We start from the raw sequence: 60948 nt of genomic DNA on the forward strand, positions 1-60948 counted from the left end.
CATACAGTATACATAAACGCAGGCGACTTCACTTCAGTGCCTGAAAGTTTAGTCAGTGACTCGTGAGATTCAGACATTACATACTGCAGTGCTTTTCTCTGGCTTATAATAATAAGCAGACGTGGCAACGCTGAGGTAAAGATATCTCAGGGTAAGCACTGAGTAAGACATCTTCCTGCGCCCGCGGGCCATTAAGCAGAGACAGCAGCGTCTCTCTCTCTCAGTCTCACTTTGCAGCAATAACTCCAGTGCATCGTTAACCCATTTCGACCGAGACCCATTCTACACAAATTGTCTTCTTCTAAAATCATGACAGTTTTCTGAAAAACCTCATGTTTCTTTGCCAGTGTTTTCTCAAACAATTTCATGTCAAGGACCCCCAAAAATATATGTAATTGGGGCCGCCAAATCTGAAAATATGTTGTTCCAGGGACCCCCCAGAAGCAAACATTTGACTTGAAAATCTCCCTGAATAGAATATATATTCCAAATCTGCGCCACATTTTCACGATTTTTCAAAAATAGCAGGCCTGTAAGTTCATAGCGCGGCACTCGGTGCCGCGCTATGACCTTGTAGATCTGCTATTTTTCAATAGCTAAAGTATAACAAAATGCTTAGAAAACACCAACAGGGGTTCCCGCCCAGAACGGATTAAAAGAGCGGAGCCATCGTCTTCCTCTTGGCGCGCGGCGTAGGCCACCACGACGGACCAAGGACGCCCCGAGTGAGAGTTGTGCTCAAACGATGAGGCACGGCGACGTCTCCTGGGCCGCGCGCTCAAGGATGCTCCTCTAAGAGCCGTCGCTATTCAAACGTTTCAACCACCTCTGGTGGGAAATCACAAGGCCGATCAGCATGCATAATGTCTGTGTGTGTGTGTGTGTGTGTGTGTGTGTGTGTGTGTGTGTGTACTATAGTAATAAAATGTGCTGATATGCAACTTCAGAAGTACCTGGACATGGTGCAGGATTTAAATGTGAATGCACGCACGCACACACACGCACGCACGCACGCACGCACGCACGCACGCACGCACACACGCACGCACACACACACACACACACACACACACACACACACACACACACACACACACACACACACACACACACACACACACACACACACACACACACACACACACACACACACACACACACACACACACACACACACACACACACACACACAAATAAATACCGACATCCAGCATCATATTATTATAAGGTCCACTGGGGGCCTTTTTCCTAGTGGTCAATAAAAATGCTCAGAGAGAGAGAGAGAGAGAGAGAGAGAGAGAGACCTTGATGCAAATCTGATTGTCCTGAAAGAGGCCTTAAGGAACGAACAGGGCTCTGCTTATCTGCCCCGCTGGGAGATACACCGAGATACACTAATTCACTTTAGTGTCCACATGATGCTAAAGATAAAAGGGTCCTGCTGGGAACATAACAACAAAACAGATATAGAAGCATTAAAATAGGGCTAGCTACTGTAGCAGGGCCCGGCAGGACGCACAGCGGACCGTCTACTGTAGCAGGGCCCGGCAGGACGCACAGCGGACCACCCCCCACTACTGTAGCAGGGCCCGGCAGGACGCACAGCGGACCACCCCCCACTACTGTAGCAGGGCCCGGCAGGACGCACAGCGCACCGCCCCCACTCTGTTATGCTACTGTAGCAGGGCCCGGCAGGACGCACAGCGCACCGCCCCCCACTACTGTAGCAGGGCCCGGCAGGACGCATAGCGGACCGCCCCCACTTTATGAGTGGACCGTCCCCACTCTGTTTGGACCGTTATGAGTGGACCGTCCCCACTCTGTTTGGACCATTATGAGTGGACCGTCCTAACAGAGTGGGGACGGTCCACTCATAATGGTCCAAACAGAGTGGACCATCCCCACTCTGTTTGGACCGTTATGAGTGGACCGTCCCCACTCTGTTAGGACCGTTATGAGTGGACCGTCCCCACTCTGTTAGGACCGTTATGAGTGGACCGTCCCCACTCTGTTAGGACCGTTATGAGTGGACCGTTATGAGTGGACCGTCCCCACTCTGTTTGGACCGTTATGAGTGGACCGTCCCCACTCTGTTTGGACCGTTATGAGTGGACCGTCCCACTCTGTTTGGACCGTTATGAGTGGACCGTCCCCACTCTGTTTGGACCGTTATGAGTGGACCGTCCCCACTCTGTTTGGACCATTATGAGTGGACCGTCCTAACAGAGTGGGGACGGTCCACTCATAATGGTCCAAACAGAGTGGACCATCCCCACTCTGTTTGGACCGTTATGAGTGGACCGTCCCCACTCTGTTAGGACCGTTATGAGTGGACCGTCCCCACTCTGTTAGGACCGTTATGAGTGGACCGTTATGAGTGGACCGTCCCCACTCTGTTTGGACCGTTATGAGTGGACCGTCCCCACTCTGTTTGGACCGTTATGAGTGGACCGTCCCACTCTGTTTGGACCGTTATGAGTGGACCGTCCCCACTCTGTTAGGACCGTTATGAGTGGACCGTCCCCACTCTGTTAGGACCGTTATGAGTGGACCGTCCCCACTCTGTTAGGACCGTTATGAGTGGACCGTCCCCACTCTGTTAGGACTGTTATGAGTGGACCGTCCCCACTCTGTTAGGACTGTTATGAGTGGACCGTCCCCACTCTGTTAGGACTGTTATGAGTGGACCGTCCCCACTCTGTTAGGACCGTTATGAGTGGACCGTCCCCACTCTGTTTGGGCCGTTATGAGTGGACCGTCCCCACTCTGTTAGGACCGTTATGAGTGGACCGTCCCCACTCTGTTAGGACCGTTATGAGTGGACCGTTCCCACTCTGTTTGGACCGTTATGAGTGGACCGTCCCACTCTGTTAGGACCGTTATGAGTGGACCGTCCCACTCTGTTAGGACCGTTATGAGTGGACCGTCCCCCACTCTGTTTGGACCGTTATGAGTGGACCGTCCCCACTCTGTTTGGACCGTTATGAGTGGACCGTCCCCACTCTGTTTGGACCGTTATGAGTGGACCGTCCCCACTCTGTTTGGACCGTTATGAGTGGACCGTCCCCACTCTGTTAGGACCGTTATGAGTGGACCGTCCCCACTCTGTTTGGACCGTTATGAGTGGACCGTCCCCACTCTGTTAGGACAGTTATGAGTGGACCGTCCCCACTCTGTTTGGGCCGTTATGAGTGGACCGTCCCCACTCTGTTTGGACCGTTATGAGTGGACCGTCCCCACTCTGTTTGGACCGTTATGAGTGGACCGTCCCCCACTCTGTTTGGACCGTTATGAGTGGACCGTCCCCACTCTGTTAGGACTGTTATGAGTGGACTGTCCCCACTCTGTTAGGACCGTTATGAGTGGACCGTCCCCACTCTGTTAGGACCGTTATGAGTGGACCGTTATGAGTGGACCGTCCCCACTCTGTTTGGACCGTTATGAGTGGACCGTCCCCACTCTGTTTGGACCGTTATGAGTGGACCGTCCCCACTCTGTTAGGACTGTTATGAGTGGACCGTCCCCACTCTGTTAGGACTGTTATGAGTGGACCGTCCCCACTCTGTTTGGACCGTTATGAGTGGACCGTCCCCACTCTGTTTGGACCGTTATGAGTGGACCGTCCCCACTCTGTTTGGACCGTTATGAGTGGACCGTCCCCACTCTGTTTGGGCCGTTATGAGTGGACCGTCCCCACTCTGTTAGGACCGTTATGAGTGGACCGTCCCCACTCTGTTTGGACCGTTATGAGTGGACCGTCCCCACTCTGTTTGGACCGTTATGAGTGGACCGTCCCCACTCTGTTTGGACCGTTATGAGTGGACCGTCCCCACTCTGTTTGGACCGTTATGAGTGGACCGTCCCCACTCTGTTAGGACCGTTATGAGTGGACCGTCCCCACTCTGTTTGGGCCGTTATGAGTGGACCGTCCCCACTCTGTTAGGACCGTTATGAGTGAACCGTCCCCACTCTGTTTGGGCCGTTATGAGTGGACCGTCCCCACTCTGTTTGGACCGTTATGAGTGGACCGCCCCCACTCTGTTTGGACCGTTATGAGTGGACCGTCCCCCACTCTGTTAGGACCGTTATGAGTGGACCGTCCCCACTCTGTTAGGACCGTTATGAGTGGACCGTCCCCACTCTGTTAGGACCGTTATGAGTGGACCGTCCCCACTCTGTTAGGACCGTTATGAGTGGACCGTCCCCACTCTGTTAGGACTGTTATGAGTGGACCGTCCCCACTCTGTTAGGACCGTTATGAGTGGACTGTCCCCACTCTGTTAGGACCGTTATGAGTGGACCGTCCCCACTCTGTTAGGACCGTTATGAGTGGACCGTCCCCACTCTGTTAGGACTGTTATGAGTGGACCGTCCCCACTCTGTTAGGACCGTTATGAGTGGACCGTCCCCACTCTGTTTGGACCGTTATGAGTGGACCGTCCCCACTCTGTTTGGACCGTTATGAGTGGACCGTCCCCACTCTGTTTGGACCGTTATGAGTGGACCGTCCCCACTCTGTTAGGACCGTTATGAGTGGACCGTCCCCACTCTGTTTGGACCGTTATGAGTGGACCGTCCCCACTCTGTTTGGACCGTTATGAGTGGACCGTCCCCACTCTGTTTGGACCGTTATGAGTGGACCGTCCCCACTCTGTTTGGACCGTTATGAGTGGACCGTCCCCACTCTGTTAGGACCGTTATGAGTGGACCGTCCCCACTCTGTTTGGACCGTTATGAGTGGACCGTCCCCACTCTGTTTGGACCGTTATGAGTGGACCGTCCCCACTCTGTTTGGACCGTTATGAGTGGACCGTCCCCACTCTGTTTGGACCGTTATGAGTGGACCGTCCCCACTCTGTTAGGACCGTTATGAGTGGACCGTCCCCACTCTGTTTGGACCGTTATGAGTGGACCGTCCCCACTCTGTTTGGACCGTTATGAGTGGACCGTCCCCACTCTGTTTGGGCCGTTATGAGTGGACCGTCCCCACTCTGTTTGGACCGTTATGAGTGGACCGTCCCCACTCTGTTAGGACCGTTATGAGTGGACCGTCCCCACTCTGTTTGGACCGTTATGAGTGGACCGTCCCCCACTCTGTTTGGACCGTTATGAGTGGACCGTCCCCACTCTGTTTGGACCGTTATGAGTGGACCGTCCCACTCTGTTTGGACCGTTATGAGTGGACCGTCCCCACTCTGTTTGGACCGTTATGAGCGTCGACTATAAAACTATGACGAAAAGTGTCCGTCGACTACCTTTTTTCACTGACGAAAACTAAATGGAAACTAAATGAAAACTAAGCTACGGTGACTAAAACTAAGACTAAATATACCGACGATTTTGTCAAACAAATAAAAACTAGACTAAAATGTTCGGAATAAGGGGACTATAGTGGACAAGAGATCCACTATAAGTGATTTTACGCTTAGGGTGCATGCTGAAAATAGCTTTCAGTGAGCATGTGTAGATCTGTGTAAAATCTCCCGTGGCATGCTGGGCCTCTGGGGCTGGAGTTGCCCACGGGCGTCGCCACGTTGGAGAACAGCAGATCTACAAGCTCAACAATGCGGCGCGCCGTGACTACGTCTTTTGTTGCTGCTCGACTATATCTGTCACGCCTTCCCTCTCGCCTTCGGCCGTCCCTACGCTCGCACAAAAGCATGCGCACACACACACCTTCTTTCCATCCTCTTCCATACAGAACGAGCCGAGCGCAGCGTGCAGATGAAGGCGAGCGCGCGCGCACACACACACACACACACACACACACACACACACACACACACACACACACACACACACACACACACACACACACACACACACACACACACACACACACACACACACACACACACACACACACACACACACACACACACACACACACACACACACACACACACACACACACACACACACACACACACACACACACACACACACACACACACACACACACACACACACAACCCTGATGTGTGATCAGTGAAACCTCTTTTTAATGCCTCTCTCTCTCTCTCTCTGATCTCTGATCTTCCCAGAAGAGGAAAACATCCTAATTAACAACAGTTTTGGGACACCGATCCAGCAGTTCGGATGTAGCATGTGTGTGTGTGTGTGTGTGTGTGTGTGTGTGTGTGTGTGTGTGTGTGTGGGTGTGTGTGTGTGTGTGGGAGACAGTATGAACGCACATGAACAAACAACTAAAGTAACAGAAAACAAACATGAAACGTCCAGAAGACAAACAAATCCCCACGCAGTGCTGTGTGGGTGGCATGTGCGTGCGTGCGTGTGTGCGTGCCTGCTTGCGTGCGTGTGTGTGTGCGTATACATGGACAGAAGGCTGTTCCTGAATAAAACATGTGAGATGTAAGTAAAGTAAAACGGGTTCTTCCTCCTCGATCGCAGCTGAAACATTATGTGATGATGATGAAGATGATGATGATGATGCCTTGATGTGTGGCGAGGGGGAGAGAGAGAGAGAGAGAGAGAGAGAGAGAAAGAGAGAGAGAGAGTCTTTCCACACAACTGACTGACTGCGTTGGCACTTTGTGTGTGTCTGCACACACACACACATGATACTGAATACTTGTTCATGCAAGACCAGTGTGCACGCACGCATGCACGCTTTTGAGTGTAGTTTTTCTTTTTAACATGCATGTTGTCAGTTTGTCACATGTAGCACATGTTGTTGTTGTTGTATTATAGCAGGCTGTGTTACATGTGACAAACAATCGAACAACAGACCGGCTTGTTTTTTTTATTCAGGCAGATGTCGCGCGGCAGCATGGCTAATTAATGAACAGTTATGACTGATCTGATCTGATCCGGCTGTGTGGATATACTATAGCATATATGTCAAACTCAAGGCCCCGGGGGGCCAAATCAGGCCCGTGAATGAATTATCTTTGGCCCGCGGGATGATATTGAATTAGTATTAGAACTGGCCCTCTGGTATACTGCACGGACCACCATAATACTACAAGTCTGAGCTTAATAATAATGTTATGTCAGTTTTAAATGCATGTACTTTTTTGCTATTTGCCTGGACGTCCTCCTGACCGCGGTGTGTTGAAACGCAGTCCGGCCCTTTTTTTTTTATTTTGGCCCACCGTGTATTTGAGTTTGACATCCCTGAACTTATAGCAGTAGCAGCGATCTGCACGTTGGTTATGTGCAGTGGTGGAAAAAGTATACTCAATTGTTTTACTTAAGTAAAAGTACCAATACTGCAATTTAGAACTACTTCGTTACAACTAAGTAGTATCGAATTGAAAATATACTTGAGTAAAAGTACAAAAGTATATCAGCATCAAAACGTACTTAAAGTAGTAAAAGTAAAAGTACTCATATTGCAGAATGTCCCATTTCACAATGTTCAAAATGTCTCTCCTAATGGTATACAGTACGAACATCAATACAGCCTGGCCCCCGTGTATTGATGTGTTACATAGCCATCATAGATCCATAACGATAAAATATGTGACACACCGAAAGTATTGACTTTCTTGATCTTCAAGGGCCCAAACTTTAACACAAACGGGAAACTAGACTTAAAAGTATTCTTTAAAGAAACAGACACTCACGCCTTACTACACAAAACGTCATTCCACCCGGCACACTCCTACACAGCGATAGTCAAATCACAACTACTAAGATTCCATAGGATTTGCACACAAGGAAGTGATTTCAATATAACCTGTAAAACGCTATTAAATGCTCTCAGACTAAGAGGATACACCAGGACATTCCTTCAGAAAGCACACAATACCTTCTTAGAGGTAAGAGTGCGGGATCAGGGCCCAAAATTGGCCTTGATAACCACTTATTCAACACAGAGCAGACTAGCCAACAACAGAATAAAAAGGAATTTTGAGAACCGAACGGATGATCTTCTAAAAGATTATAGAATTATATCGGCTTACAGAAAAAACAAAAATCTTAAGACTATCTGGTACACAGCAAGCTAAAAGAAATCAACACGCCAGCACGCCAGGGACCAGAATACTTCAAACCCAAACAATTAGTCAAATATAGAACTACAAAACGCGTGTTGGAGATTAAACAACAAATAACAGCCAGAACCAGCAACTGCATTTATTTAATCACATGTGAAAAATGTGGTTTACAATATGTCTGAGAAACGGGTAAAACAATAGGTACAAGGCTGGGACAACACAGATACAATATTAACAATGTAAAAAAGACAACCACAAGGTTTGTTCAACATTTCATGGCTCACGGCATTGAAGCTCTAAAAGGCGCTGGACTTCAACACAATCCCAACTGGACAGTAGGACAAAGACGTTTTAATGAAAAACAGTGGATTAAGAACCTCAACACGGATTTTCCTGGAGGCTTAAACATGCCTAAAATCTGATCTTGAACACAACAAAACTTAAACTCAGGATTAAACTGGAGAAAATCTTAGAGTGATTGGATCAGGCTTCCTTCGGATACATGGCGAATGCATTCATTCCCTGCATTGTGCTTACACATGTTGCGACATGTGTAAGCACAGTGCACTGAAGTCCCCCCCCCCCCCCCCCCCGCCCAACCACGGGTCACAGGGGCCCTGCCGCCCTGTCGCCACAGGTCGCAGACAAGGTCAGAGAGAGAACAGAAAGTGACCACTGAGAGACAGAACAGGAAAGGAGGAGGTAGCGCCACCTATGTGTAGACACTATAGACACACTGAGGCAGGTGTGACACATTAGCTAACTATATACGGGATGGAGGGGGAGAAAACATGCAGTAATCCTGGTCTCTAAACTGCCTCCCCCTGGCCAGCCGGGGCGCCTGATGGAGGGGAAAGGAACTGGTTGGAATAACGTGTTCCTTCAACGCGCTACGTCCAACCAGGGAAACTCCCCCCTGTCAGGTGTAAAAGGAGCAACTTGGACACTCAGGCATGAAGGAAGCATGAGTTCAAGTCCGTTGCTCTCCCCAGGTTGGCGGAGGGTGTGTAGAGCCCAGGATCACATTAGATGATTGACACAGGGGTGAAAAATGGGTTACAAAATCGTGGGATAAAAATAATAATATTTAAAATATTTGGGCATGTGGCTTGACACCGAACTCTCATTTAAATGTCACATTGATCACATTATAAGAAAAGCTAATTTCAGCATTGGTGTGCTAGCTATCGATCTAGAAACTGCTTCTCATTCTGTCAGAAAAAGACTAGTTCTACAACTTATCTTACCCATATTTGATTATTCTGATGTCAAACCGCATCCAAATCCAATTTGAACAGTCTCAATAAATATAGTTTACAACAAACTCTGCAGATTTATCCTAGGTTGTCCTTTTACAACTCACCATTGCACTATGTATGATAATCTTGAGTTGCCCTCTCTCACTGTAAGGAGACAGCTTCATTGGACCCAGTTTATTTTTAAATGTATACACTTCAACTATCCACAATATCTCAAACAGTTTCTAGTGCCATCCACTACCAATTTGCAGTTGAGGCACTCCACTCCGCCCAACCCTATTTTTCTGTTCCAACAGTCTCCAATGCATTGGGTAGGAAAGCATTCATATTTAAAGCCCCCTCTGATTGGAACAATTTACACATATACATTTAACACATATTCGAACCATCTCATCCTTTAATATGTTCAAAAATGCAGTGTCTTCCTATTTTACGACCTCATGTACATGCCCATCTCACTCCATTTTATCTATCATCTATATATTCATTACTTAATATTACTTAATATGTTCAAAAATGCAGTGTCTTCGACCTCATGTACATGCCCATGACCATCTCACTCCATTTTATCTATCATCTATATATTCATTACTTAATATTACTAACTTACTCCTCTTGTTCCCCATGGGACATAAGGTTTCAATAGGATTGTTCATTGTAGTTTCTTACTTTATTACTATATTACTATACGCTCATGCAAACAATGAATTTACAATCAATAAGATTAACTTAATGTTTCTCTTTATCAAAAGTTCTCCAATGCTGAAAACCAAATTAAATGTATCTTAATGCTGACCTATAGTGACAGTGCTACTGACGGAACGACTTTTCCATCTTGTTGCTACTACTCTGCTTGTCTAGTGCAATACCCTGTTTTGTAACAGTTTGTTTTGTGTTATTTTCTGTTAATTAACCTTGTATTGATTGTATGCTTGTGGACCCTCTCGAAAACGAGATATTGTATCTCAAGGGGTATTCCAAATAAAGAATTTCAATCATCATATATATATATATATATATATATATAAAGAAAGGGAAAAACCTTCCAAGGAAGGGACTGCACACTCCAGGGAACAGAGACGGTCTCTGTTCCCTGGAGTGTGCAGTCCCTTCTCTTTTTTGATGTCTATGCCTGCACCTCCTACGGGTCTTTTTGGATGTGCAGGAGTCCCTTTTTTGTCTCATATATATAATTTACAATAGGAATAAGACCTTGCGTGATTATTATGATGATGATGATTAACTTCCATACATTTATTGGAATATTGAAAAGTACTACAACAAGGCATTTTGTTCATTAAACATGAACCCACACTGCCATCGTGTGGGCACTGACTGAACTTGCAGGGATTTTTCATGGGACCTGTTTTGGCGCCTGACCTCGAAATAGCAGACCTACAAGCCACATGTTGATGGTGTCATTTGCCCATGCATGTGTGGTCCAGCCCTATGCATTGTGCTAATAAAAAATGTGTTAATAAAAAGTTTTTCAAATATTGCTTTGATGCTCATAATTAACCTATTAGGGGTTTTCTTTTTTCATTACGTAGCACATGCATTTCATAAATTCCATAGGCTGGACCACACATGGACATCATCAACTTTTCAGTGAAAAACATACTATTTCTAGGATAAATAAAATAGGTGCCAGGGATCCTTTTAATTTAACCCATTCTGGGCGGGAACCCCTTTTGGTGTTAGCATTATGTTATGCTTTAGCCATTGAAAAATAGCAGATCTACAAGCTCATAGCACCGAGTGGCGCGCTATGAGCTTGTAGGTCTGCTATTTTTGAAAAATCGAAGAACGACGGACATAGAAACATAGCTTTTTCAGAAAACTGTCAGGATGTAGAAGACATTTATAGAATCTGATCTCAGGTCAAAATGGGTACCACATCTTGCAATGATGGGGCTATGTCACTGTCAAATCAAATCAAATCAAATCAAATTTATTTATATAGCACATTTAAAAACAACTCTCATTGTACCAAAGTGCTTCACAAATGCAATACAATACAATACAATACAATACAATACAATACAATACAATACAGTGCAGAAGACGTCAATAATAAAACAACAGGCATATAGGACAGGAAAGGTGCAGGATCATGTCGGTGATGCAAAGGCTTGTGAATATAAAAATGTTTTAAGTTGTGATTTAAAAGACTCAACGGAGGGCGCAGACCTAACGGCGAGGGGAATGCTGTTCCACAGAGTGGGGGCTGAGACAGCAAAGGCGCGGTCGCCCCTGAGCCTCTTTTTTGTGTGCGGAACCCCTAAGAGACCCCTGTCTGCTGACCTGAGGGTCCTGGTAGAGGGGGGGATAGGATAGGAGGTCGGTGATGTAGGAGGGGGCCAGCCCATTGAGGGCTTTGTACACAAACAGGAGGGTTTTGAACTGGATTCTGAACCGGACCGGCAGCCAGTGGAGAGAGGCCAGGACAGGGGTGATGTGGTCTCTCCTTCTGGTGCCGGTCAGGAGTCTGGCTGCTGCATTTTGGACAAGTTGTAGACGGGACAGGGATGACTGACTAATCCCCGTGTAGAGGGCATTACAGTAATCTAACCGGGATGATATTAGTGCGTGGATGACTATTTCAAGGTCGTGCGTGGAGAGAAATGGTTTGATTTTGGAGATGGAGCGGAGGCCACTATTACCACCTTTACACCACTATGCTACAACCAGGTCTGTCATTTCGTCATTTTAGGCGTCACTGACGTGCACACATAGGCATCAAAGGGGGCTTCAGCCCCTGCCCTTTTACACCATCTGTAAAACAACTGCCCTCTCCAGACCACGAATGCAGCATTTACTATGGTGGAAGAATGCAAATGCCTCTCCTTTCCATGCCATGCCGGAAGGCAGCATAAAGGAGAATTTCTTTTTTCCGAAGTCTCCTGAACTTGAACACAGCATTTTGGCGTTGAACAAATTTGTTTGTAAATCCATGTCGTACGTCGCATCTCCACTGGATAAAGTGCTGGGTTGCGCCCCGAAAATAGCTGATCTACAAGCTCTCGACGCGACGCGTTGTGAGCTTGTAGATCTGCTATTTTTTGTCCAAAAGTGCCCTCAATCCATGGGATTTCAGCCCCTCCCTCTCCAACGCTCCCTGCACGTCCCCGTTAGACGTGGTCCATCCATGGGCACAAAGGCCACATGACAGGGCAGATAAGGCCATCAAATAAAACAAGGTTTAGTATTATTATTAGTAGTAGTAGTCTTTTAAATGTCAAAATGTTTGCCTTCTGCAGTGAAATAAAACATAATAATGGTACGATCTGATCCATGATCAGCCCTTTACCAAAAGTATCTCAGATTAATTGAATATGAAGGACAACGAGTTCAAGCTGACTCAAGGGTGATGAATGATATATACTTTAGAAGTGATGGCTGGCTACAGTACAGTGTGGTTCAGGTGTTAACTGCCAAGCGTGACAACTGCGCCACTGTCTGGCGGAAACCTCCACATGACGTCCAAGGATGTTACTTTTCAGGATCCAAATTACAAAGCAGCAGATCGACAAGCTCAAAGCGCGACACTTGGCGCCTTGTTTTGAGCTTGTGGATCCGATACTGGTACTGGGGCGTAAAAGAAAAAAATAAATACAAAAAGTTAAAACATGGATATGATTAGTTTCTGACCGACAGCACACGTTATACACACCCTGCAGGTGATCTTGTGATACTCAAAATAGAAACCCTGGATGTGAGATGAAGTGCATACGGCCTACATCCAGTATATAACAACACATTTAAAGTATACGTTGCAAATCACACTGCTCTGCATGCCACACTCTCCCCGGAGATCTGTGTTGATGACCACTGTTTGTGAGTCCAGGCCTTCTGGTAAACTTACGCGCTTCATTTGGCGTGCAATTCACCATCACACGGTCAGACATTACACTGATTGCTTAGCCACTTAAAGGCCTTTGTTGACCCCCCAGGTTGTCTATAATTCCCCTTGTCTATAAAATCTCTTTGCCTGGCCTCAAAACGATGTTCTTATACGGGTTTATTATCCAGGCCTATAAATATGAGTCCAGAAGAGCAGTGTCTAATCTGTATACAAGGGCCTGGTTTCAGCCAGGACTAACAACACAGAGTTGGAGATTACTATCCATGGTATAGATGAATGGGAACATATGTGTAAAACACAATGTACGTCCACCAACTAGAAAATGTGGAGGGAGTTCTGCTGGAAGAATCTAGTTAGATGTTTGTTTTAACCCATTCTGACCTGAGATCAGATTCACACGAGGTTTCCGCCGGACACACACTGGTCTGATGAACCCATTCTGACCTGAGATCAGATTCTAAAAATGTCAGTCGCTCTTCGATTTTTCAAAAATAGCAGACCTACAAGCTCGTATCGCGCCACTCGGTGGCGCGATATGAGCTTTTAGATCTGCTATTTTTAAATAGCTAAAGCATAACATGATGCTGACACCAAAATGGGTGCCCGGTCAGAATGGGCTAGTTAGATGTTTGTTTTAATAACGCCTCAAATTAAATCAAGGCAACTAAAAACAGATCAGCCATGCCGGAGACAGTGTGGCCACAAGGAGGCGGGCCATGCTCATATTATTTAATTCTGGACATGTCCTAAAATTCAGAAATACTGGCAGGACGACCATCGCAATTTTCTCCACTTACGTTGGGTGTGGAAGAGAATGTTGCTGTTTTTCAAATTTAATTTATACCGTAACCCATCTTCCAGTATTTGGCTGAATCCCAAACTCCTTATTGATAGAAGACCATTCATTTGGAATCTATGGGTAGAAAGAGGTATTCTGGCTCTGAAGGATTTGTATGAGGGAGATACATTTAAAAGTTTCACAGAACTTGCTGATCAATATGGTCTTCCACGTAATCACTTCTGGAAATATCTTCAAATTCGGCATTTACTATTGACAAATGTAAGAACTAAGAGTTCACCCCAATATGCCGACAGAGTTTGACCTTTTGAAAACGGTGTTAGCTATATTTGGAACTGGACATGAGGCATCAACATATTATTCAATTATGATAGCACACCAAGGTCAGCCCTCAAGCGTAAAGAGGGTTTGGGAGGTTGATTTAAATCAATCCTTTACCGACGGTGAATGTAAGATGATTCTACGGAACTCAAAGAAGATGTCCCGTGAACTTAGAACCAGATTAGTTCAATTTAAAATAATGAATAGAGTCTACTGGACTCCGACAAGATTGTTCAAGGCTAAGCTCAGAGATAGTCCGGTTTGCTGGAGGTGTGATGAGGACCCATGGTACACTTATTCATGTATTGTGGGAGTGCCCTAGGGTACAGACGCTATGGTGTGCTATTCATGAGAATATAATGCAAATCACAAACCAGGATATTCCTTATACACCGGCTCTCTTTATTCTGGGTGATCCATCGCCATTAAAACACCTCCCTGCACCTCTAGCTGACTGGATTCATACAGCATTAATGGTGGGCTGGAAAATCATTGTTAAGGAATGGAAGTCTCAGGTTTTACCTTCAGCTTGGTATTGTGGCTGCTGTGGAGAGGTTATCCTTTAAGATGAATAATCAGTTGGATAAATATGATCTGAAGTGGGACGTGTTCCTCAGTCATGTTGCAGGTCCCTTGGTGTGATCCATGGTCAGGCAATGCCCTCTTGATTGTTTATTGTATTACTACACATTATGATACGGTTGATGATGCTGCGTGTTTGGTCGTGTAAATACTGTAAACTAATTTAAACTTTTGATTAGATTTATTTTTATTTGTTTATGTTGTCTTTCCTTGGTTTATGTTTCTGTGTTCTGTGTGTTTCTGTTTTCTGTGTTTGTAAAAAATCTAAAATAAAGTACTGATCATAAAAGAAAATGAAATACTGGCAGGATATCCATTCCACCATGGAGACCATTCTGAAGTGTATGACAAATATTTAATCAAGATCCTCTTAGCAGCAAGTAAGAAAGCGATGACACAACGCTGGTACCAACAGGACCCACCAACCAAAGACAATTGGACATTATAAGGGGAAAACCTACAGTAACATTCATACTCGGACTACAAGGGGATAAGTTTCACAACAAAAGTGGAAAAGTAGGATCTCTTCCTCCAGCCCATGCAATGTATGAGGAATTCAAATAAGAAAAATGCAGTTTTCTTTTTTATTTTCTTACAATGTTTTTGTTTGAGCTGCCACTGTACTGTACTGTACTGTACTGTACTGTACTGTACTGTACTGTACTGTACTGTACTGTACTGTACTGTACTGTACTGTACTGTACTGTACTGTACTGTACTGTACTGTACTGTACTGTACTGTACTGTACTGCACTGTACTGCACTGTAATGTACTCCTGAAGTAAGATGGCTGCCGGTGTGAACGACGTCAGAAACTCCACCTTAAGCCATCTAGACTTTATATAATATATACTGTATGTGATCATGACCCTGCACTTTTTATGTTGACAGGAAATGTTTTCCTTGCTGCTCTTAACTGCCCTTAAACGTTTCATAACCGTGTGTTGTTTTGTCAATAACTGTCTTATATTGCTGTATTGTACTGTATTGTGTTGCTTTTTTCTGACCTGTGAAGCACTTCGGCACAATGAGAGTCGTTTTTAAATGTGCTGTACAAATTAGGGGCGCACGGTTATGATATTATGACCGTTATCCGATCTCCGATTATTTGCAGGGTCATATCTGCCGATACCGATTCTGACCGATTCCGATATTATACAGAGGACCACAATGGAAACAAGCCCAAAAGCCTGTTAATAAAGTATTCAATCAATCAATAAATGGCCTATACTCTTTTCACAACTGAATGACTACTGAATGAGATGAGTACACAAATAAAATGTAGACAATTTTTATTTATTTTTTTTACTTAAGATTTGATTTAATTTGTTGCTGAAAACCGATTAAATAATCTGTATTATTTTTTTAGACTGTTCCGATAAGGCGATAACTAATACAAATTAATTTCATTTGATTTGATTTGCATAGTAATTCTAGCTCCACATTCTGTCAGAAAGAGAGCAGACAGGTACAGTATAGGCTACCCCATCACGGTCGCATTGACTCTGACAGAACTAGAGGTATTCCTACAGTAGGCTACCCCATCACGGTCGCATTGACTCTGACAGAACTAGAGGTATTCCTACAGTAGGCTACCTCATCACAGTCACATTGACTCTGACAGAACTAGAGGTATTCCTACAGTAGGCTACCTCATCACGGTCACATTGACTCTGACATAACTAGAGGTATTCCTACAGTAGGCTACCTCATCACGGTCACATTGACTCTGACAGAACTAGAGGTATTCCTACAGTAGGCTACCTCATCACGGTCACATTGACTCTGACATAACTAGAGGTATTCCTACAGTAGGCTACCTCATCACGGTCACATTGACTCTGACAGAACTAGAGGTATTCCTACAGTAGGCTACCTCATCACGGTCACATTGACTCTGACATAACTAGAGGTATTCCTACAGTAGGCTACCTCATCACGGTCACATTGACTCTGACATAACTAGAGGTATGCCTACAGTAGGCTACCTCATCACGGTCACATTGACTCTGACAGAACTAGAGGTATTCCTACAGTAGGCTACCTCATCATGGTCACATTGACTCTGACAGAACTAGAGGTATTCCTACAGTAGGCTACCTCATCACGGTCACATTGACTCTGACATAACTAGAGGTATTCCTACAGTAGGCTACCTCATCACGGTCACATTGACTCTGACAGAACTAGAGGTATGCCTACAGTAGGCTACCTCATCACGGTCGCATTGACTGACAGAACTAGAGGTATGCCTACAGTAGGCTACCCCATCACGGTCGCATTGACTCTGACAGAACTAGAGGTAGGCCTACAGTAGGCTACCTCATCACGGTCGTAACAGACAGGACTAGAGGTGCAGTAGTCTACCCTAAAACCAGGGCTCGAGACTAAGGGAGTCCCGACGTCTAAATATCTATACCCCGCTAACCCCGGTCCCCGCTAACCCCGGTCCCCGCTAACCCGGTCCCCGCTAACCCGGTCCCCGCAACATCACAATATAAAATCAGCAGTCATGTTCTGAACATCTAATCAGTTCATGGTCGTCAACACATATACGTACAGCACTGCATGCTGCTAGATCAGCCTAAATCACCACACAAGTTACAGTGCTGCCTTACTTTGTGCTGACTCTAGATCAGCCTAAAAATCATCACACAAGTTACACACTAGCACTGCAAAACGGTACCCATTCTGCCTGACTTTGAGCTGATTCTAGATCAGCCTAAATCACCACACAAGTAACAGTGCTGCCTTACTTTGTGCTGCTGACTCTATATCAGCCAAAACATCATCACACAAGTTACACAGCACTACAACACGGTACCCACTCTGCAATTTCTGCCGGACTTTGTGCTGATTCTAGATCAGCCTAAATCATCACACCAGTAGTACCCTTTCGGTACTTTTCTGCAGTGGTTCTCAACCTTTTCAGGCTGTGACCCCCCAAAATGATCCTATTTGAACTGGGGACGCCCCACTACCCCCAAAATGATCCTATTTGAACTGGGGACGCCCCACTACCCCCAAAATGATCCTATTTGAACTGGGGACGCCCCACTACCCCCAAAATGATCCTATTTGAACTGGGGACGCCCCACTACCCCCAAAATGATCCTATTTGAACTGGGGACGCCCCACTACCCCCAAAATGATCCTATTTGAACTGGGGACGCCCCACTACCCCCAAAATGATCCTATTTGAACTGGGGACGCCCCACTACCCCCAAAATGATCCTATTTGAACTGGGGACGCCCCACTACCCCCAAAATGATCCTATTTGAACTGGGGACGCCCCACTACCCCCAAAATGATCCTATTTGAACTGGGGACGCCCCACTACCCCCAAAATGATCCTATTTGAACTGGGGACGCCCCACTACCCCCAAAATGATCCTATTTGAACTGGGGACGCCCCACTACCCCCAAAATGATCCTATTTGAACTGGGGACGCCCCACTACCCCCAAAATGATCCTATTTGAACTGGGGACGCCCCACTACCCCCAAAATGATCCTATTTGAACTGGGGACGCCCCACTACCCCCAAAATGATCCTATTTGAACTGGGGACGCCCCACTACCCCCAAAATGATCCTATTTGAACTGGGGACGCCCCACTACCCCCAAAATGATCCTATTTGAACTGGGGACGCCCCACTACCCCCAAAATGATCCTATTTGAACTGGGGACGCCCCACCACCCCCAAAATGATCCTATTTGAACTGGGGACGCCCCACTACCCCCAAAATGATCCTATTTGAACTGGGGACGCCCCACTACCCCCAAAATGATCCTATTTGAACTGGGGACGCCCCACCACCCCCAAAATGATCCTATTTGAACTGGGGACGCCCCACTACCCCCAAAATGATCCTATTTGAACTGGGGACGCCCCACCACCCCCAAAATGATCCTATTTGAACTGGGGACGCCCCACTACCCCCAAAATGATCCTATTTGAACTGGGGACGCCCCACTACCCCCAAAATGATCCTATTTGAACTGGGGACGCCCCACTACCCCCAAAATGATCCTATTTGAACTGGGGACGCCCCACTACCCCCAAAATGATCCTATTTGAACTGGGGACGCCCCACTACCCCCAAAATGATCCTATTTGAACTGGGGACGCCCCACCACCCCCAAAATGATCCTATTTGAACTGGGGACGCCCCACCACCCCCAAAATGATCCTATTTGAACTGGGGACGCCCCACTACCCCCAAAATGATCCTATTTGAACTGGGGACGCCCCACTACCCCCAAAATGATCCTATTTGAACTGGGGACGCCCCACTACCCCCAAAATGATCCTATTTGAACTGGGGACGCCCCACTACCCCCAAAATGATCCTATTTGAACTGGGGACGCCCCACTAGCCCCAAAATGATCCTATTTGAACTGGGGACGCCCCACTACCCCCAAAATGATCCTATTTGAACTGGGGACGCCCCACTACCCCCAAAATGATCCTATTTGAACTGGGGACGCCCCACTACCCCCAAAATGATCCTATTTGAACTGGGGACGCCCCACTACCCCCAAAATGATCCTATTTGAACTGGGGACGCCCCACTACCCCCAAAATGATCCTATTTGAACTGGGGACGCCCCACTACCCCCAAAATGATCCTATTTGAACTGGGGACGCCCCACTACCCCCAAAATGATCCTATTTGAACTGGGGACGCCCCACTACCCCCAAAATGATCCTATTTGAACTGGGGACGCCCCACTACCCCGACAACATCTTGGAATAGTAATGAGCTGAGGCAATCCATTTTGGGTTCCACGGATAAAGACTGTGAAATTAGCAGATCTTTCTGAGCTTGTAAATCGACCATTTTCAAAATGTTTGCCTCTTTCTTATTTTATTTGACAATTTGGCCAATGTTTGACCAGTATTTATAGCATAGTTTGTCGATTACCTCCCTGGCTTTGATGCACTAATGGTCTTTTTTTTTCTTAAGGTCTTAAAGGTCCTTAAATTGTCACTTCACTGTCATCTGCCACAGATTGAGAACCACTGCATCGGTGGTATGGGATGAGGTGGTACCCGTTCTCTGTACTCATGTACAGTAGCTTACCTGTACATGTTCATTCAGCGTGTGCCCCTCCCCTTTCCAGAGGGTCCCAGACTGTAGAGCTGCTTCATCAGTGGACCGTGTGGTGCAGAAGAGACCCCTCCTCCTCATCCTAATCCCAGTGTTTGGGACAGTAGACCAGCTGGGTGCAGATCAGACTCCTCCTCCTCTCACAACACGGTGTCATATCGTCTGAGATAGCCTGTGGTTTTCTGCTTCCACTGAAAAATCAAGAAGAGAATGAGTCAAAGTCAAAGAAGGAGAAGATAAGACTGATAATATAGTTTTTTTATGCATTTCGGGGGTTTACGGGGATTGAGACACCACCCCCCCCCTCCCAAAACATAATCGCCAGTGCCGCTATGTGGCCCCATTTGTCCTGCCCACTCTAGTGTGGCAGCTATAGACGAACCGGCCATAATTGGGAGCTTATATCTGCTATATTCTTTTTTAAAGTTGATGTTAAGCGACTACATGAGAACTAAACTTAAAGTCGCTGAGAGGCGATGGGATGGGCCATGTTGTCAGACGCGCTCTGCCGCAAACAAAAGCAATTCGCTGGATCCAAACGATGCATTTTTAGGGTTTTATTGAAGCAATGTGAATAACTCAAATGGTGCTCAAACATAAAGCAAAGTAGCCACAGCGATCCAACGTAATCAAAGTAAATAAAATAAAGCAAAATAAGCGGTATAAAGCGGTCAACAAAAGTGCGGCTTCCCACACACCCCCTCTCTCTCACTGTGTGTGAGGCAGGTGAACTAGTAGCCCCTTTCGGGACCCTACGTAAAACTTTTTTGATATTTTGTTTAGTTTTACGTTGGGTCCCTGCTCGCTACTGTATTTTCGTATGGAAATTCCTAAATGCGGATGTGGAGATTCTCTCTAAAATAGGCCCCGCGGCATGTGACGCCATTATTTTCCTTGAGTTATTCTGAATTCGGTAACTTTAAGTAGCTATACATCCCGGTGCGAATATCTCCTGTGGCGCGGAAGCCGTTAAGTATTTTTAATCTTTGTTTGACCGATTTGGTCGCTTTATTTCTTCTTGTTTGTTTACCGTTTATTGTACCGCCTCCCGGTGTGCGGTTGGCTTGTGAGGCTACGTCCCTGCCTCTGATCTGCTGTGTCATAGCTATAGCGCCACTAGCTAGCCAGATAGGCGGTACAATGAGGTGTCAATAAACAAGAAGAATCCAAGCTTCCAAATCGGGCAAACATATATTAAAAATACTTAACGGCTTCCGCGCCACAGGAGATATTCGCAAAGGTATGTATGTGTACTTATACTTTACATATTCAGAAAGCCTCATACTGAAGAATATCGTCAAAGACCGCGGGGAGGCGTTTTAACATGTAAACAGAGCCAGTAAATGTTTTAATCAGGTGGCATGGACGACGAGGAACAGGACCCAATGCACTGGGTCGAACAAATGTCAGAAACTTCAGTAGCATTTGGGTTCTGCTTGGAGGGCTAGTGAACTAGGTGAGGTATTGAATGAATCAGGTCCGCCCCTATATGCCCGTCAATCATCCACGTTTAAATCACCAGTGACAGCCCACTCATTTCATAGACCAAACATAATAAACCAATTCATGGCTCCTACAGTTGATATTTTTTACATTTTACTTTTGTACTCTGAATTCCAGACTTTCACTTGTAACAGAATAATTGTACATTGCAGTATTGCTATTGGTGCCCTTTGTATTTCTTTCAGCTGCACCAGGCTTAGGCAGATTGGGTTGAACCTGCTGACCAATGACCTCCTGAAAACATGGTTAATCACAGATGCCATGATTTCATCACCGACTAGCCTTCCTCTCCTTTTCCACATATGTTGCATCTTCACCTACACTAGTTCTCTCTCTCTCTCTCTCTCTCTCTCTCTCTCTTTGTACCTGTCCTGTCTGATTTAGAACTCATCTAAAAACACGTGTTTTCACCTGTGGGAATGTGGGACAGGCAGTTTGTAGACCAATAGGAGCTACTGTATGTTATATAGTGCTGCTAGAAATGAACATGTAGGCCTACAATCAATTACATTGCAAACTGTGTTTAAAAGTGTTAAAAGCAGTAAGTTACAGCTTTGAAAAAACAGCAATTAAACAAAGGTTGCAACAACAAAGTCGGTGTTGTAGCTGTAGGTAAAGGCAGTGCGTTGTGTTGTTGACAGTCAGTTTGGCAAACAATTAAACAACAGTGTATAATAAGCATCGAGGTGTAAACTTACAGTTGAGGTTTTGCAAAACAAACGGTGTGTGTTTGGTGTGCGTTGAGGAACTTGTGTTGACAGTTTTGCATGTTGTTGTGTTAGTTTACTAACTTTACTGACACGGTTACCTGGGAGTGCATGCCTTTATGAATGAACGCATGGTAGGTACTGTCGCATTGTATCTTCTGGCTACATACAAGTGTTGCACGAACGACGGTGATGCGCCAAACAAAGATGTGTTTTATTTTTTTCCCCCAACCAGTGCAGCCCAAACTCAACCTTACCTAGTGACATCTTTTTTTTAGGATGACGCCCCCAAACCAAACTGTGCCCATCATCATCTGACTGTCCAATGGCTCCACGCCCAGGGAGGTCACGGCTGGTTCATCGAGCCCTGATGCGCGCCCGCCCCCCCACCCCTGCTACTTTACGCGCGCGCGCGCGCACACACACACACACACGCACACAAACACACGTACACGCACACACTGCATAACACAACACGACACTCACAAACACTCACGCACGCACACACGCACACGCACGACACTCCCACCAACACACCCACCCACTGCACTGCCTTCCTTCATCAGTAACACGCCGACCGTTGAAAATGATGGATTTGGAGCGGACGCACCAGCAACAGGTAGCTAAACAAAAAGATGCTGTTGATTTAGTTGTTTATTTTGCAATTAAATTAATTCCCGTCGCGGTTGGGAGTGAAAATCACCGTCTCTGCTCGTTTAGTTCCCACCTGACCCACACACAGCACGGCCCAGAACTTTACACGAACCGCTGCGTAACGGGCGTAATGGCAAACCTGCTACGTTGCTCAACTCAACTCTCGCAGGCCTTAAAAAAAAAGTCAATACAAGCCAAGCGTTGCACTTGTTGCACTTAATTAAGAGTACATTGTTTTACATAGTCGACAATTGTGTTGATTTTATACACTATACAGTACAGCCAAGTCTCCAACATCAAATGTTCGCAACAAGGCCCAGACATTTACCCAAACGGCTGCGCGTGCAGACATGCTAGGTTAATTAAACTCTTGGCAGCCATGCTTCACATGACGCATGAATGATACTCGATCATGACAGTCATGTTCCATGTTCATGTTTATAGGAATAGGATTGATAGCATAGAAGTCTAGTTTTAGCCAAAGTTTGCACTTTATAGTTATAGTTTAAACAAGTTTATGTTGTGTGAACAAACGGTGAATGTGTTCGCGTCTACGGAATCAGAAAAATGTCGGAGACTCAGCAGCAGCTGTGGCAAATGAACTAATTAGGCTCCATATTATTGTCCAGTACGCGTCGTGAGGAGACTAGCCTGGCTCAGCGGTCTATGGTTGGAAGTGGTTATTAAACCGTTAATGTTTTCATGTTTGTTTGTTCGTTTTGTTTCCAAACTAAGTCCTACAGTGTAACTATGAAGGTGGTGGTGAACCCTGAACGTAAGAAGGCTCTGGAGATGTGGTTGAAGATGACCAACCTGAAGCTGACCCAAGTCAACGGCCAGAGGAGATATGGAGGGCCGCCCCAAGGTAACACACACACACACACACACACACACACAGGCAGATTTGTCTGTGAAACTAGACCGCTATCTGAAAATATTAATGTTTGTCCAAATGTTTTTGAAAATGGATAAAAGTATAGAATATGTTAAAAATATAATTTGTGTTTATATAAAATATAAACATTTTAAACTGTGGGGCCTCAAGGTCCCCTAACGGACCCCACCTCGAGAACCGTACTGTACGGTCTGCTAGTAGACCTTATTACCAATTGAACCCTAGCATCAACCCTAGCAGACTCCATAACATCTACACCACTCGCTGTATGAAAAAAGCCCATAACATCATGGAAGACACCAGCCACCCCGCAAATACCCTGTTCAAACTACTCCCCTCCAAAAAACCCTACCAGAGCATCAAATCTCGTACCACCCGTCTCAGTAACAGTTTTTACCCCCAGGAAGTCAGGCTGCTGAACAGCTGACCTTGAACTGTATTGCACTTCACTTCAATTGCACTTTTCTTTTCCTGTTTTTGTCTTTTCTTGCACTATAGATGTTTGTTTATGTCCTGTGTATGTAAGACTGAGAGTGCTATGAGCAAAATAAATTTCATTGTATGTATACTCTGTATCTATACAAATGACAAATAAACCTGAACCTGAGCATATCCCAATTCTGTGCATGTCGTCATAACGGGTGAATATTTGAGACATGGCAATAAATACTGTATCATATCACGTGTTGCGATGCGCTGTGAGCTTGTAGATCTATTTTTTATTTTTGCTAAAGGATGAGGGGGGGGGGGGGGTGCACTAAAGCAGTGGTTCCCAAAGTGGGGTCCCCAGCTAAATGATAGTTGGGAACCAAATGGACCCTTTTTAACTCTCAGAGTTAACATTGATTTTACAATATAAATTGGGGGTCCCAGAGATAGAAATGCCATTAAATGGGGGTCCGTAGACTAACGCATGTCAAACTGGGGGTCCTTGAAAGTAAACTGGGTGAGAATCACTGCTAGAGCCGTAAAAGATCTTCTTTTATGGGGGGGCGCTCAATGTTAAACCCCAGCTGCACGGGGTTTCCTTGTCAAAACTCCACGGGTCCGCCTGCAGTCCCACCTCTTACCACCAGGGCCCAGTGCTTCAACGTTGGAGAGCCTCACTGGGGCCTTGGTCTGAACCCCTAATTGCTCCCGATGTACAGGCTGGTGGCTTGCATGGTTTCCTCCACCATCGTGGTATGAATGTGTGTGTGTGAATGGGTGAATGTAATGTAATGCACAATCTTATGTAAAGCGCTTTGGATAAAAGTGCTATATAAATGTACCATTTACAGGCTGGAACGGCCTGGCCCCGTGTCGGGTTAGTAACTAACTGCATTAATCTTGGTGTGGTTTCAGGCTGGAAGGGCCCGGCCCCGTGCGGTTTTAGTAACTAACTGCATTAATCTTGGTGTGGTTTCAGGCTGGAAGGGCCTGGCGCCGTGTTGCGGCTGTGAGGTGTTAGTAACTAATGCATTAGTCTTGGTGTGGTTTCAGGCTGGAAGGGCCCGTCCCCGTGCGGTTTTAGTAACTAATGCATTAATCTTGGTGTGGTTTCAGGCTGGAAGGGCCCGTCCCCGTGCGGCGGCTGCGAGGTGTTCATCAGCCACATCCCGCGCGACGCCTACGAGGACGTGCTCATCCCGCTGTTCGCCTCGGTGGGGCCGCTGTGGGAGTTCCGCCTCATGATGAACTTCAGCGGGCAGAACCGCGGCTTCGCCTACGCCAAGTACAGCACGCCGGCGCTGGCCTCGGCCGCCGTCCAGTCGCTGCACGGCACCGTGCTGGAGGAGAGCAGCGGCGTGCGCCTCAGCGTGCGCCGCAGCACCGAGAAGAGACACCTCTGTCTGGAGCCCTTCCCCATCGGCATGGGGAGAGAGGACCTGCTGAAGGTATTGATTGATTGATTTAACCCATTTAGGCCTGACCTAAATCCTTCAGTTTTCTGAAATAAATATTTTCACGATTTTTTTCCAAAATATCAGACCTACAAGCTCGTAGCGCGCCACTCGGTGGCGCACTATGAGCTTGTAGATCTGCTATTTTTCAATAGCTAAATTATAACATAATGTTTAAAACGCCAAAAGGGGTTCCCGTCCAGAATGGGTTAAGATTTAAGACAATGTCTGAAAAACCTGTGTTTCTATGTCGGTGGTCCTCAAACTATTTCATGTCACGGACCACCATGATGATACGTATTTGGCCGCAGACCCCCATCTGAAAATATATTATGTTCCAGGGACCCCCCCCCCCCCCCCCCACGCAGAAGCAAAGATTTGAGTTAAAACGTTTGTTGTGAAATAATATATATTCAAAGATTTGCACACATTTTCACGATTTTTTTTTCATAAAAGATCTACAAGCAGCTTCATATCAAGGTCCATTATTTATTCTGCATTTGAGTCACATGGACCACCATTTGATGAGACTTCTCTCAGACCCGAGACGAAAGTATATTTTGTTGTCGGTCAACTATTTTGTCCATGATTCCATGCTGTATCAAATTAACAATAATTACATTGTATAGACTTAAGTAATGCAGGTGTTTAACAATAATGTAACTCTTGAGAGCGTAAATTGAACACTCAAAGAGTTAAAGATCCTATAAGGGTCCATTTGGTTACAAACTCCATCCTTTAGCTGGGGACCGCCTGGAATCCTCTCAAGGACCACTGGTTGAAAACCACTGATTTATTGAATACTTTATTACAGGGGTCTTCAGTTGAACCTTATAATCTGTATTCTGAGGGTAAGGCCTAACAAAAAAAAACTTTGGTTTCCGGTTGCCGACCGACTCTATTAAATATGCGCGACTCATATTATTTTATTGGCATTTGGTGAAAAAAAAAAAAAAAAAAAAAATAAGCTCAGAATGCGACCGAGTAAGACCCAAAAGGTCTTTATTAAAATTAAAATTATCTTTGATGAGACCATTGGGACGCGCGAAGTCAAAATAAAGTTTTCTTTCGTCTAAAATATCACGTGCGCAAATGTTTTGGAATGCGTCATCGCGAGGAGACGCACAACCCAACACAACACAACAGTGACAACATACAGCATGGACCTGTGCACGGTGTCTGACTGTCCACTGCCCGTGCAAAGCACCGCCACAGAACAGATCATACGATTGAGTACAAAAACATTTGAAGACATAATTAAGGAGGTGAAACCGTGCCGGTGTCGGTTTAAGTCCGCAGAAGGGAGACACGACCAAGCGGATAAATGGACTATCATCTCAGCCGACATACTCTCCCCCCCCACCCTGGAGCCTCTAGGCGCCCAGGCTGGGTGCGTGCTGGGCATGTTTGACTTTCGGTATCTAGCCCTGAGATGCGAGGAGGATCTGCCCCGTCAGAACGTTAGCTAACGTTAGCTTAGCCCCATATATAGACAAAAACATAGCTAACGTTAGCCCCATATGTGCCCTCTCCCTACGCTCATTCTGTAGCTCCGAGCTACAGAATGAGCGTAGGGAGAGGAGAGGGCACATATGGGGCTAACGTTAGCTATGTTTTTGTCTTTTAATAACTAGCACTATAGCTAGCTATGTTGATGCCAGCAACACGTTCTAACTTTTTTAACTAAATAAAATAGGGGGCTTGCAAATGTAGTATTAGACCTGCCATGATTCCACAGTTCAAATGAACTGAGTTGCAGGCAGGAGGAGGCGCAACTGTGCATTTCATTACTGTCAGAGCCTTCTAGTTACTGTAAGACAGTACAATTTACAATTTAGGCATTTATCAGACGCTCTTAATCCAGAGCGATTTACATTAAGCAAGAACAAAAAGCATGGGAATACATCACATAAAAATAATTTATCATGAAACATGCATATTAAGTATTCAACCAGTGTGTGGACATTCTATTCAAAGTTTTCAAATGTTTAGCTGTAGGCATGTAGTGTTATGTGTACTTGAACCATTCATTATTTAAAAGATGGTATTTCAGGCAAATATTGAAGTTATTAAAAAAGAAGCCTATCCATCATTGCCGTAGGAAGAAAAAAGTTAAAAAAAATCCTTTCTACCCATCCTTCCCACGAAAAAATAAAAAAATAAAATAAAATAAATTCCTTGCTACCCATCTTTCCCACGAAAAATAAAATAAAATAAATTCCCTACCTACTCAGCCCAAAAATGACAGCCAATCGGAAACCAAAGTTTTTTTTTTTTAGGCCTAACCTTAGCCGAAAGAAAATGAAAATGGACATATATACAAGGACACAACGCAACGGCTCGAGCTGTTGTCTGCTTGTAGATGGGCTATGTTCGATGTAGAGGTTTGGTGCAGAGGAAAAAGTACACCACGTAGCCTACAATTTTTTAAGTATTGACGGTTTCAAGTGGCAAACTCTGAAAGTACACATTAACAGGACGCTACACAAGTCTTTGAAGCTAGCTGTGAAAACTATGGAAATCTGCAAGTTGCAACACAATTCTATTTCTTACCAGCTATTGTCATTTGGATGTCCAAAACGTCCTTTTCAGGATTCAAAATCAGAACGTAGGCCTAAGTTAGAATATGGAGATGAGGGGGGTTCCTGCCGCACGGCAACAATATAAGGTTGGATATAAACTACCATTTAAAAACAACATGGATAGCCTGGGCTGTGGCTCAGTGGTCCAGGCACCTTGGCTGGTAATCCAGTCTGGCAGTGTGCCGCGGGTTCGACTCCCGATCCCGACGGCCTTTACTGCATGTCACTCCCCCATCTCTCTCCTCATTTCCTGTCAGCCTACTGTCTGTCCCTCCATAAAAGAATATAAAATAAAGGTGAAAGCCACAACAAAACACAACAAAAAACAACAACATTATAAACATTATAAAGTATGATTGTTCCTCCCTCCCCAAGGTGCTGCGCGGTATGAGCGAAGGCGCAGAGAGTGTGACTCTGAAGACGGGGCCTGGCATACAGGGCATGTCTGCTCTGGTGGCCTACTCCTCTCACCACACCGCCTCCATGGCCAAGAAGGTTCTGGTGGAAGGTAGGTTGGACCCAGAGCCTTAGGGCCCGATTCATAGTTCATACTCCTATTTTAGAGCCGAATAAAAGTCGGTTCGGCTCTGTAGAGCCTACAATGTGACGTCATTTGAGGTTCGGGGGGGGGGGGGGGGGTACCGTGCTAAAGTCGGCTCTTCGGCGCTACTGAAATTTTCTGACGAGCCGAAATCATTTTGGCACTACAGCGCCGAAACAGTGGTAAAATAGGAGTATGAATCGGCCCATAATATAGTCAGAGTTACGTAAACTGCGTTCACTTCATGGGGCCAGTCCAATGGCCCCTACATTGATCCTGGGGACAACCAACTGGGCCATGTCCTGGACCGGAAGTAGGCAGAAACGCATTGGACTCGGGCAACAGCCCAGCTTTAATGATCTTAAATCCATTGTAAGTTTTTTGTAGTAATAGTACAACATAAACATTAAAGATACTTTAGTTGTTACTGTACAATACTTTTAAAACAGTTGTCATGTTGCACACATGCTTTATGGGTTTGATAGTACACAGTAGTGAAAGACAGGAAAGCGGGGAGTGACACGCATCAACAATCATTGGCTACGTTTACATGAGCAGTTAAATCCCCTTTTCATTCCGAATAGAATTTCAATCCTATTAAACGTTGTTATGTAAACGCCTACAAAAACGTACATCCGAATGAAAACGCTCGATGCGATCTAAAAACCATTCCGATGTCACTGGCCGGATTACTCCGATGTTCAATGCGATTGAAAGAAAATTGGACTCATGTATACACTAAGTTCATTCTGGTCTTTCTGAGCATGTTCCAAGGCGCTCATATCCAAGGCGCGCCGAGGAGTTTGCACATAGAGCGCGTTATTTCGTTCCTTTTTTCAGATCCGAAATCCACAAAAAAACGTGGAGCAGCAGCAGATGACGATAACCCTGATCTGCGTGTATGTGTGTGTGTGTGTGTGTGATCAACGGTCTCTCTCTCTCTCTCTCTCTCTCAAAAATAACGAGCGACCCGATACAATAATAATCAGTGTTGCGTGCCCTGGCCGTGCTGTAGATAATAAAGTACAAATAAAAACGAGATGATCACCTTCCCAGCGGAGAAGCGGAGCCGCAGCGGGTGGGGAAAAAAAGACGGTAAACATATTTGCCCGTCCCTATCAAACCAGCAGCCTCAAAGCTACTGCGGAATGAAATGATGGGATTTCAAAGTATCGTCTTTCGTCTAAATATGTTTGTATTGTTGAGACAGTCACAATGAATGAACTGCCTATATTTTATGTGTCCAACAGATGGCGTAGTTTCACGTGAATTAACATGTATCATGTCTTCTATCACTTCTCCATATAAACACTCATTCGGAATGACCATTTCCCATGTAAACTCGCGGCAAAAAACATTACATCGGATGTATTTTATGTATTTTTTCGGAATGATCACCCTTCATGTAAACGTAGCCATTGTCAGGCTTGGGAAGCAAATCTGCGGCTTTCTGCAGCCTATACTATAGAGCCTATGGCCCTCATTTATCAACCGTGCGTACGCCAAAATATGGGCGCACGCCGAAATTACCGACATTTTCGGCATTTAACATTTCCGGCAAAGCTTGAAATTGAACTTGAGTAGGACAAATAGTCACGTCTACTCTTCAGCTGGCGTACGCTGTTTTTCTGTTTTACACAAGCGGAGCAGCCTTGTCTGAACTGCTGAGAGGCTGTCACAGGCATCTAAACATGTATGTATTCACTCCTAAAATGTTTATATAAAAGGTATGTATAATGTATATGGGCTACATGTAAAAAAAAAAGTTAAGGAATACATGTGTCATATGAAATTAGTAGGAGATAAAATCGCGCAATTAAAAACAATGTTGCAAGAGATGCTTAAGCCATTTAAACAGTGTTTTGCATGAGCGCATACATGCGAGGATTTGGGCTGTCTGTGCTGAAATATTTCCATGACGGGACGTTGGAGAGTATAGTGCAGCAGTCCCAACGTGGTATAGCCTACTGTAGCCTAATCTACAGCATGAAGGCCGATGTCTTTCTTACGGTATGTGCAATATAATAAACCCGACGCGTCGCTCAATGCCAAATGTACCGTGCCAGGCTCCCAGCGCAAGTGGGAACTGCATCGGAGATATATAGGTATGTTACCCAGCCAAGCAACCACCAGCCACATGAGGCTATATACGGTTTTTGCTGCACATTCATATAATGACAGTTGACAGCCCGGCCGGCGGCCACTGCAGTGATTAACGTCTGCGAGGCAATCTAAATAGACTGTCGAACGTCGGAACGTGCATGGTCAGTTGGTCACGGACGGACCACTGTGATAGAGAGAGACAGACAGACACACTGGACAGGAGGAGCACCTGCAAAACAGCAGCGTGTGTGTGCCTATTTGTTATTTAATTATGGTTCACAGGTTCAGGTTTTCGTTCACTAATATATCTTGTTGTATATTAAATTAAAAATACTTTAATGATTTAATATACAACTAACAACACACAGTGAAAAATTGCGATATGTGTGCGGGGGGTGAGGCGGGCAGCAAGGGAAACGAAGCGAGAGGAGAAACAGACAGCTTTATTTAATGTGTCATGTAGGTGCGTGCGTGCGTGGACATGACAGCAAGGCAAGCGAGGTGAGAGGGAACAGACAGGGTAGGCCTACAACTTTATTTAATTCATGCAGGTGTTCGTTGTTTATTTATTTAACGACACACCAGTTAGTTGGGCTTGCAAGTTGCGTGTGCGTGCAGCTTGTGTGCGTCTGTGTGTGTGTGTGTGTGTGTGTGTGTATGAGAGAGGGGGGTGAGGCGGGCAGAAAGGCACGGTAACCATGGTTTCCAGATCGTATAGCAGTGGTTCAGGTCGCAAAAACAAGGGCGAGGCTTGATTTCTTAGGGCGTGCCAGATCAAATTCAGCCGTGACATTTATTAACGTGAGAACGAAATTAAGGAAGGATCAGCTGTTTGCGATCACTTTATAAATGCCGTGGAGACGTGGGTGTACTACGAAACCTGCACTCGAATTTGTGGCAGATTTTACACTCGATTGATAAATGAGGGCCTATATGTGGTGGTATGCCAAAGCTGTGGTTCTCAACCTTATTGTCTCCACCAGGCCGAAGGCATGTGGGGAGAGTATGTTTTGCACTCCGTCCGTCCGCGTGTGTGTGTCCGTGTGTGTGTCCGTGAACAGCTAATCTCGGCCACCGTTAACCCGGTCGATGCCATATTTTGCACACACACTCCCTGGATGCCAACCATGAACCTCTGCCCCAAACTTTCCAGAACGGCCTGTTATAGCGCCACCAGGAGGCCGCTTTGTGCAAAACAAGTTTTTCAATGCCATATTTTGCACACACACTCCCTGGATGCCAACCATGAACCTCTGCCCCAAACTTTCCAGAACGGCCTGTTATAGCGCCACCAGGAGGCCGCTTTGTGCAAAACACGTTTTTGCACAGTACACCTACAGATTTTGTCCAAACATCACGCAAATTGGTACACAGTCTCTCTAGAGCCATTCAACGAAACGGGTCTTTCAGATTTATCAGACTCCATCCTGATTGGTTAAGATTGGCTTCCAAAGTTCACAGGAGTGCTCAGTTTCAAACAAAATGCTGCAAATCATGAACACATCGCGTGATTTCCGTGAAATTGTGCACCCACATTCCCACTAGGCCGAGGACGAAATGCCACATGAACAATTTCAACTCAGCCTCAAGGTGGCACTATAACTGGCCGAAAGGTGTTTTTACCTCTAACTGCACGGATCTGTGGATAACCTGGTGGAGACCTGTGCCCGGAAGGGCACTTTTTCTAGTTTATTTTCTTTTTTCGGGGACTCCCCGTTTGACATTAGTTAGGCCATAGAGCCCCATTTGATAAACTTCTTCATCTCTGTAGTGCGTGTTAATTCTGAATCTGAGAGTGTACTACAAATGAAACCAAATGGACTTGAGTTATAGTATACTTTAGAACAGCAGGGGCTGTTCTAAAGTATACTATAGTGTTTTTAGCTCTGGACCCCTAGAATATATTTCTGAACCTTCCTCAAGACCACCTCTCCGCAAAACTATACATTCAGTATCTGTATGAAGACGGCAGTCATTTTATCAGCTTCAATTTTAATAATATTCCCGTAGCAAATGTGCCTGCTAATCTTTGTGTTTCTTCACTTTTGTTAGTTTATCCTGCATTAGTTCTCTCTCCTCATTGGACATAAATTGTTATCCTGATCTGAATTCATTTTTTTATTATTCTTCTCCCCTTGCAGCTTTCAAGAAGATCTACAACGTGACCATTTCCGTCAAGTGGCATCCGGCGGCCGCGCCCAGCGCCCAGGGATCGGTGGCCTCGCACAAACCGCCCCGGGGCCTCCTGGCGACGCCCGCCAAGCCCGCCAAACCCTCGACCCCGGTGCCCCCGCGCCTCCTCCGCTCCCAGTCGGCGCCGCAGGCCTTCTCCAAGGCGGTGGGGGGGCCCGTCGCCACCTTGACCCCGGTGGTGTCCCCGCAGCGCCGCCCCAGTTCGTGCTGCGACATCGACAGCCTCTGCCAGGGCATCGCGGCGATAGCCATACCGTCCCCGTCCCCGACGGTCCTCCTCAGCAGGGTGTGCGAGCTGTACGGAATCGGGCCGCCGCGCTACGATATTCAGTACAGCGCCTGGGGGTCCGACGGCTACCTCCACTTCACCTACACCGTGCTCCTTCCCGGCCACACCGAGCCTTTCACCGGCACCGTCATGACCCTGCCGGGCCCGAGCGCCGCCGACACAGTAGAGGATGCTCGCTGTGCCGTTGCCAAAGAGGTGCTCGGAGCCTTTTACCTGGCCTGACTTCACCGCTACGTCCATTTCACTGAGCCAACCGGCTATCAACACCTGAAATAACTTTGCGACAACTTTCATAAAAATAATTTTGTTCAGATATTGTTTAGACACAATACGTCTACCTCAGCTATGTAATAACCTTGAACATGTTTTCCCGGGGGAGAGGTGGAGATGACGCAGTTTTGTGGATTCTATTTTGTATGTTGTTTTACCTGTTTGTGGATTTATATGCATGTTTGCTTTTATAATTGTTGATGCTTATGAAAAAAAAGATAAGTTGTCCTGTTTGAAGTTTTATGTTTTTATGCATGCTTTTTTATTACCGTATTCTAGTGCTAGTTTTTCTCATTGTAAGTAAATGATGAAGAACTTTTGTTTTCTTTTTCCGTCTCATTTATTGGGTGGATTTGAGGAGTCATTGTGGTTGGCAACGCTTTCGTCTAGCACACTTTAATAGGCTGTATTTTGCGTGTCTTAAGTACCAGGTCTTATTCCCTAACTTGAGTCAACTAAAGACCTGGAGGCGTGATCAATGCCATTTGGCTATTCTGAGTGGCCAAAGAGCATTGATCATGCCTCCAGGTCTTTAGTTGACTCAAGTTAGGGAATAAGACCTGGTACTTAAGACACGCAAAATACAGCCCTTCATCTTGAACCAGTTAGAATCGTGAATTACTTTCACACAGTCCAACTTGAAGATGATTTAAATGATACATCTTGAACCACAGAATTGTGAGTGACATCCAACACCAAGACCAATTTGAATGATGCGTCGAAGTGAAATCGGTGCTTCTGTGACTGAATTAAAACAAAAGGGTGATAGTACTGCAGTTCTACAGTAACGTTTAAGTACAGACATGGTCAAATACTACTAAATACTATATTGTACATCATTACTTTTATTGCAAACAAATTGCTACATTATTAGTATTATACAGCTTGACTGGTGTTGCATGATCAACACCTCAGTATTCTCACTATTCTGCAAAGAAAATCAAGCCAATTATGCAATCCATTTAACACATGATTTGAGTTGCTGTATGAAGCAAATTATCTGGAATAAGTTTAGTATCATTTGTATTATGCTGCATGAAGCAAATTATCCAATCGGTTAAGTTATCATTTCAGTTTGTTGTATGAAGCACAGAATCTTTAATTTGTTGCTCTATGAAGCAAAGAATCTGCAATCAGTAAATGTTAGAATTGATTTATTTTATGAAGCAAAATAATCTGGAACCAGTATTTGTGGTTTATTGCTGTATGAAGCAAAGAATGTGCAATCAGTCAAGTATTGTTTGAATGTTTATTATTTCTGTGATGGGACATTAACAAGGTCCTAGTTGAAATGACAGTAATTACTACTGCAATGTTTGTGTTGCAGAGACTTCCTGGATATTATACACCACATAACAGGCTCTGCAATCAAGTTTGTTACACAATTTTGAATAAATATACAAGTTTGGCTTTACCACAGACTGCTTTGTCTTTTATACATGTATATACTGTACGATATAGTCTTTCTTTTTCTCCAGGACATGTCCTTGAAAGTAGCAAACCATCTTCACATTCACGGTTGCTTTCAATGCAGTGGACTTGCTGGTCTCCTAAAAGGCTAGATGTTTGTGTATAATCGTGCCAGTACACAAGGCAAACACTCCACACAGTACGGACTTATAGACGAATTCACAGAGGGGTTCCCTGGGCGCGGCCATTACTGAGGTGTAATCTATGGAGCAGGTGCTCTGTTTGTAGGACAGGTGTAGCTAATCAGTGCTGCTGCGCTTAATGGTACACCTCAGTAATGGCCGCACACAGGCAAGCCTCTGTGAATTTGTCTATAGAAAGGCTCTTACGACTGAATGTAGTTCCCTTTTCTGTTCCTGTGAATTCCTCGTGGCTGCATTTGATTGGACAGCAGCAGATTTGAACAGCAAACACAAACCGGTGAATATCGTGACCAAAAAACAATGGAGCAGTCTCAAAGCCAGCTTGTTGAAGCATGACATCATTGTCAGGATACACAAGGCTCCTGGTTTTCCAGAGTATACTATACACATACAGTACACATACAGTAGCAGCTGGAAACAGGGAATACCACCTATTGGGAAAACGGAACTACAGTCATGACGTCCTCTCCTGACGTCACTCGCTCGCAAAAGTGATTTCTCCATGGTGGTCATTTTAAAATGGTCTCGTAGAAGCATTGTGGTCTGAAAATAAACAAAGTGTCGGGAGATGGCTCTGTCTGTATCGTTTGCCATAGTCAGAAACTCGTCTGTTTCTGGAGAAGATTTAACTCATTCGGCTGCAGTAATAAGAGAGTAAGACCGGTGTGTAAACCTCGAGATATATGAGAATGAAATATGATCAGCTATGAAACAGTGTTGTTTTTGGCAGAGAATTTTGATTTGAGTTTTAGTCATAGCCGATCTACAAGCTTGCAGCGCGACGTGTTGTGAGCTTGTAGATCAGCTATTTTCAGCATGCAACCAATTGTAAAATGACTTATACTGGATCTCTTGTCCACTATAGTCCCTTCCTAACATTTTAGTCTAGTTTTTATTTATCTACGAAATTGTCAGTATATTTAGTCTTCGTTTTAGTCATCATAGCTTAGTTTACATTTAGTTTTTAATTCAGTTTTCTCGCCATCAGTCGATTCTTCATAACTATATGAGTGAAACCGGTGGGATAATTTGTTTATTTTTGGAACACAGTTCTTATTTGACACAATGTAAAAAATGAAACATAAAGTCTATGGGAATTCAGAATGGGGGCGGAGGAAAAAAACACGACCCAGGTATATGTATGAATTAAAACACGACCCAGGTATATGTATAAATTACTGTACGTCAGACCTCGGTGCTCTATAATGTCCGTCTGCAATGTATGGAGAAGTTGCATCCAGGACAGTGAAATATGCTTTGTCTAAGAGAACTGTACTGGTATTGGTTGGGTCCCGGAGTATTCTTCTGTATGTTTAATGTATGTTGAGTCCAATAGAGAACTGTACTGGTTGGCTCCCGGAGTATTCTTCTGTATGTTTAATGTTTAATGTACGTTGACCAATGGGGTGAAGCGGAGCAGCATGTTGTCGGGCAGAGAGGACTAGACCTCCGAGGTCCTTCTCCTGATCTCTGCTATTAGATCTCCTCTCGGTATGGAAACCTGCAAGTAGAAAGACACAGCAGGCTGTCAGTCGGAACGGATTTCATGATTTTAATGAAATTTGAATTTCAACAACAACTTTTTGTTGAGGTATTAACCCATTCCCAGTCTTCTAAATCCTGATAGTTTTCTGAAAAAACCTCATGTTTCTGTAAGTGGTTCTCAATGTTTTTCATGTCAAGGACCCCAAAAATATGTAATTGGCCACTGACTCCCATCTGAAAATATGTAGTTCCAGTGACCCCCCAGAAGCAAATATTTGTGTTAAAACGTGCAGTCTGAAATAATATATATTCAAAGATTTGCGCCACATTATCACAATTATTCAAAAATAGCAGACCTACAAGCTCGTAGCGTGGCACTCGAGCACTCGAGCTTGTAGATCTGCTATTTTTAATAGCTAAAGTATAACACCAAAATGGGTTCCCGCCCAGAATGGGTTAAAGAATGTCTGAAAAGTCCTAAATATTGTCACCTCACCGTCACAATTCCCCTTTAGCTAAGCCCCGCCCTCTCCCACTTGGACACCTTTCAGCCAGGCTCATTCATTCCAGTGTAAAAAACATGGATGTTACACATTAAATACGGGTTCCTTTTTGGAAACAAGACCTTCCTAAATCTCTTCCAAATCCGTCAACAAGGCCAGCCAGATGCACTGGAAAAATATGTGCGTGGCATTACTTTTGTAAAACAATGTTTTATCATATATAATATATATATATATAATATATTATAATAGGACAACTATTGGTGGAGAGGTTTGTCTATACCCATGTAATGCTTAGCTGTGATTGGACCATAGCGGTTTGGGGATGGGTTTAGCTATAGGTCAATTTAGAACAATTTACAATTCAGGCATTTAGCAGACGCTCTTAACCCATTCTGACCGGGCACCCATTTTGGTGTTAGCATCATGTTATGCTTTAGCCATTTAAAAATAGCAGATCTACAAGCTCATATCGCGCCACCGAGTGGCGCGATACGAGCTTGTAGGTCTGCTATTTTTGAAAAATCGAAGAACGACTGACATTTTTAGAATCTGATCTCAGGTCAGAATGGGTTAATCAGACCAGTGTGTGTCCGGCGGAAACCTCGTATGAATCTGATCTCAGGTCAGAATGGGTTAATCCAGAGCGATTTACAATAAGACATGGCAATACATCCAAAAACAAATAGAAATAGTCAATTAGTCATCAATAATGTGATGTTCCCCCACCTCCTCTCTGGTGGAAACGGTGCGCAGTTTGACCACGCCGTCTCTCAGCTCCTGTTCTCCCAGGATGGCCACTAGGGGGACCCCTGTGGCCTCTGCATACTGCAGCTGGTTCAACATCTTGGGGCTCTTTTTGTACATGGTCTCCGTCTGCACACACACAGAAACACGTCACGCACACACAAGAAAACACACGCGCACACACACACACAGTGAGTACACCTGAACCATGGTATGATCATGTAAAGCCATGTAAAGCAGTGGTTTTCAACCCTTTTTCATATCAAAGTCCATTATTCATTTTGTTACCAACATTTAGCTGGGGAGCACGTGGAACCCCCTCAAGGACCACTGGTTGAAAACCACTAATGAAAACACTATAAGTAAGTAAGTAGCCTTGCTGAGCCATGAGGCCCATAGGGCCCATAGAGCCTATCTCCTGTTTCTGTAGCGTGAGGCAGCTTGATATACAAGTACACCCCCTGGACATGACGCTAGTATGTCGCAGGGACTTACCCCCAATCCAACCCTTGATGCTGAGTGTCAAGCAGGGAGGCACTGGGTCCCATTTTTAGAGTCTTTGGTATGACCCGGCCCGGGGATTGAACCCCAACCTCCCAGTCTCAGGGCGGACACTCTAACCACAAGGCCACTGAGCTGGTAATGAATGAAAACACTATATCCCTCTATAAATATAAATGCAGACCTTGATGCCGGCGTTCCAGAGCTCGGCTGTGAGCTTCAGCCTCTCCTCCAGAAGGTTCTTCTGCGCCGAGGCCACCATGACCTCGGTCTCTGTGGTCCGCACGTCTCCCTGGAGGAAACAAAACCAAACCATTACATGACCTGGTTCTCTGTGGTCCTCACGTCTCCCTGGAGGAAACAAAACAAAACCATCCTCCGTCATCAAAACCAGATTCTTCCAGGTGCGTTTGATTGCCAAAGTCAAACCCTACCTCCCCCCCCGAAGCAACTTGAAACTCTAATTCATGTTTTTATTTCATCTAGATTAGATTATTGTAATGCCTTATATTCTGGCATCGACCAGTCCTTGGTCAGACGACTGAAGCTAGTCCAAAACGCTGCCGCACGCCTCCTCACAGGCACAAAAAAGCGCTGTTGCTATACGTTTTTTCTTGTACAGCACTTTGGTCGATGACAGTCGTTTTTAAATGTGCTTTATAAATAAAGTTTGATTTGATTTGACAAGATCTGGGTCTCTGTGGTCCGCACGTCTCCCTGGAGGAAACAGTGGAGTAACAAAGTATTTCTTAGAGCAACATTTCGGTAAGTCAGACCAGGGGTTCTCAACCCGTGGGTCGCGACCCCTCAGGGGATCGCCAAATTAATTGGGGGGGGGGGGGGGTCCCCAAATTATTAAATTATTATTTTTGTTTTTCAAATGAATGGCTAGAAAGTGGAAATGAAGAGTTTAAATATAGTAGGCTACACATAGTACATGCATACACCGTCACCTTCCCTAATGATTATAGGCCTATCTGGTGTCAGTATTTATTTATGGTGTATATGTCTCTATTATTAAGGTTATTGTAGCAGTCAATTTATATTGGGGGGTCGGGAGGGGGCGGGGCGGGGGTCCCGAGACATTGCCAAAGCATTTCCGGGGGTCCCCGGCCAAAAGCGTTGAGAAGCCCTGCGTCAGACCTTCATCAGGCATAAAGAGGCGACTGACAAACACAGAGTCAAACAGTCTCCTACTCTTCTAGTTCATTTATCCCACTTGCTTTACCTTGGCCTCCATGATCTTGGCCTCCATGATGGAGAAGATCCTCTCGATGCCGATGCTGACGCCCACGCAGGGCACCTTCCGTCCCTTGGGGTCGAACATGCCCACCAGGCCGTCGTAGCGGCCGCCTCCGGCCACGCTGCCCACACTGCCCGGTGCCTCGGCGCCGTTCTGAGTGCCGGCGTCCTCCGGGGCGACAGGGGGCGTGGTGGCGGCGACCTGCTGGCTCAGGATGGCCTCGTAGATGACGCCCGTGTAGTAGTCCAGACCTCTGGCCAGGCTGAGGTCGAACACCACCTAGGGGAGAGGAAGGGGAACAGGGGCTAAAACGTAGGCCTCAATCACACCATTGAGACGGCTGTCTTGTCCGTGTTTAATGGCCGCCCCCAATGCATTTCCAATGGAAGTCACATGGTTTGACCAAACATTTTTGTTTGATGCGGGGGAGGGGGGCACAACACAGCCATCAAACTAAAAATGTTTGATAAGATGAAAGAGGTAAGATTAAAAATGTCCGTCGACTACCTTTTTTCACTGACAAAAACTAAAAATGGAAACAAAATGAAAGCTAAGCTAAGCTATGACGGCTAAAACTAAGACTAAATATACTGACAATTTCGTCAACAAATAAAAACTAGACTAAAATGTTAGGAAGGGACTATAGTGAACAAAAGATCCAGTACGAGTCATTTTACACTTGGTTGCATACTGAAAATAGCCGATCTACAAGCTCACAATGCGTCGCAGCACAACACGTTAAAATGTTTGGAACCAAAGCACACTAAATGAAACAGAGCCTTAACTAGTGTCATTGTAGGAGTTGAGGCATTTAGTTTGACTCGCTTTCCACAGATGAATATTGTGAAAATAGTTGATCTAGGTAGCTCACATTGCCTGGATATCAACAATCTTTTGCCTCTTTCTTGGGTAATATTTGACACTTTTAGTAGTATATTATATTATATTATTTGACGCAGTATTGGTTGACAATTTATTATTTTCTACAAGATCAAGTCAAGCTTGTCATTTTGGACTGACTGGCTCTAGCCTGGCGCAGCCACACTTCACCCGCCCCTATTGCATATGCATATGCCCCGAGGCCTAACCCAGCACAGTGGTACATTAGTATCGCAACGCGAGGCTAGACTGGCTCTGCTCCATCACTGCCAAGGTCATTGTTTAGGAACTTACGACTGGGCTCTTCTCCTTACCTTGTCTGTGACCTGGAACAGTTCCAGGTAGCTGAACAGCTGACTCATGTCCTTGAGGCCGGCGACCGCCGCTGGGCTCTGGCTCATCTTAGGGTCCTGGAGGAGACGCTCTGCCAGGTCCATACCACCTGGAACAACCACACTGTTAGCCTAGCGCTCTGCCAGGTCCATACCACCTGGAACAACCACACTGTTAGCCTAGCGCTCTGCCAGGTCCATACCACCTGGAACAACCACACTGTTAGCCTAGCGCTCTGCCAGGTCCATAGTCCATACCACCTGGAACAACCACACTGTTAGCCTAGCGCTCTGCCAGGTCCATACCACCTGGAACAACCACACTGTTAGCCTAGCGCTCTGCCAGGTCCATACCACCTGGAACAACCACACTGTTAGCCTAGCGCTCTGCCAGGTCCATACCACCTGGAACAACCACACTGTTAGCCTAGCACTCTGCCAGGTCCATACCACCTGGAACAACCACACTGTTAGCCTAGCGCTCTGCCAGGTCCATACCACCTGGAACAACCACACTGTTAGCCTAGCGCTCTGCCAGGTCCATACCACCTGGAACAACCACACTGTTAGCCTAGCGCTCTGCCAGGTCCATACCACCTGGAACAACCGCACTGTTAGCCTAGCAATGATAGCTTCTCTGCCTTACGTTGTGACCAGGCTTTTCTTTTCGCAGATAAGTAAGCCTGGGACAGAGGCTAGGTAGTGTGAGGGTGCAGTCAGTCATATGGGTGTGGATGGATGTACTATGGTCTGGTAGTGTGAGGGTGCAGTCAGTCATATGGGTGTACTATGGTCTGGTAGTGTGAGGGTGCAGTCAGTCATATGGACGTGGATCGGCTCACCCTGCATGCTCACATACTCCCCGATCTGGTCCGCGATGTCCTCCGACAGCCCCTTCTCTTTGACCATCTCCTCCTTCACCTCGTCCCAGGACATCTAGGACAGGAGACCACATTTGATTCATTACAAACCTTTTCCAGGCCTGGAAAACAGGTCAAAATATTTCCAGGAATTGCATGACAGTGGGAACCCTATTGTATGTGTTAGGTGTGCCATTTTTGGCATGTGACACCATCGTACAACAAAGTAATAATAATAATAATGAATTGCATTTTTATAGAGCTTTTCCAAGTTGCTCAAAGTGCTTCACAATGGTTCATTCATTCATACATTGGGAGGTGAAGCGGCGAACAGTTGACACCAGCGTCCTCACTTCCCACATTCACACACCAATGGTGGCGAGCTCACACCGACCGACTCATTGGAGGCAATGTGGGGTTCAGTGTCTTGCCCAAGGACACTTCCACGTGTGGAAAGCAGGAGCCGGGATTCGAACCGCCGACCCAGGGATCATTGGACGACCTGCTCTACCTCCTGAGGTAGTATAAATCAAGCTTTAGAGTAAGGGGAGGACAGAAGAGGATCCAGGCATGAGGCCAGACTGACTGTAGCGTCGTCAGTACACCACTAGACGTACCTTGTCCAACTTGTCAACCGTTGAACAGATGGTTCGGAATTTGTCGTCTGGCACGCCACACACTGCAAACATCCCGTCCAGAATGCGCCGGTCGTTCACCTGTATTTGGTGACATCATGCTTGGGTTAATGTTCAGACAGAGTGCAAAAACGATGGGCTCTGATTAGTGGTGGGGAAAAAAATCGATTAGTCAATTAATCGCGATGCCATCATGGGCGATAATTCATCGATGCACAAATGTCAAACATCGATTATATAATGTATTTTTTTTACCGGAGCAAAAGGGCGGAACTAATCTGCGACTGCGCTGCGTCGTCGTACCGGACCGTTTAGAGTGACGCACAGTCGCACACAGCGCTCGCACACGCTTTAGCTTTCAACAACCAAAACAGAACGAGTTACCAACGCGGAGGGGAAGAGAAAAAAGATGACAGAAAGGGAACATTTTGGATTGTATGAGGTTGAGGGGAAATGAGAACTCGATAAAACTCACACCATCGACCGCCTGTGAAATGTGGCCGAGATGGGACGACGTAGTGTGGCTCCAAAGTGCTAACATGGCCCGGAATCCGTCGCTCCCCACGACCGAATGTGAACGTAAAACCTTTGCAATAAAAGTGCCGATGGACTTCGTAATTCTAGTCGCCTTTTCTGAGTGCATGGGCAGCTGTCCGTGTGTTCGGGATCGGGATGGTTGTCTTGACTGCATCTCTGGATGTCAGTGGGCAATATGGTCTTGTACTCGTTGTGAGTTGTATCGAGTTCCCGTGTCCCCTCAAGATCATAGGATCCAAAATGCTGCCTTACACTTGTAAAATACTTTAAACCAAATGCTCCTTAATGTGTGCAAACAAACAGAAAGGTGCAACATAATAGTCTCAATAACTACCCCAAAGCTTCCTTAATGACACTTCAGTAACTGAAAATTAAATCCCTGAATAAGGAAACAAAGAAAAGCACCTTTTTTGTCCTAACAAAGAATAAAGGCAATTTGAGTGCTGCTGACCTCAACCTAAATCCTCCTGCCCATGTATTTCTATGACATGACATCTTATGTCATTATTAATATATATTTATTGTATGCTTGTACAAACTCATTATTTTCTTTTTTTTAAGAAAGCTGCTTATTGCTGTTCTGTATTTGCCCACGGACACCCATCTGAAAATATTTTCTTCTATGGACCCCCCCCAGAAGCAAAGATTTGAGTTTAAAAAGTGCACTGTGAAAGAATATATATATATTCATAATCATTAGAAAGCACTTTGTTTATTAGTCACACAGTAACTGAGTGATTAACAGTGAGTGATTAATCATGATTAATCGGGATTAATCGAATCGTAACATAGCCCAATTAATCAGGATTAATCGGGATTAATCGAATCGTGACCCTCGGAAACGATGTGTAATCGCATCGCCAGGTACCTGGCGATAACCGCCTCTAGCTCTGATGCGGCATATTTAAACAGACTTACTGCTTACCAGCAGGTGGCAGTAAACCTGTTAATAGTCACTGGATGAACTTCTAAAATTGCATGTGCGTGTGCGTGTGCGTGCGTGCGAGAGAGAGAGAGAGAGAGACCTTGATGCGGAAGTCTCCCAGGTCCAATTCACTGAGGATTTCATGGACAATCTTGAGGCACTCTGCGTCGGGGATCATGGGGTCATACTGACCTGCAATGTCAAAATCCTGGGAGGGAACACACACACACACACACACACACGTTAGAGAAACAAGACACTTCTCTGTAAATGGCAGTTACGTTTGCAATTTTGCATATATTTCAACCCATTTTGACCTGAGATCAGATTCTATAAATGTCTTCTACATCCTGACAGTTTTCTGAAAAAGCTATGTTTCTATGTCAGTCGTTCTTCGATTTTTCAAAAATAGCAGACCTACAAGCTCGTAGCGCGCCACTCTGTGCGCTATGAGCTTGTAGATCTGCTATTTTTTCAATAGCTAAAGCATAACATAATGCTAACACCAAAAGGGGTTAAAACCCTAACCCTAGCCCGTTCCATTGACATGAGAACTAAACCTATGCACCCTGAGGAAAACCTGTCATGGACTACAGACTACATGGAGCTTTTTTACTTACGCATTGATAGAACTCCCTGTAGCGGCCGCGGGTCATGGCTGGGTTGTCCCGGCGGTAGACCTTGGCGATGTGATAGCGCTTGATGTTGGTCACCTTGTTCATGGCGAGGTAGCGAGCAAAAGGCACCTGAGAGTGGCCGGGGTCAAGGATAAAGGACACACTGACCATGGTGTCTGAGGACACACTGACCATGGTGTCTGAGGACACACTGACCATGGTGTCTGAGGACACACTGACCATGGTGTCTGAGGACACACTGACCATGGTGTCTGAGGACACACTGACCATGGTGTCTGAGGACACACTGACCATGGTGTCTGAGGACACACTGACCATGGTGTCTGAGGACACACTGACCATGGTGTCTGAGGACACACTGACCATGGTGTCTGAGGATACACTGACCATGGTGTCTGAGGATAGGACACACTGACCATGGTGTCTGAGGACACACTGACCATGGTGTCTGAGGATAGGACACACTGACCATGGTGTCTGAGGATACACTGACCATGGTGTCTGAGGATAGGACACACTGACCATGGTGTCTGAGGATACACTGACCATGGTGTCTGTGGATAGGACACACTGACCATGGTGTCTGAGGACACACTGACCATGGTGTCTGAGGACACACTGACCATGGTGTCTGAGGACACACTGACCATGGTGTCTGAGGATAGGACACACTGACCATGGTGTCTGAGGACACACTGACCATGGTGTCTGAGGACACACTGACCATGGTGTCTGAGGATAGGACACACTGACCATGGTGTCTGAGGATAGGACACACTGACCATGGTGTCTGAGGATAGGACACACTGACCATGGTGTCTGAGGACACACTGACCATGGTGTCTGAGGATAGGACACACTGACCATGGTGTCTGAGGATAGGACACACTGACCATGGTGTCTGAGGATAGGACACACTGACCATGGTGTCTGAGGACACACTGACCATGGTGTCTGAGGACACACTGACCATGGTGTCTGAGGATAGGACACACTGACCATGGTGTCTGAGGATAGGACACACTGACCATGGTGTCTGAGGACACACTGACCATGGTGTCTGAGGATAGGACACACTGACCATGGTGTCTGAGGATAGGACACACTGACCATGGTGTCTGTGGACACACTGACCATGGTGTCTGTGGACACACTGACCATGGTGTCTGAGGATAGGACACACTGACCATGGTGTCTGAGGACACACTGACCATGGTGTCTGAGGATAGGACACACTGACCATGGTGTCTGTGGACACACTGACCATGGTGTCTGAGGATAGGACACACTGACCATGGTGTCTGAGGACACACTGACCATGGTGTCTGAGGATAGGACACACTGACCATGGTGTCTGAGGATAGGACACACTGACCATGGTGTCTGAGGATAGGACACACTGACCATGGTGTCTGAGGACACACTGACCATGGTGTCTGAGGACACACTGACCATGGTGTCTGAGGATAGGACACACTGACCATGGTGTCTGAGGATAGGACACACTGACCATGGTGTCTGAGGACACACTGACCATGGTGTCTGGGGATAGGACACACTGACCATGGTGTCTGAGGATAGGACACACTGACCATGGTGTCTGAGGATAGGACACACTGACCATGGTGTCTGTGGACACACTGACCATGGTGTCTGTGGACACACTGACCATGGTGTCTGAGGATAGGACACACTGACCATGGTGTCTGAGGACACACTGACCATGGTGTCTGTGGACACACTGACCATGGTGTCTGAGGATAGGACACACTGACCATGGTGTCTGAGGACACACTGACCATGGTGTCTGAGGACACACTGACCATGGTGTCTGAGGACACACTGACCATGGTGTCTGAGGACACACTGACCATGGTGTCTGAGGATAGGACACACTGACCATGGTGTCTGAGGACACACTGACCATGGTGTCTGAGGATAGGACACACTGACCATGGTGTCTGAGGACAGGACACACTGACCATGGTGTCTGAGGACACACTGACCATGGTGTCTGAGGATAGGACACACTGACCATGGTGTCTGAGGATAGGACACACTGACCATGGTGTCTGAGGACACACTGACCATGGTGTCTGAGGATAGGACACACTGACCATGGTGTCTGAGGATAGGACACACTGACCATGGTGTCTGAGGATAGGACACACTGACCATGGTGTCTGAGGATAGGACACACTGACCATGGTGTCTGAGGACACACTGACCATGGTGTCTGAGGATAGGATACACTGACCATGGTGTCTGAGGACACACTGACCATGGTGTCTGAGGACACACTGACCATGGTGTCTGAGGACACACTGACCATGGTGTCTGAGGATAGGACACACTGACCATGGTGTCTGAGGACACACTGACCATGGTGTCTGAGGATAGGATACACTGACCATGGTGTCTGAGGATAGGACACACTGACCATGGTGTCTGAGGACACACTGACCATGGTGTCTGAGGACACACTGACCATGGTGTCTGAGGACACACTGACCATGGTGTCTGAGGACACACTGACCATGGTGTCTGAGGATAGGACACACTGACCATGGTGTCTGAGGATAGGACACACTGACCATGGTGTCTGAGGATAGGACACACTGACCATGGTGTCTGAGGACACACTGACCATGGTGTCTGAGGACACACTGACCATGGTGTCTGAGGATAGGACACACTGACCATGGTGTCTGAGGACACACTGACCATGGTGTCTGAGGACACACTGACCATGGTGTCTGAGGATAGGACACACTGACCATGGTGTCTGAGGACACACTGACCATGGTGTCTGAGGACACACTGACCATGGTGTCTGAGGACACACTGACCATGGTGTCTGAGGACACACTGACCATGGTGTCTGAGGATAGGACACACTGACCATGGCGTCTGAGGATAGGACACACTGACCATGGTGTCTGAGGACACACTGACCATGGTGTCTGAGGACACACTGACCATGGTGTCTGAGGATAGGACACACTGACCATGGTGTCTGAGGACAGGACACACTGACCATGGTGTCTGAGGATAGGACACACTGACCATGGTGTCTGAGGACACACTGACCATGGTGTCTGAGGACACACTGACCATGGTGTCTGAGGATAGGACACACTGACCATGGTGTCTGAGGACACACTGACCATGGTGTCTGAGGATAGGACACACTGACCATGGTGTCTGAGGATAGGACACACTGACCATGGTGTCTGAGGATAGGACACACTGACCATGGTGTCTGAGGACACACTGACCATGGTGTCTGAGGACACACTGGCCATGGTGTCTGAGGACACACTGACCATGGTGTCTGAGGACACACTGACCATGGTGTCTGAGGACACACTGACCATGGTGTCTGAGGACACACTGACCATGGTGTCTGTGGATAGGACACACTGACCATGGTGTCTGTGGATAGGACACACTGACCATGGTGTCTGAGGACACACTGACCATGGTGTCTGAGGATAGGACACACTGACCATGGTGTCTGAGGATAGGACACACTGACCATGGTGTCTGAGGATAGGACACACTGACCATGGTGTCTGTGGATAGGACACACTGACCATGGTGTCTGAGGACACACTGACCATGGTGTCTGAGGATACACTGACCATGGTGTCTGAGGACACACTGACCATGGTGTCTGAGGACACACTGACCATGGTGTCTGAGGACACACTGACCATGGTGTCTGAGGATAGGACACACTGACCATGGTGTCTGAGGATAGGACACACTGACCATGGTGTCTGAGGATAGGACACACTGACCATGGTGTCTGAGGACACACTGACCATGGTGTCTGAGGACACACTGACCATGGTGTCTGAGGATACACTGACCATGGTGTCTGTGGATAGGACACACTGACCATGGTGTCTGAGGACACACTGACCATGGTGTCTGAGGATAGGACACACTGACCATGGTGTCTGAGGATAGGACACACTGACCATGGTGTCTGAGGATAGGACACACTGACCATGGTGTCTGAGGACACACTGACCATGGTGTCTGAGGACACACTGACCATGGTGTCTGAGGATACACTGACCATGGTGTCTGAGGACACACTGACCATGGTGTCTGTGGATAGGACACACTGACCATGGTGTCTGAGGATAGGACACACTGACCATGGTGTCTGAGGACACACTGACCATGGTGTCTGAGGACACACTGACCATGGTGTCTGAGGATAGGACACACTGACCATGGTGTCTGGCACCTGTTGTTGCTTAGTTTGTACACTAGGGGACGCTGCATACTTAGTTTGGACACGTCATTGGTTAGAATCACATCTACAAGCTCACAACACGTTGTGGATGTGGGCCCCCTTTGGTTCTAGAACTGGTTCCGTTCTTTAATTTTTATCACGGTTTATTAACCCATTCTGACCTGAGATCAGCTTCTATAAAAATGTCTTCTACATCCTGACTGTTTTCTGAAAAAGCTATGTTTCTATGTCGGTCGTTCTTCGATTTTTCAAAAAGAGCAGACCTACAAGCTCGTAGCGCGCCACTCGGTGGCGCGCTATGAGCTTGTAGATCTGCTATTTTCCAATAGCTAAAGCATAACATAGTGCTAACACCAAAATGGGTTAAATCACAACTGTATCTTCCAACCTGTATAGTGACACGACCACTTTGGAACCCAATTCCGAGCAAGAATATATATATATTTTTTTTATATATATTCCAGTTCGGAACCAACTTTTAGGGATCCGATTATCCGAACCAATTAATTTGGTTCAAAATTAGGCTGGACTGGGTTCTAAGGATACGGTGAGGTCATATCTGAGGGACAGAAGCTCTCCTCCTTGGTCCTTGAGGTCGTAGATGAGTTTAGAGTCCTCGCCATACTTGCCCGTCAATGTCTCCTACACACAGACACAGACACAGACACAGACACAGACACACACACACACACACACACACACACACACACACACACACACACACACACACACACACACACACACACACACACACACACACAGGAGAAGGAATGAAGTTTCTAATATGCATGACTTCATTGAAACCTAGGTAGGGTGTTGGGGACAGGTTAGACAGCTTGATGGGTTGCTATGGTTACTATGGTCACGTGGTGTTGGGTGGTGTCAGACAGGTAGTAAAGTCAGCTGTTCACTGGTGTCATTTCATGAATGGAAGGAGAGGGGGTGAACGACGGGGAAGTCCAACTTTGCTGACCGCTTTACAAACGCAAACGCCATGCTGCTATCTGTATAAGATTCTGCACAACGCACTTTGTTACGATGTTTTAATATAACTTTAATAAATGAATAAAAACGGAGTAGCCTACACTGGAGAAGTGAGTCCTTGGCATGCAGCGCGTCTGGCAGTACATTTCCCCGCTTTTAGCCTCTCGGTGGCTTAATAAGTTCGTCGCCACCTACATTGTCAGCAAATAGTGACACAAATGGAACGATTAGAGCCATGGAAGGACCCGACAAGTCACACGTTGACGCAGAGCAAACGAGCCACGCAAACAATTGAATGAACACAGCTGAATGAACACAGCCACGGACACACACAACCGGACCCGAGCACTTCAAATGACAAGCGGTAATGTAACCCTGTCGCGTTCTGCTGTTGAACTAAAGTTGGTTCGTTTGGATCAGTTTGAGCGGGTTATGCCGCTGAGTGGAAACTGGAAACTGACATTGTCTTTGTGATGCGCTGTGGATGCAATTGTGCGCCCGCCGGGCTAAACTGTATCGTGTGCGTGACAATTAACGTGCATTGTTCTCTGAGCGATCGCCGATCGCTGTGACTGTTTTCATGTGGCTGGCTTTGCATTGGATTCTCATTGTGTAATTTGCTTGCACATTCAAAATGAGTGTAACGAAAGTGGGATCAAATGTTGGAAAACAGGACATGGAAAAAAGGAAAATGAATCTCTCTGGAAAGGCTCTTGCAAATAAAATCGAATCAATCCAAAAGGAACACAAAAGGAAAGTGAATGAAATAAAGGCTCTGATGACCTCCATCAAAGAGCTCATGAAAAATGCCAAAAACGTTTCACTGGTTAAAGAACAACTTGATGCTTTGACGCAATTGTCTCACATTTCTAATGAACTATATGTTTCTCAAATAACTCTTATTCCACACGATGAACAAGGAAAACAAAATGAATGGTTCTCAAATGTTAACAAATATAAAGATGGTCTCATTGAGGATGTTTATGCCTGGTTCTCACAAATTATAGGACCCCAAAATAAACCTCAGCTAGAGGCTCAGTGCAGGCCTATTGAAAGGCCTATGCAGCATGAGGCTGCTGAGGAGGAAAATGGAGATCATGGATACGTGGAAAATGTGGACGTGACTTTGCCCCAGTCACATCATGTTCATGATGCTCAGGAGGATGTTAGGCCATGGGACAGCATATCAAACGCAAACAGCGAGAGTCACGGTTCAAAGGTGTCCTCCACTGCATCACAATGTGTCATGGTTGAGGCTGAAATGGCGGGTTTAGTGGCTCGGCAAAGGTTGCTTGCACAAAAACATGCTCTTGAAGAACAGGAAGCTCAACTAAGAAAACGAAAGGAACAATTTCAGCTTGAAGCAGACATAGCCGAATCAGCTGCAAAATTAAATGTTTTGAGAACCTCTGGGTCTGGAGTAGGAAGTGCTGCTTCTCAGAAATTGGACGGAATGGAATCCTACTTCGAAAGTGGCCTCAATATTAATACAGAGGCATTATCACACAAGGATGGGATAGGAAGAGGACAACCTACAGTTGTTGGAGGGGACACAAGGCCACAGGAAAGACAACATGATGGAGTCAAACATCTACAGAGGCCCTCAGCGCCCGCACAGGCACGGAGCATGGCCCCAGAGGCTAGAGACATACATACTTCTAGGAACACCACCAGTGAACAGAACAACATGATGGCCATAATGCAAAACCAAAATGAGATAACTTCAATGTTGGTGCATCAGCAATGCATTGCTTCACTACCTAAAAGAGAGATCCAACTGTTTGATGGCGATCCTCTGCAGTACCATGGTTTTATACAGTCATTTGAACAGACCATAGAAAGGAGGACTGACAACGCTGTCGATCTCTTGCACTATCTAGAGCAATTCACTAGGGGGCAGCCTCAACAGCTAGTCAGAAGTTGTCAACACATGACTGATGGCACTGGATATGCTACAGCAAAGGCTTTGCTCCAAGAACATTTTGGAAATGAACACGTCATAGCATCTGCTTATATGGATAGAATCTTCTCATGGCCAGCAATTAAGTCTGAGGATGGTAAAGCCCTACAAGCATACAGCCTATTCTTGCGAGGCTGTTGCAATGCCATGAAAAATGTGTGCAGCCTATGTGACTTGAATACATCTGCAAACATGCTCTCTGTGATTAAGAAGCTGCCCTACGAGTTAAGAGACAAGTGGAGAACAGAAGCATGTAACATCCAGGAAAGGCATCACAAACGAGCTTTGTTTGCTGATATTGTAACTTTTACTGAGCGACAGGCGAGAATCGCTACAGACCCTGTATTCGGAGACATACAAGATGCTCCAATGATGGGGGCTTTCAAGGAAACTGGCAGGGCTAAACCTGTGCCCCATTTCCAGGCAAGAGGGAGCAGTTTTGCCACAACATTATCTACTGTTGAAAGAGACATTCATTTGAAACACGAAGCCAAAGATGGACCCGAGAAGACTTGTCTTTTCTGCAAGAATAGTGCACATGCACTGGAGTCATGTATTTTATTGGAGGGGAGAGCTCACAGTGAGAAGATGGAGTTCCTGAAGAAGAATGGAGTCTGCTTTGGTTGCTTGTGCGCTGCAGGGCACATCAGCAGACTGTGTACGAAACGTCTGTCTTGCAAGACATGTGGTGCACGGCACCCCACCTTACTCCACATCCACCCTGAGAATGGAGATGCAGAGGAGGTCAGGAATGACTCAGACAGAGCAGTGGTTGAAGTCCATACCGGTGGTCTTACTGGGGCCGGTGATAGAAATTGTAAGCTTGCCATCGTACCAGTTAAGGTGAAGGAAAAGGGAGGTCAAAGGTCAGTGGAAACGTATGCCTTTCTAGACCCAGGGAGTACAGCGTCCTTCTGCACAATGGGTCTGATGGATAAACTGGGACTCTCAGGGAGGAAAACAAGGATTATTTTACGCACCATGGGCCAAGAAAGGGTGGTTGACAGTTGCATTGCATCTGACTTGGAAGTCGCTGGATTGGACAGTGACTGTTACTGCGAAATGCCTCAAACCTTTGCACAACACCAAATGCCTGTTAATAGAAGTAACGTCCCACGGCAGCAAGATTTGGAAAAATGGCCTCACCTGAAGCATGTCTATCTGCCACAGATAAATGCAGACGTGGAGATGCTGATTGGCTTGAATGTTCCTAGAGTCTTGGAACCACTGGAAGTCATCCGAGGTGTGAATGGAGGACCATATGCAGTAAAGACTATGCTCGGATGGACTGTAAATGGATCACTTGGAGGAGATGGCAGTGATGAACCTATGACCCAACCTGCCATCAGCATTAACAGAATCTCTGCTGTCACTCTTGATGAACTGCTGGGATTTCTGGAAATTGCTAACAAGACAGTGGAGCTGGTTGGATCATTACTGAAGACCATGGAGCAAACGCCTGCATTTGAGGAAGCTCGACAGCCGCAGCTGGATGCTCTAACCCAGCAGCACCTTACTACTCTGGGGGACCCCAAAGAAACACATAGAGCAGAGGTGCTGAGCATCCTGAAAGAGAGAGATCTAGGACTCCAGGCACATGTGGAAGACACAAACCAGAAACCCTCGGAGAGACTGTACATAAAGCAGACTGAGTTGGAGACACTCTCTGCTGAACTGGCCGAGGTGTTGAGCAGTAAGCAGCTTCTGGAGATGAATCTCAAGATTCTTCAGATTCATGAGCATTCACAAGGCGGACTGGAGAAAGCTGTGGAGAAGGAACTCTCTGAGAAACAAAACTCTCACACTGGAGAACTGCATAATAAGCAGTTACAGAAGCCACTCGACGATCAAAAGTCTGCCCAGGAGAGCACCGTAAAGGACATAGAGCCGGTGAAGTGGAAAGCGCAGGAACGACAGAAATGGACGAAGATCAAGCAGGACTTCCTAACTTAACTCATGCCAGACAGGAATGGACTTGTGTGACAGGTTCGGATTAAGACCCGGACCAGCTTCTCTGCAGATCTGCCCTCTTCAGGAGTTGTGAGGGCGTCGCTTCTTTCCATGGATTTGGATTACAAGTGACTTTTTCTTGACATTGGAATACTTTGACTTTTTCATGACTTCGGATTATTCGTGTTTTTGCGTGTTGCTCGATTCAAGACCTGCAATGGTCTACTGAACTAGGAACTCAATCGCAAAAAGGACAAACGGTTGGAGAAAGAATGTAATGTGTTTTTCTATATGAATTAATGCCTTGATAATTATTACTGTGTATTTATGTGTAATAATTAGGGGCCGGAATGTTGGGGACAGGTTAGACAGCTTGATGGGTTGCTATGGTTACTATGGTCACGTGGTGTTGGGTGGTGTCAGACAGGTAGTAAAGTCAGCTGTTCACTGGTGTCATTTCATGAATGGAAGGAGAGGGGGTGAACGACGGGGAAGTCCAACTTTGCTGACCGCTTTACAAACGCAAACGCCATGCTGCTATCTGTATAAGATTCTGCACAATGCACTTTGTTACGATGTTTTAATATAACTTTAATAAATGAATAAAAACGGAGTAGCCTACACTGGAGAAGTGAGTCCTTGGCATGCAGCGCGTCTGGCAGTACATTTCCCCGCTTTTAGCCTCTCGGTGGCTTAATAAGTTCGTCGCCACCTACATAGGGTAAGTGATGTTTTTTGGCCAATCAGCTGTCCACTAATAGTTCTCAGGTCTTCTACTTTTGCTGAATGTTTGCCTATATGTGACCAGATTTGACTGAGAGACTGCCATCGCGCAAATTCCAGCTTTTCACCAGAGTTAATAGCACAGGCAGACTCTTCACATACAAGAGCATGCCTGAAATAAATGCTTAAACATGTATGTAGGTGTAAGGTTAGAGACCACAGAAGTGAACCTCTTTCAAGCCTGTTTTCTCAACTTGCCGTTTTCTGCAAGACATTAATACATTACTCTATAAACCATATCTCCAAAACTAACATTTAAAAAAATACAATTGGCAGTTCTCAGTCAAATTCTGTCACATATGTGTATGACGACATGCACAGGATGGGGTTCACAACGTGCTCATCATGCTTTTTACCTTCAACTCAAAGACGGGCGTGTCGATGGTCTCGGCGCCGTGGCGTTTGAAGCAGCCGATGATGGTGTTGAACACCTTCTCCCTGATGGCCATCTGCTTGGGCGTGTAGTCCCTCGTCCCCTGGGCGGGTGGGTGGGTGGGTGGGAGGGAGGGAGGGAGGGAGGGAGGGAGGGAGGTGGTGTTGATTTGGACAGCAGATTATAGCTTTAGTCGTAGTCTTTTGAATAGTTTTCATTTAGTTTGTCGTCACCTGGAATGTTTTAGCGTTAAGTTTTAGTCGACTAAATATCAAAAGATTTTAGTCGACTAAATCTATAGTTGGTTTAGTGGACTAAAATGTGTTTTGGCGGGCAACTGCTGCAACAACTGAACATTTGTTCAAAAGATTGTTGGACAACCCCTTCAGAGACTCTATGGATAATTGGTTTGGGCTTAGGTGGCATTAGTCACAACCCATTGTTGAATCCAAGTAACTCAGGTCAATTATGGTGACTGAGAACTTTAATCCATGCGATGAGAAAATCAAAGCAAGCATCAACTGTGTGTGTGTGTGTGTGTGTGTGTGTGTGTGTGTGTGTGTGTGTGTGTGTGTGTGTGTGTGTGTGTGTGCGTGCGTGCGTGTCTGTGCGCCGTCTGTTCTTACCTTTGGCGTTTTAAGGACAAACTGGTGTTTTCCATCATCACCTCCAAGCTGAGCCTTCAGCTGCAGCAACTTGGCTACTTCCTCGTCAATCTGCAACACACACACACACACACATTTTTTTATCCCACGATTTTGTAACACATTTTTCACCCCTGTGTCAATTATCTAATGTGATCCTGGGCTCTACACACCCTCCGCCAACCTAGTCCCCATATATGGGGGACAAGGGCAGAGCAACGGACTTGAACTCATGCTTCCTTCATGCCTGAGTGTCCAAGTTGCTCCTTTACACCTGATGGGGGGAAGATTCCCTGGTTGGACGTAGCGCGTGGAAGGAACACATTATTCCAACCAGTTCCTTTCCCCTCCATCAGGCGCCCCGGCTGGCCAGGGGGAGGCAGTTTAGTGACCAGGATTACTGCATGTTCTTGTGAGGGTACCTACCCTAGGGGTACACACACACACATTTTAAACCCATTTTGACCTGAGATCAGATTCTAAAAATGTCTTCTACATCCTGACAGTTTTCTGAAAAAGCTATGTTTCTATGTCAGTGTTTCTTCGATTTTTCCAAAAATAGCAGACCTACAAGCTCATAGCGCGCCACCGAGTGGCGCGCTATGAGCTTGTAGGCCTGCTATTTTTCAATAGCTAAACCATAACAAAGTTGCTAACACCAAAAGGGGTTCCCAGTAACTTGAAAAGAAAACTATTTACTTTTAAGGGTGTCACAATATGTATATAAATCGGGCCAGAAAATATTACGATATTATATAAAGCGTGGCGATGCACATTGACTTTTGAGGATAAATTAAAGTGAATTATACACAGCTGACACTCATTCAAGAGCCTCTCTTATCTGGCCTACTTCATTGTAAAGTCCAGCAAGAGGCAATAATACTACTATTTCTGTGTGATCGAGATTTACAAGGAACAATCTCTGGCTCTCTTGTATCATGGAAGGTGCTGTACAAAACAAAGTTTATTAAATGTATTATTTATTAACTCAGGTTGGTTAAGTTCCACCACAACAGCAAAACTGAAGGTGATGTGACGCTGTACAATGTTGTATTGTTATCATTATCTTCTCCGGCCCAATATCATGTATCGTTTCATGAATGTAGTGTAGATTCTTAATCTTGACACCCCTTATTGATATTTCTGTTACATTTCAGCCAGCTGAATCAATCCCCAGGACTCCTGTGTCCACCTGAGAGGAATGTAAAATAAGCCTACAGTATATAATGTGCTGTTTTTGAAAAAAGAAAGTGTGAATTCATACAGGTGTTATTAGTCAGTTATTTGTCAATGGGACCCGGTGACTACTGGCGATAGCAGGCGAACAGGCGTCGGCCGAAAAGATACAAATAATTCATCTTTTGGGGCGACGTCACCCGGCGATAGTGGGCGATAGCCAATGAAATTCAAGCGACGCTCGCCGTTGGTCTATAAGGTCTCCCGTAGTAGGGTTAGTGTCAACCCCTGCTCTGATTGGCCACCGGACTGCCACACCACCCCCACCAGTGCACACCACTGACCACACCCTCCTAGAGAGACAAACCTGATTCACAGTCATCCCGACGACGGAGCGCAGTAATGGGGCACGCAGTCCAGAGTGACGCCCCAGAAAACAGCCACACGCACGGAGCGAGGGCAAGCCCAGTGCATACATCCCAAAAAACACAGTGAAGAGTGCAAGTTAAAAAAAGAATAGTTGAAGGGTTGTACAGTTCAGGAGGAGCCCATCCAATTATCCATCATCACATCAGTGCAGCCATTGTTGTCCAGGGCCAACCAAGGCATCCCATTGTACCACCAGACAGTCAGTCAGTCAGTAGCAGCAGCCATCCAGGAAGGTCCAGACAGGTAGAGAGCAGGAACAGGCGGTGATGTTGTTAGGACGGACGGAGGGCCAGGCAGGAAGAACAGGAGAAAAGTGGTGAGCGACCCTATCTCTAGGGGTCGGGCATCATCATCATCATCATCATCATCATCACGGCGTGGAAGATAGAACAATGAAACGCACGGGTCAATCACACCGACAGGCCAAACGAAGCTTAGACAAGACAGATGGATGTCACTGACCCAGTCACGCTCTATTTTATACTAGAAGTCATATGACGTCATTTAATACAATGCCAATCGGCTAGATGCTTGTCACGATGCCGCAGCCAGTCGTCCTTAATCCATATATGGAGATGCCTCTGTCGTCTCCACTCCATATATGAAGCTCTATAGGTCAGCCCGGGGCCCGGGGCCAAATATGAATATTGAATATTGTATTCTACAATCTACGAGCTCACTGTACAATGTGTCGCTTGTAGATCGGCTATTTTCAATGTCAGAAGACGCGTCGCTTCAAACCGTGTTTCGAGTTAAGAATGAATTGGGCCGGGAACCCCTTTGTGTTTTAAGCATTATGTTATACTTTAGCTATTGGAACATAGCATATCTACAAGCTCATAGCGCGGCACTCGTAGGTCTGCTATTTTTTAACAATCGTGAAAATGTAGTGCAAATCTTTAATTAAATGTATATTTTTTCAGAGCGAACGTTTTTAACTCAAATCTTTGCTTCTGGGGGGGGGGTCCCTGGAACAACGTATTTTCAGATGGGGGTCGGCGGCCAATTACATATATTTTTGGGGGTCCTTGACATGAAAATCTATGAGAACGACTGACACAGAAACATGGGTTTTTCAAGAAAACGGTCAGGATTTAGGAGACATTTTGTATAATCGTCCTCAGGTCTAAAATGGGTTAAGTCAGGGCACAAACATGGACACCCCCCCCCCCCCCTGCAAACATGAAGGGGACATTTTAATTTACATTTAAAAAAAACACACACAAAGTTAGAATATGGAGATAAGAGCCAAGGTTTCTGCCCAAACCGCAACGCTGTGACATGGCATTTAGAGCAAAGACAAGACCCCAGAAACTCCCTCATCAATCCATGCTGCAGCTGAACTTAAGATCACGTCAGCACCAGTCTATGGTCAGCACACTGCAGTGCAGTCAGTGTGGAAAGAATTATCATTTACATAATATTCAGTTATTCACTGAATTAAATTACATTGATGTGTAACCCCCATGGGCATGCTCTTTTACCATAGAAGTGGTTCTCAAACTGTTACATTTTATGTATAAAAGGTCCCCCATTGGGCCATTATAACTCTGAGACCCCTTTTCCACCGGTTGGTTCCCAATGGGAACCGGTTTAGTTCTTCTCTATATTACATTGTTTATAGGATCAATACATGTAAATAAATACACACAGTAGTAGTATTTTCGATTATTTTGCTTATTTTCCTACATAATGCCTCATTTGCATATTTAAAAATGTAAAATTTGTAATACAATAAATCATTGTCTTCGTGTAATTACTCAATTGTGGAAGTTTCATGGTGATAACAATCTAATATAGGTATGGTTTTGCTCCACTCAATTCATAATTAACGTTTCAATTTTGGAGCTCTGGCTCATGGACTAAGAACCAAAAAGAACTGAACCGGTTCCCACTGGGAACCAACCGGTGGAAAAGGGGCCTGAGTGTAGTACAAAATGGAACCAAATGGACCTGTAACACAGACCTATTTGGGGGTCCAAAAAGGGTCCCTGGCTGAGATGGTGTCCACTGTCCACCTTGGTGAACCACTGCCACTAACTGGGTTGAATGCAATTAATGCACACTGCAGGACCCCAATAAATGGAACAACAAGCCATAGGCTTTCTTGGGTTTATCCTTTTTTAGCATCCTTTTGTATGTTAATTTCGTTTCAAACTGTTAATGCAGTATTTATTTAATAAATCAATCGATCAAAGTCAAGTTGTACAAAAAACAAGGACTATAGACTAGGAGGATATTTGCCATTATTTAGAAGACATTACAATTCAGAAGTAGAGCAGACAAGGGTGAACACTAGCCCCTTTCGGGACCCTACGTAAAACTTTTCTGATATTTTGTTGAGTTTTACGTTGGGTCCCTGCTCGCTACTGTACTTTCGTATGGAAATTCCTATATGCGGATATGGAGATTCTCTCTAAAATAGGACCCGCGGCATGTGACGCCATTATTTTCCTTGAGTTATTCTGAATTCGGTAACTTTAAGTAGCTATACATCCAGCTGCGAATATCTCCTGTGGCGCGGAAGCCGTTAAGTATTTTTAATCTTTGTTTGACCGATTTGGTCGCTTTATTTCTTCTTGTTTGTTTACCGTTTATTGTACCGCCTCCCGGTGTGCGGTTGGCTTGTGAGGCTACGTCCCTGCCTCTGATCTGCTGTGTCATAGCTATAGCGCCACTAGCTAGCCAGATAGGCGGTACAATGAGGTGTCAATAAACAAGGAAGGAAAAGAAGAATCCAAGCTTCCAAATCGGGCAAACATATATTAAAAATACTTAACGGCTTCCGCGCCACAGGAGATATTCGCAAAGGTATGTATGTGTACTTATACTTTACATATTCAGAAAGCCTCATACTGAAGAATATCGTCAAAGAGCGCGGGGAGGCGTTTTAACATGTAAACATGAGCCAGTAAATGTTTTAATCAGGTGGCATGGACGACGTGGAACAGGACCCAATGCACTGGGTCGAACAAATGTCAGAAACTTCAGTAGCATTTGGGTTCTGCTTGGAGGGCTAGGTGAACACATAAAGGGGTCTCCTGGCTGTAATTTTGATTTATAATTTAGCATTTTATTAGATTCATCATTCATGTAGACGTAGCACTAATGTATAGTCATGTCTTCACTGTAGAGTACAGATAATCTACTGTTAAGACAGATGTTAGGTTATTAGCTTGCTTATGATTCTTGATTACATTTCTTTTTGCTGCATTACCATGCTTTGTTCTTGCTTACAGTACATCGCTCCGGATTAAGAGCGTCTGCTAAATGCCTAACATGTAGTTGTAAACTGTAAATTCGGGAGTGTTGGCAGGCATATATATGACAGTCTGAAGACGTCTGTCGTGTCCATTCGTTGTCATTAATTTCATTCAGCTAGCAGCTACTTCATGTCAACTCAACCAGCCGTCATCATGATATTCACTCTGTTCAATGTTACTAACCTGCTCTTTGCTCGCCTTCTCTGCCTTTAGTTTGCGAACCACCTCGCCTTGCGTCTTAATGGCCTCTTGAACCTCTGTTTTATTATTTTCTGCCATTATTATGTATGTGTGTATTATTGTTTGTTTGTTTCATCAGCAGCATGTGCCAGAACACCGGTTAACATGGAGAAGCTAATGCTACAAGCTAACACACACTTCCTCTCAGTCAGGAGCCTGGTCAGGAGTCAGGACGCGACGTAGATATATCCCATAGGCTGGAGGGATGGACTTCACATAGAACATTATAGAACATTAATTATTTGATATGATGTTTTGTTTTCTCGTTTTGTGTTTTGTTTTGTTGTTTTTGTTCTTTTTTGTCTTGTTCCTGTTAACTGTATTGTCCTGTCTGTCTGTGTTTTATGTTATGTTTGTTTGTTTTTGTTTTGTTTTCTTGTTTTGTTTTCCCTTCTGTTTGCTTTGTTCTATTATTTTACCTATGAAAGCCATTTAATTGTTAGAAGGGTATAGGG

The 60948-nt window shown here is 45.7% G+C and overlaps 2 protein-coding genes across 2 annotated transcripts; one reads left to right on the forward strand and one right to left on the reverse strand.

The window, feature by feature from the left end:
- Positions 1–23515: 23515 nt before the first annotated feature.
- On the forward strand, positions 23516–33475 carry dnd1 (DND microRNA-mediated repression inhibitor 1; the record flags this gene model as incomplete). Its single annotated transcript, XM_083786360.1, has 4 exons — positions 23516–23632; positions 25208–25539; positions 28503–28635; positions 32913–33475. Exons 1-4 carry the CDS (start codon positions 23518–23520, stop codon positions 33473–33475), a joined length of 1143 nt encoding a protein of 380 aa, XP_083642486.1. The 5' UTR covers positions 23516–23517.
- Positions 33476–34758: 1283 nt separating this feature from the next.
- On the reverse strand, positions 34759–60596 carry hars (histidyl-tRNA synthetase). The gene is made up of 13 exons (XM_083785332.1): positions 60437–60596; positions 55368–55457; positions 54725–54844; positions 49238–49333; positions 44404–44529; positions 43884–43991; positions 42304–42402; positions 41669–41762; positions 40809–40936; positions 39601–39894; positions 38557–38664; positions 37854–38000; positions 34759–36637 (listed from the first exon to the last, which is right to left on the reverse strand). The coding sequence occupies exons 1-13, from the start codon at positions 60530–60532 to the stop codon at positions 36578–36580; spliced, it is 1566 nt and encodes a 521-aa protein (XP_083641458.1). The 5' UTR covers positions 60533–60596; the 3' UTR covers positions 34759–36577.
- Positions 60597–60948: the final 352 nt, after the last annotated feature.

Source organism: Protomyctophum parallelum (genome assembly GCF_964188405.1).
Source record: "Protomyctophum parallelum genome assembly, chromosome: 16".
In the NCBI taxonomy this organism is placed as follows: Eukaryota; Metazoa; Chordata; class Actinopteri; order Myctophiformes; family Myctophidae; genus Protomyctophum; species Protomyctophum parallelum.

Excerpts from the sequence above, each read along its gene's own strand:
- hars (XM_083785332.1), bottom strand. The coding sequence starts at position 60,532 with ATGGCAGAAAATAATAAAACAGAGGTTCAAGAGGCCATTAAGACGCAA. Across the intron at positions 43,992-44,403 it reads ACAGGGAGTTCTATCAATGC|GATTTTGACATTGCAGGTCA; the intron begins GTAAGTAAAAAA and ends GTTCCCTCCCAG. Across the intron at positions 41,763-42,303 it reads CGGTTGACAAGTTGGACAAG|ATGTCCTGGGACGAGGTGAA; the intron begins GTACGTCTAGTG and ends CTCCTGTCCTAG.